Below are 72089 nucleotides of genomic sequence, written 5' to 3' on the forward strand. Positions count from 1 at the left end.
CAGTTTCTGAAGCACGGTCCCCTTTAAAACCACTCTGGAGAATAAGGTCCCTTCACAGAGCCCTGCTGCACGACACTGAGCTGAGGACAAGCAGGCTAACATTTGAATTAGCATCCCTGCACGCATCTGCCTTCTGGAGTGAAACCCAAATCACCCCACTGTGCAGGTTCCAGGCTGTATTTGGTTCTTGTGTTCAGAAGCCTCTAATGTTACTGTGCTGTCGCTGTCACCGACAGTGATTCATTCTCTTGAATATCCATGTTTATTTAATGTGTGATCTGAAGCCTGTGATGTCATTGTGATGTTAGTGTCTCAGACAGTGATTCATTCTCTTAGTTGAATATCCTACTTTTTATAAAGTTTGTCTGTTCAGAATTCTGTGTCATTGAGTTGTTACTGTGCTGTCACAGTCCAAGACACCGCCTTGGTTCATAATCCTCCTGTTGAATGGAGGGTCCCCACAAAGATGTGAATACAAACATGTCACATATGCTGTCTTGGTTCACTCTACTACTGTTTATTTAGTTTATGTGTTCAGAAGCCTGTATCACTGGGCTGTCCTCTGTTAATTTCCTGTCACTGATCCGGACAGCATAACTTTAATGAATAAATCCATCATGCTCCAATGGGGCAGGAAAGCTGTATGTTTGCCGCTGTGAGATTTCTGTGTGTCTGCCCATGCTACCTGCATCCCACTCCACCCCCCCAGGCAGGTTGCTTTCTGTCCCCTGGCTTCCCATACCCCTGATCACCCTGGCAGAGATGTACTTCCACTTTGAATGAGACGATTGTCAACTAACCTCACAGGTCAACAGTTACAGGTCAGCAGGTGCCTTTGCTGAAATGTTAGTGTTGGCTCCGTGTCACACCATCCATATGGAACAGTTTGTTTGGTCACGTTTCCCCCATTATGACACCCTTTGGCCATCTGCTCCTGGTCACATGTTCTAATGAGCCATACATCAAACAGGTTTGTGGGGGAGGGGTGTTCAAGTGATTAAAGACAGGGAGGAGACAGACTGTCATGCATCTTCACGAGCCCCGCTTTGCTTCTGAAAATCAGGACTTGTTTCTGTACACTTGTTGCGTGTCCTAATTTTACCCACTACTGGCAGTGATTCCCATATATCAGCACTATATCTGCCTTTTCATAATCTGTAAACCTAGGTACTGTGATGTATATTCTGCCTGTTCATGGGGTAATCTCTAATCTAATCTAATCTAATCTAATGTGTATTCTACCTCTACATGGGATAATCTCTAATCCCAGTAAGCATTATATGTATTCTACCTCTACATGGGATAATCTCTAATCCCAGGATCTGTGATGTGTATTCTGATTGTTCCTGGGGTAATCCCACAACCAGCAGTGTATATTTCATCTGTTCATAGGATAATCAGAATCAGAACTTTACTGCCATTATGTACCAACATACCAGAATTGTTTGTGGTCCAATGCCAAACATGAAGTACATAATATTAAAGGAGAAACACTTCACAGAATACTATGTATAAAAATAAGAATTCAACAAAGCACACAAACATGTACAGAGGACCTCCACGATCATACAGATGATAGAATGAAAGAGATCTTATGACAACAATGAACATAGAAGAGGAGAATTATCCCTGGCTGAATGGACTGCATGTGAGTGACAGGGATACTGAAGTACTAGGTGAGTTTATTTATCCCTTCTGTTCCTCTTCTGATCAACATCCTTGTTTATTAAATCAGCATTCACGTAGTGCTATATTTACATCAAAGTGAAGTGCTGCTTTCTAAATTCCATTTTTAAAATGAATCCTGGGTCCAGATTATGGAGAAGTGCCTACTGGGAATTGCATTACAGAAATGATGGCAAAATCGTAATTTTATGACTTCTACTAATAGTGAATGGCTCGCAGTGTTAATCACTAGCAAATGCACCACACAAGCATTCTATGTTCTTTTAGCGCCCCTTGTGGTGAAAACTCCTGCTGATTAAAAGATGGTAACATTAGCTTTGGCTTGGTTCAGCAAGCAGGTAGGAGAACCCGTGTCTGTAAATAGCCTACAGTATGTGAGATGGACTTCCATTCCGTCTCAAGTGTCCCCATGCTTCTTGGAGTTCAGACACAGAGTAGGACACCTGAGTGAAGTGTTGTGGTTGTGATGGGCTCTGCTCTGGCAGGAGGTCATCTGAGCACGGGAAGGAAGAGCACAAAAGGACAGGGCTCTACAGTAGGCAGGTGGCCCAGTGCATACTGGGTGTATATAGCTGGGTCACCTTCCTTCAGTGTGGCCTGTGAATAAAATCCCTGAAAACTGAGCTTTACCTTCATTCAATGAGAAGCACCTCTTAAAATATATTTGTCTATAGTCCAAATGAAATGTTGAGAGGGGGGCTCCTTTAATGTAAAGTGTTATTACTGCTTGAGGAGCAGCACTGATGGCTTTAATCTTGGACGACCAATATACTCTTGCTTTTTATGCCATAAGCTTCTACTTGTTGCCATTCTCTACATGTCCTTCTGCTAGTGAGGTACTCACACGGTCTAAAGGGCAGGTGCTCAAACAGGGCTGTGTGGTTCTCAGTGGATTTTGCATGAACTTCAGTTATTGAAAAGGGACAGATTATTTAAACATACTGCCAAAGGAAGGCATCATTTTATGAAATTTGAAATAAAAAACACACACACACATTTGTATTCATATCTTTGTGTGGACTTTCATGTCATTTCTACAGGAAAAGTTTTTTGATTGCAGTCATGGATTTTTATAAAACTTAGTTTCCCCTTGTGGGGACTGATAAAGTGGTCCGCACATTGTCAAAATAACAGGTTTTACATTACTATACAAACACAAACCGATGAATGCTTTAACATTATTTTCTGCAAGAGTTTCAGACTCATCTGTTTATTTTTATATACCCACTTAGTGTACAGTGAGGGATTGGGTGCAAGGTAAGAATAACTTGGGAAGCCACACCTGTTACCAAATCCTTCAATGTGGGCTAGTGCAGATATTTGGCAGCTACAACAAAAGCTGCATGTGAACAGAACAAGGCAGTGGTGTGAACAGATCTTTGACTCATGATGCAGTGCTCTGCTCACTCTTGGAACACACTCTTGCACACTTTGTAGTAAGCAGTACCCTAAAACACTCTTTGGGGTCATTTCGTACCTTAGAGGGGTTTAAAACTCCATTTAACCGTACTAAATAGCAACATATCATGGTGAAATCAGCAAAACTAAAAGTTATTCAGATTAATAATAATTGCATAATTGTCTGTTTAATCTGATATTATAATTATTGCGATACAGTCACATGACCTTTCAGCACGTGCAGATTCATTTCATTCCATCACTCTGTCTGGGTACTTAACATTTTTGTTATGTTTTTTTAAACTTTGTTGATAAAATTTGATGAAATTTGGATGGCATCTGGCTTGTGTTAATATTTTGTTTATTTTTACTCTAAAATATAATAAACATTGTGGTATGAACTGTAGAGGGGAAAGTGTGGGCAAAGTATCTTGGTGTATTCTCGGGTAAGTAAAAGCATACAGTAAATCGCTGGCTTATTATTCATCATATATTATTGTATACATTTTTGCTATCTTAATATTGTCCTGTTACGTTAAGCCATTTATTCTGTGTTGTAATGTTAACATTACAGTGCTGTGCCTGTTTTCATTATTACGACTAATTTGGTTTGATTGCACATAAGTGAATGTTTTGTAGGTAAATTACACATCGATTTATTTGCTGTTGCATTATATTTATTCACTAGGTCAACCACTCCCAGCAAACTTGCGTTACTCCCACAAGAACCATGTTTCTTATCAAGAAAGTTGGAGAAGTTCACACTATACTATGTTTTACATATTTGTTTGCGCCTGGATGGTAGAGGCTGTTCATGCTGAATCCAATTAAACATTGAAATATAGTTTAGGATTATTTAGAGCGTGTTAAGGCTGTGAGCAAGGAAGCATAGAACACAGAGGTGCAAGTTTTATTATGTATATATTTAAATACAAGTAAAAAACAAAAATCATTTAAGGGCTCAGGAGAGAGGCCGTCGCTTTGAGGAGGTGGGTCAGAAACCACAGGCACCATGTTTATATGGCTTCCAGGGTGAAGAGCTCTGAAAAGCAGAAATAAAAATGTCCTTGTTAGTGTGACACATAAAGAAATACGACATCCTTCAATATGCTGATCCCCTTCCTCATCATTTTTTCCTCCTCTAGTCACTATCAATGGGAATTCCATTGATCCCTTCCTCTTTTTTGAGTGGACCTCCTCACTCTCCATCTCTGTCTGTTCTCCTATTTTACACCTCTTCTTCTCCTCTCTCCTTTGCCTAGGCTCCATGCTCCTCATCCTTCCATTCATGTTCTCGTTTTCTTTCACACTTCCTTCCTCTGCCTTGTCTTTCTTCTCTTTCTCTCTCATGGCAACAATCTCTTCTGTACACTTACTCAAAAACCCCTTGATTTCCATTTCCAGCTCAGAAGCTGAATTTTCTAAATCTTCTAATTCATGCAATATAAAATCCACCATCTCCCTCAGTTTCTCCTCTCGTCTTTCCTCCAAGAAATCAATGCACGTTTTCACATCCATTATGAATCTGAGGGTACAAGACAAGCAGCCGTTTATGACCTGTCTTAAACCGAAGACTCTCCCAATTAGGCTCCCTCACAAATGAGTGTGCAAACTGCAAACATGCAGAGTGGAGGTATGAAGCCATCCAGTGAGCCAATACACCTTTCATATGCCATTCATATTTTGCATATTAATTACGCACAATATATACAGTTAGTGAAGCGTAGTATATTTAAGTAATATTCAAAAAATTATTGACCATATTAATCTGCTTCTCTAAAAGAATTACTTCTCAAGCTGGACTGTACTCACCGTTTCGGATCAAACTGAAGTATTCTTCACACTTGATAGTGAAAAGAATATTATAAAATACTATTTCACTAATTTTGAAAAACTTCAAAAACGCAGAAATATTTGAAAGTCTACTGAAGCCAAGTCCTATTCACAATCAGCGGTGGCCATAGGCCTGGCTTTTGATTTCCCGCAGCTTTGACACTGGGTTCTTGTTTAAAATCTCACTGATCTGATTTTCCGTAATGCTTTTTAAGAAAAGGGGGACTATAACGGTCTCATTTTAAAATGTCACAGCTCCAGAGTCGTGCCGATGATTCCTGTGATATATGGACCCCTGCAGACAGTTTTAGCTGCCCACAGCTTCCCACATTGTTCACCATTTGGAAGTTTTTGCTTCCTCAATTTTTCTGAATATTTTAAACCAGTAACTCTGTGAAAAAGTTGGGCTTAGACTCTCCTGAGAGTAGGTTGGCTTTCCAAGGCTATGCAGTCCCACACACACACACACACACACACACAGTCATGTAATCATATGTTTTTGGGCACTGCTCATTCATTTTTATGGGAAAAATGCTAAATAAGTAACCAAGCAAAATACTACAGTTGTTGAATTTTTTTTTTCTCATTGGAGTCATAGATTTTTATTAAATTGAGTTTTTCCTGATGGGGACCAGGAAATTGGTCCCCATAAGGGAAAAAAACAGGTAATCATCATGTTGTGGGGACATTGTGTCCCGATAAGGTAAGGTATACCTGCTCACACACACAAACACGCAGACACACACACACACATATTGGTGTACCTATCTAAATGGGGACCTTCCATTCATTTCTATGGGTGAAAAAAGACTCTAATCCTATTGACGGGACACATAACCCCCACCCAGCTCTAACCTTAACCAAAAGTAAGTTTCGAGTTTTACCAAACTTTGGGGACATTTTGATCAACAAATGTGATCTGTGCAAAGCCAAACAGACACCGACACACACACACTGATCAACATTAAAAGCACTGGCAAGTGAATATGCAAAATATGTAAAAAATAAAGTAAATAAATAAATAAATAAATTGATTATCTCATTACAATGGCAGTACAATATGTATGTGTGTGTGTGTGTGTGTGTGTGTGTAAATCCCTCATCCTACTGCCTTGAATGAGAGGATTTTTGTCACTCTATCTGGTGTTTTTTTTTTTTTATCATTCCAATTTTTTATGAGTATGTCAATTTATTCCTCATAATGTCGCATCATTGTTTGCTATTTCTGGTTTGATTAGTGCTTTTAAAAACACAAATTTCCACTTATGCTACTGTAATAAATGGAACTATTTGTTCAATTAATGTTTTCTAGGGTCCTAATTTAAAGTATCACACAGAATCAAGGACTAAATTTGAAGACACAGATGCAGCAGCCACAGATTTCCACATGTGCTCCGTCAACAACTTGAGATACTGCTGTTCCTACGGTAAGATGATGTTCTGTCTGCGAGGGAGCTTGGAGCAGCAAAAACAAGGACCGGCATCATTACCGCAAAGATCATTACCGGGCGCACACACGCCCACACACACAAGCCAATTTAGAGACACTAATTTACCTAAGTACACCTCTTTCAATCTTGGGAGTAAAACAGAGGATCCAGAGAAAATTCATATAACACTAGGAGAACATGCAAACCTCACACACAGAGCAAAAGTGATCTTTGACTCCCAGCCCCCAAAGGTGTGATGTAACTTATGTGTCCTGAGCCTCTGTGCCGTCCAGACCCGAAAAATCACCCAACCATCAGTTTGTTTGTACTGGGCAGAGTCACCTGGGGCTCGTGCCAAGCAGCACAGGGCACAAGGCTGGGGTACATCCTGGGCAGGATGCTAGTCCATCACAGGTCATATACACACACACTCATACACTATGGGAAATTGTAGATGCACCAATTAGCCTAAACAATGTCTGCAGGAAAACATTCATGCATACACCGAGCAGCAGGGGCATTGCTAGAGATTGTGGGCCCCATGAAGGCATATCATATTGGGCCCCCCAGTCCAGACCAATCCAGCTATTCTCCCAATTTTTTAGGCCGCCTGTCATTCAGGGGCCCTTGGAATCATTGTAACTTTCCCCTGCCATTACGGCACCCCTGCCAAGGAGTGATGAGATTCAAAGCCCCAAACCCATCGGTGACAGACAACAGGGCCACCAGCTAAGCCTCCATGACACCCTACTTTCAAGTCAATACATACTTAAAAGTGTTGAAGTTTAAATGACCATGTGATAATTTCAATTATATTATATTGGGGTCAAAATGACCCCATATTAGTTTCATCATATTAACACAATTCATGTTTAATTGAAGTTACTGAAAACTACCAGCATTAAAGGATGTCAAACAAGCTTTTAAGTAATAATGTGGATAGTATTGGTAGGATAAGGGAAAACACACACACGCACACAGGTATTATTTTTCTAAACACACAGGTATTTTTTTTTTAAATAATAATTTTATATTATTTTTTTAATCAATCAGCATACCCTATACTGGTATAAACAATGAAATGACAAATGCCTTATATGGAGGGCCCTCTGTGATGTCAACAGAACAGAATTCCGGAACTGGTCAGTGATGTCATCGAAGGAAGATTTTTCTATATAAGAAGCAATTGCACCTTCACATTTCATTCTTAGAGACTCTGTCAAAGGAAGCACTGGTGAAAGAGAATCTAAGCTATATCGTTTGCATAATTTCATTATGGGTTTAAGTTGCACAAAGGTGCAGGGCCCTAAACAAAAAAATGTTCAGGGCCCAAAAAAGAAAGGCACTCTTCTCAGGTTCTGGAAGAAGCTGAGGAGGACTACGCCAAGAGATACAGACACTGCTACCATGGCTGAAGGCGGCATTGAGATGGCTAGTGATTGCCCTGCTGCCAAACAAGATGGTAACGTACAGCAGGAGAGCAGCCCACTTGACAAGGCTGGCTCAGACATGGCAATGGATGACAGAAAGCAGGAGAGCAGCCCTCTGGACGAGGCAGGCTCAGACATGGCAATGGATGACAGACAGCAGGAGAGCAGCCCTCTGGACGAGGCTGGCTCAGACCTGGAACTAGACGACGGACAGCAGGAGAGCAGCCCTCTGGACGAGGCTGGCTCAGACCTGGAACTAGACGACGGACAGCAGGAGAGCAGCCCTCTGGACGAGGCTGGCTCAGACCTGGAACTAGACGACGGACAGCAGGAGAGCAGCCCTCTGGACGAGGCTGGCTCAGACCTGGAACTAGACGACGGACAGCAGGAGAGCAGCCCTCTGGACGAGGCTGGCTCAGACCTGGAACTAGACGACGGACAGCAGGAGAGCAGCCCTCTGGACGAGGCTGGCTCAGACCTGGAACTAGATGATGGACAGCAGGAGAGCAGCCCTCTGGACGAGGCAGGCTCAGACATGGCAATGGATGACGGACAGCAGGAGAGCAGCCCTCTAGATGAGGCTGGCTCATGCTGGAAAAAGGTGACAGACAGCAGGAGAGCAGCCCTCTGGATGAGGCTGCCTCAGACATGGCAATGGATGATGGACAGCAGGAGAGCAGCCCTCAGGACGAGGCTGGCTCTGACATGGCAATGGATGACTGACAGCAGGAGAGTAGCCCTCTGGATGAGGCTGGCTCATGCTGGACAAACTGTTTTCCAGCAAGCTCACAGAATATATATTTTTTCATAATCATTTTTATATTTGTTTTGAAGAATAAAATATAGTTATTAAGGAACTGTGTGTGGTTTATCTGTTAAACTGACCACTGAACTTTAACATAAACAGAGGAAACATCACATAATGCTATAATCACAAATAACACAAATGCTTCGTCATGAAGCCCTGGGTTTCATCACAAGCGACGCTCTCTGTGAGCGAGTGGAGTCTTTGGCTATGTAGCCGTTCGTGATGGTGTCTGTATCTCATGGCCTGCTGTTCCCTTGCACGCTGCTCTTCCAGTGTAGGTATTGAGGCACTGAGGTTGTCTGTCAGGTGGATGAGGTGAGTAGAGTTGCACCACCTCTTCCAGTAGCTGCTCCAGGACCCTCCCAGGTAGAGCTCAGCCTGACAAATGGTCAGTGTTAGGGTGTACTCACATTTGGCCCGGTTGCCTTATATCATGCCTGAGCATGATTGTTCCCCCCTCCACACTCCCCAACTCGCCTGTGCCCACATTGCGCTTAACGTTCCAGGTCTGAGCATGCTTTCATCATCACTGTGCAATGTTTTGTTTTGAAAAAAATGAAGGAAGAAAAGTGCTATTGCACAGCACAATGGAGCTCATGATTACTGTCCTAATTTTATGGCTGATTTGGAGTCATTTTGGGCACGCAGACACATGGCCATCATATAGAGCCATGCTAGTATGCCACACAGGCATTTTTATTTATTCGTGCTACACATATAAGAAGATAGACCCATATTTTACCAAATATTTTTTTTTTTTTGAGTTTTTGTGAGTTGCATCAAGTTTTTCCTGGATACTCTTGTCAGCCCAAATTTCCAGCAAACACTGTCCCTCTGCTGTATAGCAAAGTCACTCATTGTCACCATGTCTGTTAAATATTTGTTGCTGCCCAATCTGTACTCATCCCTTTTTTCCACAATGCAGTTTTGAGGGGAATAAAAGAAAATTTGGAAGAGATTATGGCTGAGGTGGGAGGGGTCGGCATGATCTCGCCAGGTCGCCTTTTTGTTCTTGGGGCAGATAGTGAATCACTGAGGTTGAGGCTGCAGCCAATGAGCTTCTCTGCTGCTTGGACGATGCCCTGCAGCCTCCGGATGTCTTATATAAAATATTTAATATAAATTGTTGTGTCTAACATTAGGAGAACAGCGATACTGAATGGGCAGTCTTAAGTTCACCACTATATTTTAACACCACGTTCCAGATCTACAATAACATAACCTGAATGTATTATTTTACAAACGACCATTTCAACAGGGTGGCGCGGTGGTTAGTGCTGCTGCCTCACAGCGAGAAGGTCCTGGGTCTGGTCCTGGGTCCTATCTGTGTAGAGTTTGCACGCTGTTCGTGTGAGTTTTCACTGGGGGCTCCAGTTTCCTCCCACGGTCCAAAAGTGTGCAGGATAGGTTGATTGATTAGTCTAAACTGGCCCTGTAGTTGTGTGTGCGTGTGCCCTGAGGTGTGTTGGCAACTGCCCAGGGTTGGTCCCTGTCTGTGCCCATTGTTCCTGGGATAGACTCCCTGTGACCTTGGTTGGGATAAAGTAGTTTCAGAAGATGGATGGATGGACAACCATTCTGTTGAATGTATTTCATTATTCTAATTTCAGTTCCAATAATGACTTTACCTTAAGAAGAACAGTGTTCTTTACTTTTTAATCATTTTCCCACTTTTTGCTGCTGTTCTCAAGACGATGACAATAATGATAAACTGAGGTAAGCCTTCAGCAGCATTTACAATAGTATGGTGTCCAGCTAGCAGCATTTACCTGGTCACACTGTAATGGTGTCACGTCGAGGGCAAGGACAGAGGCTAAGACAGGCATGGAGGAAAAGCAAAAGGGGCTTTATTAAAGAAAACTACACTACAGGAAGGGCAAAGGAAACAGACCACAAGGGGTCCAAACAGGGTAGGGAGGATCAGGCAAGAACACTAGACACAGGACACACTGGGGAGCACATGCAGGCAGCAACATCAATGACTGGACTGAGGATCGCAGGACTGAAGGACACTTTTTACAGGACATGTGAGGGAGCAGATGGGACAGCGGGGAAGACAGCAGGCTATACGTACACTAAGATGGGAGACACAGTGGAAGAGGGCAGGACAAGACACCAGATGGGCACTGCTGCGGGACAAGGGCGCAGAGACCGAACACCATTAGGGGACGAGACAGACCAGGATAGGCAGGGGCAACACCAGCACAGGGCACTCTGGGGGCAAGATGGGACACCACTAGGAGAACTGGGGACAGACTAGGGACAACCAGGATGATAGAACGTACATCACACAGCAGGACAGGTCCACAGACGAGTGATAACACGGGACAAGAAACATTTCGTGTGGATTACAGGAGCCGGGGAAGACGAGAACGGCCGTTAACGGGGCCAGATAGAGGACACAAGCGGGGCAAAGGGCCATATGGACTGCTGACCCGACAGGACAAGACCACGCAGGAGTAAAGAAATGGATCACGATCGGGTAAGAGAGAACTAGGACCAAGACGAAAACACAACAGAACACCATAGAGACACACTGGGTACACAGCAGGGCAAACATGATGCTCAGACAGGGGCACCGCACTAACAGGAACCAAACACGGGCAAGAAACCAGAAAAGACAGGGAACGCAGGGCACAACTGACACACAGACTAACACAGGGTGGACAGCTGAAGAACAGACAGACAAGGGAGAACCATGGGCCCAGGAGGAGTCAAGGTGGGACAGGGCACTGGGGCAGGAACTGAGGCAGGGTAAGCGAACAAACATGGGGGCGCTACAGGGTGAGCTGGAAATGGGCTTTGGGAGAACAAAGGTGGGACAGGACCTTGGGGCAAAAACTTATCTGAGGCAGGAGGGGACAGGACTGAGCTAGGGGGTCTGCTGGTCCCCAGAAAGCAGGGCGTTGACCCTGGGACACGAGCCCCTGCTGGGTCTCGGGAGGCCAGTAGGGCCAGATCGAGCCAAGGGGAAGGCAGGGTTGGGGCCGAGAGGCACTGTGGGCATCGCCAGGATGGTAAGGCAGTGGGGCGCTGTCGGGACCATAGGGCGGGGAGGGACACCGTCGGTACCACAAGCCTGGGACCTGAGGGTGAAGGGGAACCTGCAGGGCAAGGACATGGACGGGGGCAGGAACAGGAACCAGAGAAACCGGAGCGGTGGCCACGGATGGTGGCTTTTCCCAAGGACAGTGGGCTGGAAACGTCTTGGACCTGGAGTGAAGATAGAAACAGAGGAAGGGAAAAAGCAGAGGGTGTGGGGGGAACAAGACTGCAAGACAAGTTAAAGTTTATGGGAACACAGGTGACCTGTACAACATGCCATCCATGAGGGATAGGGTGCTTAATAAATAAACAATAAATAAAACACAAATACATAACAGGGCTAATCATTTTTATGTGTGTGCAGTTTAAACAAAATGAAATCAAATTAAATTACCTGGAGATTTTGGAAATTCTGGAATTCTGAAAATTAATACTTTAAAGAGCAGTTTACAAATCTACTTAGAAATATACATTTTTTTCTTAATAAACGTTAAACATTATTATGAAACATTCCACATATCTCAAAATTTATCATACTTGATTTATTATCTTAGATACTGTTTCAATTATTTAATGTTTCCTAAACAGCAGCAGCAGAACCACAACTTCATCTTTTTCGTATTTTGGCTCTTCTCTATGTAATGAGCTCTACACGCTCAACTTTTATATTAATTCCCCACCACTTCTACCTCTTCTATCTCTACCTGACCCACATCTATCTCTACACCGCCAGTTTCCTCCTGACCTCCTTCTCTATTTATAATCTCAACTAGTACATCATTTACTATAATTTCCAATATGGTTACATCACTCACCATGTCCGCACCCTCAATAATTACCTCCCCTACTTCTACCCCCACAATCTCAACATTTACATCCCCAGAATTTACTTCTGCAAGCCCAAACTCACACACTTGGACTTGCACAGCCTCCACCTTCACATTTCCTTTCGTATCCTCTGCCTTCAGGGAAATTATCCCCCCCTCCACCTTAACCACCTTCACATTCACCCCCACCTCACCTTGCTTCCCCTTGCTTCCATTTTGCATTTTATTAATGCCTACATTCAGGTCTGTGGCCTCCACCTGTACACTGGAGGTCACCCCCACATGTTTTTCCCTCTCTGCCAGCTCCACCTTTTCCCCACTAATCGCACCCTTTACCTCATCTATCCCCTGAGTGCTCCTATTCTTCCTGACCTTCTTCTTTTTCTGAAGGTAGTACGTCTTATAAATTTCCCACTCTTCAGATGTCAGGCCGTAATTGCTCTGAAGAGTCTCAGAGCCTTTCATGCTCATACCCTCCCCTCCCTTACACCAGTCAGTCACACCTCCCAGTCCCCCCATAACCTCCCCAGTCTGGACAGTGGGGGGTGTCGCTGGTGAGTACTCCTCCAAACCTTCCTTATCTCCCCAGTCGATCACCTCGTCCCACAGGTCCCAGGCTCCCCAGTACTGGTCGTTGGTCCAGGAAACAGCTCTCGCAATTCTCATTCTGGTGAATAAATAAGAACTAATAATTAACTAGCCATATGTGATACTCGCAAAGCCAAACTAGGCACGGTATTTTTTCAACTTCTTTCCTAAATGCTATTCATCAAGAATGCCTATGGAAAGAGATGGAGCCTTCATTAGCTGCTCGTGGCGTCGAGGCTACTCCGGCAGTAACGACCGAATTGCTAAAACTGCTTCACAATACAGTAAAGCTTGCGAAATTATGACGCTGCTTCGATACGCTATAACATCACCATGATACCGAACCTAGCAAAAAGTTAATCTTACTTCAAGAACATGGGACATTTAAAAAGTAAACGTATAGGCGATCTTTTCAGAATAACATCTTCAGATGAAATGCATTATCACAGGCCGGATGAGTATAACCAATCATATCAACCATAAGACTTATTGTTTTTAAGTTTAACACAAATATATTCTCTTACCATTTAAATGTAAACAACCATATTTAGAATAATGGCCACAGCATCTACAGTTTAAACAACTAATTATATATATATTTCAACGATATTGTGCCGCAAAATTTGCATGTACTATATCAGGACATAAAAATAAATATAGAATTAAATATGCTAACAAAACATAATCTGAAGAAATAGCAAGAAACATAAGAAGAGATGCTGCTCACCTCTGCGCCATCTCTCTGTCAGAAAGTTTGTCTTTAAACTGCAATTATTTTGTTTCTATGGAAACCACCGAGAGTTTTAATTGGTCGAATAGTATGAAGATATGTATTGACATTATGTTCAACGAATGAAAACAAAGAATTTTTTGTCAGGGCGGGACGAATTTGAAGCTAGTCCAATCAGGAGTAGTATCTTCAGTTTGTGCTTACTGTAGCTGGGCGTGATTGGATATCTAGCCGCCTTTCAGTCCCCAAATCATATATCTACTTGTCAATAGGAAACCACGCAGCTCTGTCTATAATGTCTGTCTGTAATTTTTTTTATGACATTATGTTTTTGCTAGGCAGCATTACGGTAATGCGTAATACCACTGTATTGGGGGTGTACCGCCGCTGTATTTCCATAGCTGGTTGACGCAATTAGCATTTTTGCGACTTTGGTAGGGCGACGTCAACTCTCAGCGAATTTCATAGGCAACATCAACAATTCAGGAACTAGTAGGTCTTCAGATAGTTGTTCACGCTTTTGAGAAGGAAGACTATAGTTCTTGTTATTCAAATTCTGTATCCTGGTATTTTAAATTTCGAAGATATGTCATATACAAGTTTTTCGAGAGACTAAATTTTGGTTTGATTTCTTTTTTATTCTATGTTAAATAAAGTTCACATAAAACCATTTTAGAATTAGTGCAGTGTTTCGTTTATAGTTAGTGCAGTGTCCTTAAAAACTGCATGTTCAAACCTAAGGCCATGCCATAATAGCTGCTTTGCAGATATTTCATTCAAGAATCTATAGATTATATAGGTAAGCCAGTCTCTGTGTGTGTGTGTGTGTGTGTGTGTGTCTATGTGTGTTTGGGTGGGTGGTCATGTACTGTATATATTATGTTGTGGGGACCAAATGTCCCCACAGTGTTATAAAAACACGTTAATTTGACTTTGTAGGGACATGTTTTTGGTCCCCAAAAGTAAAAACTGACTCAGTTTTATAAAATTCTGTGAATGCAATCAAAGGAATAATAATTCCAAAAGTCTTGTATTTTGTTTGGTTACTTACTGTTACTTCTTGCTTACTACTGTAGGGATTAAGGATTAAGATTGCCATAGTTAGGATTGGGGTTATGCCCATAAAAATGAATGGAGAATCCCCACAAAGACTCAGATACCTAATCTGTGTGTGTGTGTGTGTGCACGCACATGTGTGTGTGTGTGTCTGTTTGTGTGTGTGGATTAGGTTTATATTACATGGTGGGGACCAAATGTCCCCCGCAATGTGATAAAAACCTGTTATTTTGATGCTTTGGGGGTATTTTTCAGGTCCCCACAAAGATCTGTCAATACAATAAAAAACTAAAGATGCCAGAAGTCTTGTATTTGGTTTGGTTACTTATGGTTAAGGTTAGGGCTGGGTAGAGGTTAAGGTTGTCATGTTGGGATTACAGTTTTCCCCATAGAAATGAATGGTGAGTCCCCACGAAGATATAATTACAGACCTGTTTGTGTGTGTGTGTGTGTGGTATCAGATCAGTCCCTGAGAGTTCAGTAGTCTGACTCCATGTTTCTGAGTCTGGGTGTGAAGGCCTGAATGCTTTTCCAGACGCTAGGAGGGTGAAAAGATAATGTGAGGGGTGGGTGGGGTCATCCACAATGTTGGTGGCTTTGCGGATGGAGCGTGTGATGTGAATGTCCATGACGGAGGGAAGAGAGACTCTAATGATCTTCTCAGCTATCCTCACTATCCTCTGGTCTTGTGATCTGAGGCTTAGAAAAACATGTTGTGCTGCTCAACCTTGGCACAATGATATGGGTGAATCATGGACGCAATAGAATTTGGGGATGATTCGTCCATACAGGGTCAGAATCATTCCATACCTCAATCACCTCGTACGTATGTTTGCTAGGTGGAGTTGGAGTTGCTCCTAACTGTGCGCAGTGGAGTTGAACAATCACAACTTCCCAGAATATTACAGTAACTGGAGGACAGTGAACAAGTCTTATTAATTCTATGCTGTGTGAGAGATGTAATCGTCCGCGAGTTCGCCTTAATACACAGGGCATTCAAGCCATTGCTGAATACAAACCCTCAAATGCAGCTCCCTCCACCAGCAACGCCAATATAGAAACTGCCACAAAATCCATGCCCTCTGATAACCAGCCCCTTATATTTCCACCACCGTCGTGGGGACCGTACTACAAAGAGTCAACGCAAGGTAAGCTGCAAAGTGCAAACAAATGTACAACTTACCCTACATAGTGCACTACGTTTACTTTGTTTGTACTATGAGTACAGTCTTTGCACCTTGTCTGTTTGGCACTATATGTCGGTCATTCCTGTTATTCCGTGACTTTTCTGTCCTCATGGTTTACTTATATTTTCTGTAACATGAGTCACATATTTAAAGCAAATATATATTTAGGTCTTCGTTATCACGTAAACAGAGACAATACGTATTAAAACTTTTGTTGATATATGTATTAAGGCTGCCATGATTAGTGGGCGTAGTCGATGACTATCTTCAATATCACTACGCAATTATTGGAGTAGTTAGTCTCTAAAGCCCTGCAGTGACATGTAGTTTGTTGTTGTCAAAATGGGAGGGGCCGATACAAAGCACGGGTCTTAGGGAATTCTGATTAAGTATACACGCTTATTAATCCTGTTAATATAATTAGCATACACCCACTATTAGTGTAAATAAATGCACAAACCGCAAGGCTTTATCAGCAAGGTTATGCTGTGTTTGTATGAAATGTCTTTTTATATATCATTATTGTTTCAGTTTAAGCTGTAGCCATTTGTGCACGAATCTCCTTGCGTCAGAGGAAGCTGGAAGTGGGGTGTGACCTTTATGAAGCAGAATGAGACAGATGAGTTGTAAAATAAATGGTTACACTAACTGCAGTGAGACCTCTCTCATGCGGCCCTGCTCAATCTGTCTAGTCATACCATAGGAGTCAGTTAAACAGGGAGGTTTGTCTGCAGTGTTGGAACCTGTACAGCCAGTGCTTTGTACCGCTGATGGCCTCTTCTTCACACGTGCTTTGCTGCCACCTGCTGGTCAAAGTTTAATATTGGTTTATTAATTAGTGAAAGTAAAAGTCTTATTGCGTTGCTTATTAATTCTTAAATATATATTTAATGTATTTTCGTAATTATTTTTATTTAATAAATATTCTGATTGAATTAATATTTTTTAAATATTTCAAAATGAAATGTAAATGGTTTGTGGTTTTCAGATCACAGCTTCCTCTCAGAGCCCACCAATCAGTGACCATCTTGCAGTGTGATGTAAGACACGAAATCAGGACCGCCCACTTTTTACTCATTTTAATCTTAAAATATGGACAGTGTGAACTGGGACTTTGCCATTTTGCTCATATCACTTCCTCTGCCAGCACTTGCAGGATGGACTTCCCCTTTGAATCTGGTTCCTCCCAAGGTTTCTTCCTTCTAGGGAGATTTTCCTTGCCACTGGCTTGCTCTCTGTGGGCTTTGGGCAGGGATAAGGTAAAGTGCTTTGAGACAATGTAATGTTGTGAAAATGCGCGACACGAATAATATTGAATTGAAACGAATCACACCAGCTTGTCTCAGCTGACAGCAGCTCTTACTTATCTGATAAGTTGGGGGGGGGAGGTATCACATAACTTCTGGTCAACATCAAAAGAAATTTATATATAAAATAATATATTGCATATTGCTGTAACACTCAGTAAATGGGACCTATTATGCTTTTCCCTTTCTATTAGTGTGTTATACAGTATGGCTTCAGCTGCATGTAAACGGTCTGCAAAGTCTTTAGATGCAAAGTACATAGCAAAGGGAGTAACTCTCAGCACAGAAACCACTCATCTCTCATCTGCCTAAAACACCTCATTGTAATTCCAGCCCTTACTTCCATGACATGATGAGGTCACCTCATAACACAATCCTTATTGTCTGCCTACCTGCAAGGATCTGTCTGCAGACTGAAAGACAGGGGAATGAAGGGTAAACCGACCAATCAAACCACACTGGACTCATTGGGGGAGGGATTAGACAGAGGGTGAATAGAGATGTGCATTATGAGAAAACAATATGTGCTTTTTGAACACTGAAGCATGCATACTCTATTCTAGTAGATCATAAATATAAAATTATAAACTGAAAGTGAGCATAATAATGCCTTTTAAGCAACAGTAGGCTGCTGTCCATGGTGCTGAAAACCTGAATTGTCAAATTTTACATTCAATTTTTTCACCTGCAACCCTCTTATTTTGTTGGTAAATGGAATGCATTTATATAGCGCTTTTCTACTCTTACGAGTACTCAAAGCACTTTACAATTTATGCCTCACATTCACCCATCCATACACACATTCATACACCGGTGGCAGAGGCTGCCATGCAAGGTGCCAACCTGCACAGCGGGAGCAATTTGGGGTTCAGTGTCTTGCTCAAGGACACTTTGATGGGGTCAGGAGGAACCAGGGCTCGAACCTGCAACCTTTCAGTTGCCGAACGATAGCACTACCTCCTGCGCCACCATCTTCCCCACAAGACTAGGGTGATGTGATCAAATTTTTTAGTGTTTGTGAGAACTCTGGCTGCCGCATTTTGTACCAGCTGAAGTTTATTTAAGAATACTCTTTGGCAGTGATGCTCTGTGAAGTCATACAGAGGTGGGTATAGAAAGGATTACAGTGAGTAATAGATGATTTAAAATTTGACAACAAAAAGGCTTTGGACAATCAGTTCAACTTTGAAAAGTTTCTCTCTGTCTCTCTTGCTAGTTATTTCTCTTTACCCCCCAGTCAAGGAGGAATCAAATGCAGAATCACATTGTAAAAGCTCTTTTTGTGTGAACATTAGAAAACAGATTAATACCTATTAATCAGTTTGAAACTTTACATTCAGACCTACATCAGTCAGAAGGAGCAGGCGATGACCAGCCCAACCATCAGCTCTATCTCTGATTTTACAGAATCCCTTGTCAGGGTAACTTCTGAAGTCACGACTAAACTAATTTCCATCTCTGCCTTCAGCTTCACCAGCTAGATTAAACTGATCATTGAGGAGGGAAATACAGTCAAGCCTCACAGTAATGCCATAAAACATACTAAGGTTAAATGTATTAATATTGACTTGAGTAGCTGAATTTTGTTTATCCATTAGAGGGCAGCCATATGCAAGTCATTTATTTGTAGAGCGTATTTAAAATCAACAGGAATTGACCCAAAGTGCTTTCCAGGCTAGAGAGAACTGATTAGCAAGTTCTCCATTCACAGTAAAGTATATAAATAAAATTACATGGAAACATGCATACAAGAAATAAGATAATAAAAAATAATTGAAATGTACAATAAGCAACACATTTAAAAAGTTATGTTAAAATTAAATTAATTTGGGAATAGCAGATCTGAACTGTATTGTGGGGCTAATATATTGAGTGCTACAAAAACAAATAGCAAAGTTGTAAGGAAAGCACAGCAGAGAGAGACCCTGGTATTCCAGTGAGGAATGGATACAGATAAAATAAAACCAAAATATGACACAGAAGGTGAGACTGACCTCAGGCCTCAAGCTGATGAAGGAGGGATGTCTGCCTCTGAGCTGCACACTCAGTGCCACTGAGCCACACGCTGCCCCCCTAGACACCATTAGGGTCTGGATTAGAGACAGCAATAGGCATACTCATATACATACTGTACCTAAACACATCACAGCGATACAGGCACCAATAGGCATACTCATATACATACTGTACCTATACACATCACAGCATTACAGGCACCAATAGGCATACTCATATACATACTGTACCTATACACATCACAGCGTTACAGGCACCAATAGGCATACTCATATACATACTGTACCTATACACATCACAGTGTTACAGACACCAATAGACATACTCATACACATACTGTACCTATACACATCACAGCGTTACAGGCACCAATAGGCATACTCATATACACACTGTACCTATACACATCACAGCGTTACAGGCACCAATAGGCATACTCATATACATACTGTACCTATACACATCACAGTGTTACAGACACCAATAGACATACTCATACACATACTGTACCCATACACATCACAGCGTTACAGGCACCAATAGGCATACTCATACACATACTGTACCTATACACATCACAGCGTTACAGGCACCAATAGGCATACTCATACACATACTGTACCCATTCACATCACAGCGTTACAGGCACCAATAGGCATAATCATACACATACTGTACCTATACACATCACAGCGTTACAGGCACCAATAGGCATACTCATATACATACTGTACCTAAACACATCACAGCGTTACAGGCACCAATAGGCATACTCATATACATACTGTACCTATACACATCATGGCGTTACAGGCACCAATAGGCATAATCATACACATACTGTACCTATACACATCACAGCATTACAGGCACCAATAGGCATACTCATACACATACTGTACCTATACACATCACAGCGTTACAGGCACCAATAGGCATACTCATATACATACTGTACCTATACACATCACAGCGTTACAGGCACCAATAGGCATACTCATACACATACTGTACCTATACACTTCACAGCGTTACAGGCACCAATAGGCATACTCATACACATACTGTACCTATACACATCACAGCGTTACAGGCACCAATAGGCATACTCATATACATACTGTACCCATACACATCACAGTGTTACAGGCACCAATAGGCATACTCATATACATACTGTACCTATACACATCACAGCGATACAGGCACCAATAGGCATACTCATATACATACTGTACCTATACACATCACAGCATTACAGGCACCAATAGGCATACTCATACACATACTGTACCTATACAGATCACAGCGTTACAGACACCAATAGGCATACTCATACACATACTGTACCTTTACACATCACAGCATTACAGGCACCAATGCTCATACTCATACACATACTCATACACATCACAGTGTTAGAGACACATCAAGGATGCAACTGGCAATTTAGTCTGCAGCAGAGGTGCAGTGTTTGCTGGAAATTTCTGCTGATGAGAGTGTCTAGGAACAGCTGGATGCAAAACACAAAAATCTTAGATATTTAGTAAAACGTGGGACTGTTTTCTTATACATGCAGCACGTATAAGTAAAAATAGCTGCATTACATACTCGATAAATCTATATGAGGGCTGTTTGTCATCATGCCCAAAACAACCCCAAATAAGCCACAATATAAGGACATTAGTCATAAACTCCACTGTGCTGTACGATTGCGCGTTTCCTATTTTCACTTCAACACAAAAAGTTATACAAAGATGACGCAAGTGCGGTGGGGCCCGAAATGTTAAGTGCAATGTGACCGCAGACCAGCGGGGAGTGGGAGGAGGGATAATCCTGCTCAGGCATGGTGCGAGGCTACTGGGCCAAGTGTGAGTACACACACAGAAACACGATCCTAATGGGCCTCTTGTTTCCTACTGATCCACTGAGATTAAAAGGACCTACTGCAGTGGAACTTAACAAACTGTATAAAACATAACAAAGACTGAAACAAAGGCCTGAGGTCAGACCCTCTGTATGCAGCACACAGTGTTTCTGCAGAGTCTCACCCTCACATCCTGTATGACGACATTTCTGCTTTTCAGAATAAGTGTCTGTCTGAAAATATCTTAGCTGCTTATGTTCATGTGTGAGAAAGAAGGAAGTTACACAGCTCATTAATAACATCAACTTACATGCTTCATTTACATGTATTTCTATACCCAGTGAGCTACAATGATTCTTTGTAAAGTTCAACTATCCATTACAGTGGTACCTCAGTATACGTCCACTTTGGAATAAGTCCAACTTGATATACGTCCTGCTTGGACACGGAAAATTTTGTTTGGTATATGGCCTTTGTTTGGAATACGACTCATGTGCTAGAACTTGTATGGGTCATAATGAGTCAGGACACCACGCGCTTCCCTTGTTTACCTCTCAAGACAAAGCCACGACTGCCCACCAGCGTCAGTACGCCAGTTGCTACCATTCAGTGAACAACCCGCGCTATAACTCTCTTTTCATTTGTTTCATCTAATTGCTTTTATATTTATGTATTTTAGTATTAAGCAATGTTTAAGTTATTTTATACAACCCCATCAATATATAATATGCCAATAACAATAGGATTTTTTTTTCATGGGAACGGATTAATCATTTTCCTTATATTTCTTATGGGAAAAATTTGTTTGGTATACATCCTGTTTGGTATAAGTCCAAGGATCTGGAACAGATTAAGGACGTATACCGAGGTATCACTGTATTTGATATTGCCAAATTTGTAAAATTCCTAATATTATTACAATATTTATTCCTGCAAACTGCAGGACAAAGGCAACATGAAAAATGTTTTCCTGCAATTGATAAGAAATACGCAGAAACACACACCGTAAAGATTGTAACCTCTGACAGTATGTACTGGCTTTCACTGCTTTCTGCAGTGTCTCTCCCTCTCAGCTCTTCATTTCACACTTTATATGTGTATCTGTAGAAAACAGCTGTGAGTCACATGAATGACACAAGAAACCAAGCAAGCTGAAGACTTTAATTTTGTTTTATTGTCCCCCCTGCACTTGCATGTTCTCCCCGTGTCAGTGTGGGGTTTCCTCTGGGTTCTCCTGTTTCCCCCCACAGCCCAAAAACATGCTGAGGTTTATTGGAGTTACCATAGGTGTGCATGTGTGTGTGAATGGTGTGTTTTCCCTGCGAGTGGTTGCTGCCCAGACTGTGGGCCATCAGGATCCTGCACAGAATAAGCAGCTATAGAAGATGGATGGATGGATGGTTGGATGTTATGTCTTGCTGAAGTGCTAAACATTCAGCCTTGTGGTTTTGTCACTTCCTGTTTAAAGTGTCCACTCCCCCATCACTCTGCCTGCTGTGTGTGAGAATAGAAACGACCATGACAGTGAAGGTACAGAGGATGAGGAAGTGATTGTCAGTCTCCTCAGATCTGGGCTCAGTGACACACACATGTATGGATCCTCTGATGCTCCTGTTTCTTCTCATTGCTGGGCTCACAGGTGAGTGTCTCTCATTACAGTGGTACTGAGTAGAGATCTCTCTCCTGCTCCTCACAGACTGTCAGCTGCAGTTTGGAGATCATGATGGAGATCTGCTGCAACATCAGAAGAAATTGCTATGGCTACATTCCGGAAACATTTGCAGAGGCTGCATTGAGTATAATACTCTATGAAGTTGTAGATAGTATTTGGATTCTCACTGGTTTTTATATCACTTATATTATTATGTAATTTTTAAAAAGCTTTAACAAAAATATTTTACCAATAAACTGGCAATTACGTCATACATGTACAGTATTTTGTGTTTTGTATTTGTTAGTACAGTGGTACCTCAGTTCTCGAACTCATTAGAACTCGAATTTCTTAGAAGTCCAACCAACCAGTTCGAAAATAATTACCTAAAGCTCGATCTGAATCTCAAACCATGAACGCTGATCAAAGATAACTTGTACGCGCAGAGAAATGAGTCACGCCGCATGTCTCTCAGCAGAAACAAAGGGTAAAGCTTCAGTCTCATCCTCGCAAAACCCCTGATAGGAATATTATTCTTATTTACTCATGTTGGCACAAGGAGCTGATTACTGTATGCATTTTAATCTGGGCTCTTCTCTCATAAAACATAAACTTTGTGCTCTAAGTACAATTTTTAAAGTGTGACCCCAAATATTGCAAATGCCCCCATTTTTAGACAGTGGGGGCAAAAGTTGCCCCACCGCATATATATTGTGTGTATTGTGTGTTCCAACACTGCAGACATGTAAAATCTAGAAAAAGTGTTAAATAATTGTGATTTGGCTGCAGACCATGATACCCATGAATATCATTGTGCACCTTCATGGTGCTAATTGGAACCACAGAACTTGGTGTCTAAAAGGACTCCTGAAGAGGCACTGTGGGAATGTTAGTCAATCGAGATGCTCAGCTCTCTTTTAATCTGTTCTCATTTCATTTTAAAAACAAACGCTATACATTAGTTGGGTATCACTGTCGCCTGAAAGAGTCGTATGTTTCACCATAGCTGTTTAATCATTAGTATAATTATTTAGGTCCTAATGCAGGAAGCACACAGTGTAAAGTGAGGTAAACCTTCAACAGCATGTCAATCCATTGCAGGGCACTGGAAGCTGGAGAAATGCAATGTGAACAGAGGAAGCCTGCAAACTGCACACAGACGCAGTCATGGTCACATTCAAAGCCAACAGTCAGCAGTGCTGAGATGGCAGGGGTATGAGTCAGATATCTAATATCTGTATAAACTAAAGAGACAGAGAGATTTTGGGGAACCACGGCAAGGGCAACAGAAGACATGGGCTTCTGACTATAAGGCATGAAAATCCAACTCAATGTCCCCACTCTACTCACACACCCCTACCCTTAACAACCTGTATCCCCCACACACTCCTCCCACCTATGCAACAATCATTGTTATTAAAAGCCCAACACTGGGCGACTTGTCTCAATGTAACCAGGTTCACTGAATCTACACCTATGGCTGTCCTTTCATGTGCCATCACTACGTGACACCGCTTCAATTCTGGAGCGCTTCGTCACAAAATTAAATCAGTCACGGATCCTCTATTATCCAAAGATCTGTCAAATACTTTTTGAGTTATCACAATAATTAAATCAATTGTCTGGGGCTGTCCTTTTCTTTGATATTGCATGATTAGACATGATTAGAGAGATAGACCAACCTACCTACCTGCACACAGTTCACCATCAAGAAAGGTGTCATGTAGCACGACTGAATGCACTGAAGTGCCGTCTAGAGAGGCAAAAATGTCGCTATTGGCTGCCCTTTACATGGAAAGACATTGACCTGTGGGAGGAAACCGGAGAACTGAGAGGAAACCAGCATAGATACAGGAAGACCATGCAAACTGCCCACAGAAAGCTGGGCCAGATACCGAAACCACAAGCCTGGAGGTGTGAGGCCCCCACGCTGCCCCCAGTCTCTACCAGCTAGAGGGTAACTAGCTCTCCAAATCTGCTGCAGAGTGAAAGACAACCAGGTTTAGCCTTGACCCCTAACACTGATCTTGCCCCCTGATAAGCACTGAGACCTTCTGCAGTAATACATGAAGCTGGGTGTTTAGACCCCTCTGTCTGTACACACAGAAATGACTGATGGCATCCCGGCTGTCTGCTCACATAACCACCTGTGCTGCTGAAATGACACCAGTAAGATCAATCACAGGCCTCATAGAAAACCAAAGGGTACAAGAGGCAGGAGCAGTTTATCTGCACTGACAGTCTTTATATATATCATGCAGTATATTTAGATATTATGTATATAGTTTCAATTACCTGATTCAGGGTACATTTCTAAGAATATAATATGTATTTCCAATTTCCAAGACAAAGATGTTTTTATTAAGACTGCCATAATTCACAACTGACATCATGATCTCCAAACTGCAGCTGACAGTGTGTGAGCAGCAGGAGAGAGATCTCTACTCAGTACCACTGTAATGAGAGACACTCACCTGTGAGCCCAGCAATGAGAAGAAACAGGAGCATCAGAGGATCCATATGTGTGTGTGTGTCACTGAGCCCAGATCTGTGGAGACTGACCCTCACTTCCTCATCCTCTGTACTTTCACTATCTCTGTCGTTTCTATTCTCACACACAGCAGGCAGAGTGAAAGGGGAGTGGACACTTTAAACAGGAAGTGACAAAACCACACGGTTGAATGTTTAGCACCAAATACTTCAGCAAGTCATTCTATTATTATTACTATATGCAGCATAAAACTCATAATAAAATGCATCATAATTTTTCTTTATGCTGCTTTGACACTAAAAGATTTACTATGCACAAGGCATGTATATTTGCTTATGATGACAATAGAATTTGTAGTATTAAACAAGGGAGCCATGGTTTGAACAAAAGAGGCTTTGTGATGCACTTTGTGTGAGAGAATGGAAGGAAATAGCTGTGCAGACACACTCTGACATGGGATTAATGCCTACAGAAGGTCAGGATGACGATAATTATGGGATGTAGTATCTAAGGGGGTAACCCAGGTGATTACACAATCACCTACAAGAAATATTGAGTCATTTGAAGGGAACTTCGATTACATTTTCAGTAATGAACAAAGACCAGTTTATTAGTAATAGTAATAGACAAATTTTAACTAATTATTCTTCCACAGGGCGAAGCTGCAGTGATTTCACTGGGACTGGACACTACCTGAACTGGGTTTAGTGATATCAGGTCAGCTGCCTTCCGCCATCTCCTATTTCAATGTCCAGAGAAAGCGAGCAAAGCAGCTGTGCACTTTGGGGAGTCAATGGAAGAATTTGTGGAGAGTTTTGAGGCACCATGTCGCAGAGAAGTGATGTGTTGAGTGGCCTTCCATGGCTGAGTTCCAGGGAGCCGGACCTTCTGGGCAACAAGAGGGAGCAGTAAGGGCAGGTTGTCTGCGTCACTACAAGAAGCCCAGTAAGGTCTTCCTCTTCCTTGGGCTCCTCCAGTCACTATCGCTCCATGGATCAATTAGTGGACTGTTGACGATCCACTGAGGTACGTAGGCCAGTGGCTTGGGCCAAGGCAGGAGGCTGGGTGCTGGGACCAAAACAGATACCAAGGACTGGGGCTCTGACCCCATCACCACTGGGTCACCTGCAGGAGCAAAGGACACGAATCCCAACAGACGGGGTGTCACAGAGTCTGGGGATCATCCTGCTTAGGGAGTCATTCTGTCATGGCGTGGCAATGACAAGCTAACAAGCTTGGTGGTTACTACCGACAAGGCCTTGATTGTTGGTGATTTTAATATTCATATGGAAAATGAAAGTGATCCAGTAACAAAAGCATTTACTGCCATTCTTGACTCTGTCGGTGTACATCAGAATGTAACTGGGCCAACTCATGCCTGTAACCACACCCTAGACCTGATTCTTAGTCATGGTGTCCTGGTAGAACACATATCAATTATCCCTCAGAATCCTCTACTTTCAGATCATTACCTTTTAACATTTCAAATACAACATAACTCCCCTAAGGCCCCAGACCAGAGGTACGATACTAGACGTTCCATAGCCTCATTATCCGCTGCAACTTTTCTGGAACAGCTCCCACAGTCCTTTAACCTAACCTCTGAAGTGTCATGTGTAAATGAACTTGAACAGGTAACCGTGAACATGGTAGAATCATTTCGTACCACTCTTGATCATGTAGCACCACTCAAGAAAATAAAACATAGGGATAAGAAACCTGCCCCCTGGTACTCTAACCGTACACGTGAACTTAAACAAGCTTCACGAAAGCTAGAACGCAAATGGCGGTCAACAAAATTAGAAGTTTTTAGATTTGCCTGGAAAGAGAGCCTGTCTAAGTATAGACATGCACTAATGACTGCTAGGTCTATGTATCTCTCTAAACTAATAGAAAATAACAAAACCAATCCTAAATTCCTATTTGAAACTGTATCTAGGTTAACAAAGAATCGTTCAATGTTAAACTCACATGTCCCAGAAGCTCTTGGTAGTGATGCCTTTATTGCGTTTTTTAATAATAAAATAACCACGATTAGACATACCATCACGAGCACGCCCACGGTTGCACACAACCACCAATCCTCTGCTAGTGCTAGTGTTATTAGTACTAATGATAACATCTTTGAATGTTTCACTCCTGTAGTGCAGACAGAACTCCTTCAGTTAATTTCCTCTTGCAAACCCACTACTAGCCTTGATGACCCAATACCCACCAATCGACTTAAGGAAATTGCACCACTGATTAGCACTACATTGTTAAACTTGTTAAACTCATCTCTTAGTCTTGGATATGTTCCTAAATCTTTTAAAATGGCTGTTATTAGACCTATCCTAAAGAAACCAAATCTTGAACCTAGTGACTTAGGAAACTATAGACCCATCTCAAATCTTCCCTTCATTTCTAAAATTCTTGAGAAAGTTGTTGCTCACCAGCTGTCCTCCTTTCTTCAAGATAATAATGCTAACGAGCTATATCAGTCTGGTTTCAGACCCAATCATAGCACAGAAACGGCCTTAGTCAAAGTGATAAACGACTTGCTTATGGCTTCCGACCGTGGCTGTATATCGCTATTATTCTTACTGGATCTAACTGCAGCATTCGATACTGTAGACCATAATATTCTTTTGGACCGGTTGGAAACATTGATTGACATTAAAGGGATAGCACTACTGTGGTTTCGTTCGTATTTCACTGATCGTTACCAGTTTGTCCATGTAAAAAATGAGTCATTCATAGCCACTAAAGTAAGATATGGTGTCCCGCAGGGATCAGTGCTGGGCCCCCTACTGTTCAATCTATATATGCTACCGCTTGGTAACATAATTAGAAATTACAGTGTTAATTTTCATTGTTATGCTGATGATACACAATTGTATATATCTGTTAAACCTAGTGACGCATCCCAGCTCTCTTCTTTAGCCGACTGTCTGCTAGACATCCGTTGTTGGATGGCAAGGAATTTCCTCATGTTAAATACTGAAAAAACTGAGGTTCTTTTAATCGGTCCTAAGGAGGCCCGCAATAAGTTTGTAAACCCCAACCCTAGCGGCCTCCCTACTCAATTTAAAACAGTGGTCAGAAATCTTGGTGTCCTGGTAGACTCCGACCTCTGCTTCAGTGCTCACATAAATAGCATTACCAGTACGGCATTTTATCATCTACGGAACATAGCCAAGCTTCGGAAGTTGCTGTCCTTTCAAGATGCAGAAAAACTAATACATGCCTTTATAACTTCTAGATTGGACTACTGCAATGCCCTCCTTTCGGGTTGTCCATCTGGATCCCTACATAAACTTCAGTTAGTACAAAATGCAGCTGCCAGAGTTCTAACAAAAACTAAAAAATTTGATCACATTAGCCCTATCCTGTCTTAAGAACATAAGAACATAAGAACATAAGAAATATACAAACGAGAGGAGGCCATTCGGCCCATCGAGCTCGCTTGGGGAGAACTTAACTAATAGCTCAGAGTTGTTAAAATCTTATCTAGCTCTGATTTAAAGGAACCCAAGGATTCAGCTTGCACTACGTTATCAGGAAGACTATTCCATACTCTGACTACACGCTGTGTAAAGAAGTGTTTCCTTAAATCCAGTTTGAAATGTTCTCCCGCTAATTTCCACCTATGGCCACGAGTTCTTGTATTTGAACTAATGCTGAAGTAACTATTCGGTTGAACAGCATCCAAACCTGTTAGAATCTTATAGACCTGAATCATGTCCCCCCTCAGTCTCCTTTGCTTGAGGCTGAACAGATTTAGCTCAAATAACCTTTCCTCGTATGACATTCCTCTAAGACCAGGAATCATTCTTGTGGCCCTACGCTGCACCTTTTCTAAGGCCGCTATGTCCTTTTTAAGATATGGTGACCAAACCTGTACACAATATTCTAGGTGAGGTCTCACCAAGGAATTGTATAATCTTAGCATTACCTCCCTTGACTTAAACTCCACACACCTGGAGATATACCCCAACATCCTATTGGCCTTTTTTATTGCTTCCCCGCACTGGCGAGAATGAGACATGGAAGCATCTACATACACACCAAGGTCTTTCTCATAATCAGCTACCTTTATTTCAGTAGGTCCCATAAAATACCTGTACTTTATATTTCTGCTCCCTACATGGAGTACCTTACATTTGTCTATGTTAAATTTCATCTGCCAGGTGTCAGCCCAGTCACTAATTAAATTAAGATCCCGCTGTAGCTGCTGAGCCGCTAGTTCAGTATCTGCTACACCACCCACCTTGGTGTCATCTGCAAATTTCACCAGTTTACTGTATATATTGGTGTCTATATCATTTATGTAAATAAGGAACAAAAGTGGTCCTAAAATTGAACCCTGCGGTACCCCACTATGAACGCAGGCCCACTGTGACATCGAGCCTCTTATAACTACTCGCTGCTTCCTATCCGTTAACCAGTTATCAATCCAAGTCGCTACAGTTCCTAAAATACCTGTCGCTTTGAGTTTAAGTGAGAGCCTCTTGTGGGGAACAACATCAAAAGCCTTTTGGAAATCTAAATAGATGACATCATAGGCCTTCTTATCATCAACTTCCTGAGTAGCTTCCTCAAAAAACTCCAACAGATTTGTTAAACAGGATCTACCTCTCCTAAATCCATGCTGGCTATCCCTCAAAATGTTATTTGAGTCCAGGTAATCTACCATTTTCTCTTTGATTATAGCCTCCATAACTTTACCAGTTATACAAGTTAGACTGATTGGCCTATAGTTTGACAAATTACTTCTATCCCCTTTTTTGAAAATGGGCGTTATGTTGGCATGCTTCCAATCAGAAGGTACCACACCTTCAGATAAGGATTTTTGAAACAGTAATGTTAAGGGTTGGCAAATAATATCCCTCATCTCTTTTAACACTATAGGTAAGATGCCATCAGGGCCCTGTGATTTATTTATTTTGAGCTTAGCTAGGCTTTGCAAAACATCAGCTTCAGTTATATATATATTAGTTATAGACGATGTTGGATTAGTAATAAGAACTGGTAAGTTACTAGTGTCCTCAACAGTGAATACCCGTGCAAAACTATCATTGAACTCATTTACTATGTCAATGTCGTTTTCAATTATAAGACCCTTACTATCCTGCAGATTAGTGATTTCAGCTTTTAGAGCTCTTTTAGAGTTAAAATACTGGAAGAAACTTTTAACGTCATCCTTAGCCTCCAATGCGATCTTCCTTTCGACATTCCTTTTAGCTCGTCTAATGTCATTTTTTAACTCAGCCTGTAGATTTAGATACTCTTGCTTTATTATGTCATCATCAGTTATTTTCCATCTCTGGAACAAAGCCCTTTTCCTCCTTACTTTATACTTTATGTCCCTATTAAACCACCTAGGTTGCAATTTCCTTGATTTATTCTTGTTAGAAACAGGTATGAAGTCCTCTTGTACTTGCAATAATGTGCTTTTAAAAAATCCCCATGCCTCTTCAACAGTTTTGTTAATTAACTCCGTCCAGTTCACAGTTTCTAGTTTTAATCTCATACAATTGAAGTTAGCCTTCCTAACATTATATATTTTTGATTTGGACTTTGCTCTTCGGGCACTAAACTTAACCTCAAATTTAACCATGTTATGATCGCTACTGTCAAGTGGTTCTAAAACATCTAATTTACCAATCCTGTCCTGGTTATTAGACAAAACAAGATCAAGAATGGCATCTCCCCTGGTAGGGGTGTTAACAAACTGAGTAAAAAAACAATCCTGTACTAATCCCACCATGTCAAGTTCATTTTCAGAAGAGCCAGCAACAATGTCCCACTGCATCCCCGGTAGATTAAAATCACCCATAACTACCACATCATTTTTATTGCTCATAATCCTAATATCACTGTATAACAATCTGCTTTCCTCAACAGCTACATTGGGTGCTCTGTAACAAACACCGACAATTAGGCTATTTGAGTTTGTAGCATCTAATTTTACCCATATAGCTTCCGTACTTTTACTTATATCAGTAAGCTCCCTTGCCTGCAAGTTTTCCTTTACATATACTGCAACACCACCTCCCTTCTTACCTATACGGTCTTTACGGAACAATGTGTAACCATCCATATTATATTCTTGTCCATCCTTATCACTCAACCACGTTTCAGTTATTGCTATAATATCATAAGAGTCTGATGAGATAAGAGCCTCTAAATCATGAATTTTATTCCTAATACTCCTGGCGTTTAAATACAGACAACAAAGGGTAGGCCTATTACAGTGCCTACTTATAATATGATTTTTTGGGGCTTTCCGTTTCCCCCCAGTTACATACTTCCCTGCACTGGCTACCGGTCAAGTTTAGGATTGACTACAAATTATTACTATTGACTTACAAAACTCTGAATGGCCTTGCACCACAATATCTCAATGATCTTCTGGTCCCTTACAACCCTCCTCGCCTGCTTCGTTCACAAGGAGCAGGATATCTATTAGTTCCTGAAGTAGACAGGGCTACGGCAGGCTGCAGAGCATTCTCTTACAGAGCTCCGCAGCTGTGGAATGGTCTCCCGGCGGATGTGCGGGATTCAGGCACACTCTCGCTTTTCAAGTCTAGATTAAAAACGCACTTGTATAGCTTAGCGTATAGGAAACCTAGTTCTGGTTCCAGCTAGTCTCTCACTCCCAGTCAGACTAACAGTATGAGGTGAAGAGCTGGGTGGGGATCGGTGTCATTGGCTTTGGATAAACTGAGGCGTCAGTGCTGTCACTCTGGCTCTACACTAGAGTGCTGATGTTCAGGGAGTCCCCATGCCTGTGTTCCCGCCTGTCTCTCCCTATTTCTCATGCTGCTATACCCAGATCTGCCGGAGCCTAGACGAATATTGCACTCGATCGTTTTGCTTGCACTGCCTCTGGTTTCCTCAACTCTGGCTAATACACAATTATTCTTACTTCCTCCCTCACCCCTTCTGGGGTGTGCTCCATGGAGCACAATGTCGTTGAAGAGTTTATGCCTCTGCGGCCTGCAAGACAACTACCTCCACCTCCGGCACCTACCCTCCAACCTGCCTGCCCTTGGCTCAACACGATGCCTCGCCATCCACCCTGCGGCTGTGTGTCTATTAATCCTGCCATCGTGCATCAAGCACCACGTGCCTGCACCGGTCGGCCGCTGCATTGAGACATATATTTCAACCCCTGTATTAGCTTAGTCATTTCATCTTGTCTGTATTAGCTTAGTCATTTCATCTTGTTTGTTTGACTCATCTGCTGGCCCCTGGAGGATGGGCTCCCCCTTTGGGTCTGGTTCCTCCCAAGGTTTCTTCCTCTTAGGGAGTTTTTCCTTGCCACCATTGCCTTTGGCTTACTCAATGGGGGGTCCTTACGAGGCAGAAATGTAAAGATCATTGAGACATTGTGATAATGCGCTATATAAATAAAATTGAATTGAATTGAATGACAGAGACTGCAGAACTATTCAACTGCTCCAGTTACTTCTTTAATCTAATTTATGATATTTGTAAACATTCTTTAATAGACATTACCACCAAAATTCCTGTAGTAATTAACAGCTATTTTAGAGCAGAATTCACAAAGAAGCGAAACGGTGAGCTCAGCGTGTGTACAGACCCTAAACCACTGAATAAAGCACTGAAGAGGAACCATTTTCCTCTCCCTACCATTGATGACATCTTGCTAGATCTAAAGAAGCTTTTCAGTGTGTGACATCAGAAATGGCTGTTGGCATGTCAAGCTGGAGGAAAACTTCAGCTACCCGACCACTTTCTCGCCCCCTTGTGGCAGGTACAGGTGGCTGTGCATACCTATGGGCATCAGCACTGCTCCAGAGATTTTCCAAAGATGACTGAGCCCTGGAACGGCTTGGAGGGAGTTCATGTGATTACAGATGGCATTTCAATCACAGGTGAGGGAGACACAATGGAACTGGCAGAGAAAGATCGTGACAGAACACTGACGTAATTTATAGACAGATGTACTGAGGAAAACATCAAGCTAAATGTAAACTAAGACTGAGACAGACGCTGTTCCATTCATAGGATATTTACTGACAGTGGATGGACTTCAAATTGATCCAGAAAAAGGCAAAGCAATCCAGCAGATGCCCAAAGCAGGGGGGCAAAGACTCCTAAAAATGGTAAATTTCTTAGCCAAGTTTTGCAGCCACCGTTCAGACCAGTGTGAGCCTCTGCGACAATTGACCCATGAAGGCAGTTTGTGGGAGTGGACAGACATTCAGGATGCTGCATTCTCCAAAATCAGAGAGTCCATTGTGAATGCACCGGTACTGAAATATTATGATCCCAAGGAAGACTTGATTCTCCAGTGTGATGCTTCAGACACCAGTTTGGGTGCAGCTGTGATACAATGCAGGAAACCAGTGGCTTTTGGGAGCAGAGCACTCATGCAAACTGAGCAAGGATATGCTCAGATAGAAAAGGAGCCTCTAACAATAGATACTTCATTGATGCCTGTGGAAAGATTCTCTTTATCCTTCCCCCAAACTGCTCTCCTTAGGCAAAGGGGAACCTGGCTGTGAAGGGCAGCCACCCATGGCAGTGCCCAGGAAGCTGGGGGTTAAGGGCCTCATTTAAAGCAGCCACAGACATGCTGAGGTTGGGCTTGAACCAGTGACTTTCCAATCACAGCCACAGAGGCTTAACCCACTGAGCCACACACTGCCTCCAGTGCTTCCCTATTCTGTATGGCATGGAGAAGCTTCACCAGTGTACCTTCATTGCGTGCACATAAGAGGCTGCAATGCATACTGCTGCATCTACAGTGGTCTGACATGTAACCTGCTACCAACAGGAGCGACCCGATCATGCAGGTAGATTACAGTGGACCAGTGTCTAGGTTTGTAGGGAGAGGTAAGGATTGGAGAGTCGGACACAATGAATAGCAAGGGCCTCAGTTAACTTCAGATATCAATGTATTTCAAGATAATTTACTGAAAGAGACACAAAAATCACATTTAAATTTGACAGCAAGAAGTCTTTGGACAATCAGTTCAACTTTGTACAATAGCACCTCCGAAAAGTTTCTCTCTGTCTTTCTTGCTAGTTATTTCTCTTTACCCCCCAGTCAAGGAGGAATCAAATGCAGAAGCACATTGTACAGTAGGAGATGTAAGGTGCAACACACATTAAAAGCTGTTTTTGTGTGAACATTATAAAACAGATTAATACATATTAAGCAGTTTGAAACTTTACATTCAGACCTACATCAGTCAGAAAAAGCAGGCGATGACCAGCCCAACCAGCAGCTCCATCTCTGATTGTACAGAATCCCTTGTCAGGGTAACTTCTGAAGTCATGACTAAACTAATTTACAGCTTCACCAGTTATATTAACCCTCAATGGGTCCTTGTCAGAAAGTTACGTTCCAGGTCCTTGGGGTTCAAGTTGCACCCCTATCCATTGGCATATATAATTCAATGGTACCAAGCTCAAATTCAATTAACTAAAGTTAAGATACATTTATTAGTTAACTGCATGATGCTTGCACAGCTTACGCAGTGAGATAGTGCAGTTAAAGGGGTTGCGGGCGTTGGGGGGGGGGGGGGGCAGCAGAGGGGACTGGTCATATAATGCACATTCCGACTGTATCCTCTTGCAGAATGTGTCGAAGAGCTTCAGCTGTGGAATACCTAGCCATGGTGTTATATCTTTTCTAACAGTTGAAATGTAAACAAAACAAAATGGCTGACTTTTTTTAATATCCGAAAATGTTCTAGAATATAATAACATAAAAAATTATAGTAGCAATTATCACTAATTAACTGAATTTGTCGATCATATCAATGTCATAAATTAACCCTAAAAAGGGTTATGTAATAGCAACTGGACTTTGTTTTTCATAGAAGACGTTTTGCACTCCATCCAGAGTGCTTTCTCAATTCTGACTGACTGGCATAGCAGGTTGATGAACCCTGTGGAATCCTCAAGTTGTTAGCACTAGATGGTCACCTGTGGGTTTTTGTCGTTCCTCCTGGCTTTCATGTGTTTCACTGATACCACCTGAGGCCGAGCGTGAACGACTTTGGAAGCGTCTTGGCAAAGTTGAAAGAACTGCATTGTAGGTGGACCGGGAGGACAACTGCTTCAAATGAACGACCGTCGTTGAACAGAGGAGGTGGCCTAAGACGTCTATCACCTACCTACAATGCAGTTCTTTCAACTTTGCCCAACGCTTCCACAGTCGTTCACGCTCAGCCTCAGGTGGTATCAGTGAAACACATGAAAGCCAGGGGGAACAACAACAACCCACAGGTGACCATCTAGTGCTAAAGACTTGAGGATTCTACAGGGTTCATCAACCTGCTATGCCAACCAGTCAGTCAGAATTGAGAAAGCACTCTGGATGGAGTGCAACACGTCTTCTATGAAAAACTAAGTCCAGTTGCTATTGCATAACCCTTTTTTAGGATAACCATGACCTGGATAACTGAGAATCTCCACAGACATCTGTCATAAATTAAGTTTTTTTTGGGGTGCATTTTGCACCCCCGAAGAAAGTATGCCAGCGATAATTGACGTCAACACTTTTTCTATCATTTTCTGCATGACCGTATGTAAAACTGGTGCACTTACAATGTCCTAGAGGATAACTGCTGTAATTTTAATAACAACATGGTAGTAGCCATAGAAATGGGCAGGGGGTGCAGAACGCACCCCAAGGAACCATTGAGGGTTAAACTGATCATTGAGGAGGGAAATAAGTCAAGCCTCACAGTGAAGCCATAAAACATACGGGGGTTAAATGTATTACACTTTTTTCCAATCATTTTGACGCGTGTCTCAATACCATGTCCACTTTTTACCTTGTCCACTTAACACATGCACCATAAAATTGGACTATGTGAGCTAAACTATGTATGCTTTTGCATTGCTTTGACACAATATGCATTCAATCACCACTTCCCCCAAATTTCATGAATACTTCTCTCAGTCAGTGTTTGCCACCAGCAAAACTTTGTACAACTACAGCACTTTACAATGCTTGAAGCTGGAAAGCTGAATGAAAACACATACCTGCCTATAATTTCAGCTAAGCACCTATCTAGTAATTTGTGAGGTTAGTGCCAATTTGCCATATGTGCAAATCTTTGGATTGGCATTTTCCATTGCCATTTTTCTTTAGCTAGTGAAAAATGGATGCAGTAAGAGGCAGAGGAAGAGCAAGAAGACACAAACGGAGAGGAAGAGGAAGAATCTTGGCTACTGATGAAATCAGAGCCACAGTATTTGACCATGTTGGAAATCATGGTCTGTCCCTGAGGAAAGTGGGTCTAAGAGTTCCACTCCACCTGCCTAGATCCACAGAGGCATCAATTGTCAGGATTTTCAGGCAAAGCAACAGGTACTATACACTATGTAGAGCATTCTGACTGAAGGCATTTGATTGGTGTATATATTACTGTAGTGGTGTGATTTGAGGGAAGTCTCCAGGAAAAAACTGATGCATCGATGCACGTTTGTCTTTACTGTAACCCACTACTGTAGGATTTAGCATTTACCTCCCACAGGAGGGAGAGGAAGAATTTACTGGTATCTGTGATTGTGTGGGACAATGTGGCCTTTCATCATTCCCGCCAAGTCACAGAGTGGTTTATAGCCCATCCCTGGATGATGTCATTATTCTTGCCACCATACTCTCCATTCCTCAACCCGACTGAAGGATTTTTTTCTGCATGGGGATGGAAGGTATATGACCATCGCCCACATGATCAGATGTCGCTTTTAGATGCAATGGCTGCTGGGTGTGTGGACATCCATGTGGAGGACATCCAGAGCTGGATAAGACACTCAAAGAGATTTTTTCCTTGGTGTATTGCAAGAGAAAATATTCAGTGTGATGTCGATGAAAATTTATGGCCAAATGCAAGGGACCAAATGGATTAGTCCAGGACAACAGTATACTTAACTGTATACAGTCAAACTTTGCTATTTGGCTATGTTTGTTTTGTTTTTTTCTGTATTGAATGTAATGTACTTTCAGTAGGTGGCTGTAATGTATTTTTCTTTTCCAGTGTATTGCGCAGCTGAATTTATTTACTGTATTATTTGTTTGTATTACAATGTTTACTGTAAGAAATGGCATACGTTTTTCTTTTACTTTGCAATAAACGTGTGAAAATATAGGATACAACAACACATCATATATATGCATTTTGCAGCGCTTCAAGTTGTTTGTGTTTTTTCATGCATTGTTCTTTGTGTGACAAAGTCATCTTGTGAGAGAGTGCGTGTGCTATAGGTTTGGCAGCGTGTGTCACTTTTGGGTGAAGTGTGAAGTGTTCTGGTGGTTTTAGTGCATATTGCACCGAAAGTTAACTGATATGCTCAGGTGCATGTTTGTAAAGTTCACAGTGTGAAGTGTTTTGAAAAAGTGGACATGGTATTGAGACAAGTGTGAAAATGATTGGAAAACACTATAATATTGACTTATGTAGTTGAATTTTGTTTATCCACTAGAGGGCAGTCACACACTGGAGATTCCCTAATTAAGATGATAAGATAAGATAAGATAAGATAAGATACTCCTTTATTAGTCCCACAAGTGGGAAATTTGCATTGTCACGGGAGAAAGTGGACAGTACAAGAATATCCATCCGCTTATCCGAGGTCGGGTCGCGGGGGCAGCAGTCTCAGCAGGGAAACCCAGACTTCCCTCTCCCCGGCCACTTCATCCAGATCCTCTGGGGGAATCCCGAGGCGTTCCCAGGCCAGCCGAGAGACATAGTCCCTCCAGCATGTCCTGGGTCTTCCCCGGGGCCTCCTCCCAGTGGGACATGCCCGGAACACCTCCAGGGAGGCGTCCAGGAGGCATCCTGACCAGATGGCTCCTCTCGATGCGGAGGAGTAGCGACTCTACTCTGAGTCTCTCCCGAATGACCGAGCTCCTCACCCTATCTCTAAGGGAGAGCTCAGCCACCCTGCGGAGGAAACTCATTTTGGCCGCTTGCACTCGCGATCTCGTTCTTTCGGTCACTACCCACAGCTCGTGACCATAGGTGAGGGTAGGAACGTAGATCGACTGGTAAATCGAGAGCTTCGCCTTTTGGCTCAGCTCCTTCTTTACCTTGACAGACCGATGCAGCGCCCGCATCACTGTGGACACCGCACCGATCCGCCTGTAGATCTCCCGCTCCATCGTCCCCCCACTCGTGAACAAGACCCCGAGATACTTAAACTCCTCCACTTGGGGAAGGACCCCATCCCCGACCCAGAGAGAGCATTCTACCCTTTTCCGGCTGAGGACCATGGTCTCGGATTTGGAGGTGCTGATTCTCATCCCAACCGCTTCACACTTGGCTGCGAACTGTCGCAGCGAGAGCTGAAGGTCACGGTCCGATGAGGCCAACAGGACCTCATCATCTGCAAAAGGCAGAGACCTAATCCTGAGGTCACCAAGCCGGACACCCTCAACGCCCTGGCTGGGTGTGATACAGTAACTCAGGCCCCTACTTTCCCTCAGCTCTCTGCCTTTCAGTCAGCCATTCGCTGTGCTCATAGGCTGTACGGCCGTCAGAAAACTCTTCACGTCCCCCTCCTATTATCATGCACTTTGACTTTTCTGACTTTTTGTAGGAGAATCTCTTTTTTTACCAATATTTTAGTGCTAAAACAGCTGCAGATAGGAAAGCGATGAATGCCCCGATCAGGGCATTGAAGGAGTTGAGGCTTACACAAGTTTTATATGATACTCCTGAGGATGTGAATATTACCATGGATGACTTCCAGTATCTTGGAACTCTCCCTATTTAACGCCATTGAACTGCACCGAGTTCGCCGGCCAATTCCTGCAGGTCACCATGATCGCTATGGCTGCTGTGCAATGTGCTTCCCTGTAGCAGCTCTGATTGCTTTGTTTGCCCATCCAGGAGTTGCTGTCTCCACCCCAGTTATTAATCACAAAATTGCATGACTGTTACATTGTTGCTGTTGTTTAATTAAATGTCCAACCTGCCCCTCAAATTTTCACTCTCGATTCTGGGGCTGATGCTCACCACAGGTTCTGCTGTATCCTGTCTGAGTTGGGGGAAGTAAGATCTGTTTGGCTGCTGCTTATGCCCCCACCCCCACAAAGCTCATTCTTCCTGGACCTATCTAGCCATATCCTTAAACTCCATGATTATGAGCTCATTACAGGAACAGATGCCAAAGTTGTCCATGACCCAGTCCTGGATAAATCCGCTTCTCTCTTAGGTAGTCAGGTATCCCCTCTAGTCACTCAAATACTTTATTATTTGCAACAACAAACTGCAGGTGTTGCTAAGTTGGAGTCTTGATTGGGTTTTTTTGAAGATCCAGAAGAACCACATGATTTGAATTCTCTCCTTGTCGAAGGAGATGGTGAGCCAACCACTGAGAACCACTTCTTAAGAAGAAGTGCTCTTACCACGACCCCGGTCTGGTAGGACAGAAGATGCACCCAGACTGTTCTGAAAAAAAAAAAGATCTCTTGTTTAAAAGGAAAATTTGACCATTTCAGACAAGGACTAATTGATTGAATGTATTGGTGTTTCATCTGTTCACATTTTATTTTACAATGCAGGTTTAAAATAGTTAATCTAAATCACATATTACCCACTTTAATCCTTTCTATACCCACCTCTGTAGACTTCACAGAGCATCACTGCCAACAAAATAAGAGGGTTACAGTTAAAGTAGGTGAAAAAATTGAATGTAAAATTTGACAATCCAGGTTTTCAGCACCATGGACAGCAGCCTACTGTTGCTTAAAGGGCATTATTTTGCTCACTTTCAGTTTATAATATTATATTTATGATCTACTAGAATAGAGTATGCATGCTTCAGTGTTCGAAAAGAACATATTGTTTTCTCATGATGCACATCTCTATTCACCCTCTGTCTAATCCCTCCCCCAACGAGTCCATTGTGGTTTGATTGGTCGGTTTACACTTCATTCCCCAGTTTTTCAGTCTGCAGACAGATCCTTGCAGGTAGACAGACAATTGGTGTTAGTTTTGCGGTTTGTGAATTTATTTACAGTAATAGTGGTCATATGCTAATTATATTAACAGGATTAATAAGCCTGTATATTTAATCAGAATTCCCTAAGACCCGTGCTTTGTATTGGCCCCTCCCATTTTGACAACAACAAACTACATGTCACTGCAGGGCTTTAGAGAATAACTACTCCAATAATTGCGTAGTGATATTCATGAAGAACATGTCATCGACTACGCCCACTAATCACGGCAGCCTTAATACATATATCAATAAAAGTTTTAATACGTATTGTCTCTGTTTACGTGATAACGAAGACCTAAATATATATTTGTTTTAAATATGTGACTCATGTTAGAGAAAATATAAGTAAACCATGAGGACAGAAAAGTCACTGAATAACAGGAATGACCGACATATAGTGCCAAACAGACAAGGTGCAAAGACTGTACACATAGTACAAACAAAGTAAACGTAGTGCACTATGTATGGTGAGTTGTAAATTTGTTTGCACTTTGCAGCTTACCTTGCGTTGACTCTTTGTAGTACGGTCCCCACGACGGTAGTGAAAATATAAGGGGCTGGTTATCAGGGGGCATGGATTTTGTGGCAGTTTCTACATTGGCGTTGCTGGTGGAGGGAGCTGCATTTGTGGTTTGTATTCTGCAATGGCTTGAATGTCCTGTGTATTAAGGCAAACTCGTGGGCGATTACATCGTCCACACAGCATAGAATTAATAAGAGTTGTTCACTGTCCTCCTGTTACTGTAAAATTCTGGGAAGTTGTGATTGTTCAACTCCACTGTGCACAGTTAGGAGCAACTCCAACTCAACCTAGCAGACATACGTACGAGGTGATTGAGGTATGGAATGATTCTGTCCCTGTATGGACTAATCATCCCCAAATTCTATTGCGTCCATGATTCACCCATATCATTGTGCTAAGGTTGAGCAGCACAACATGTTTTTCCAAGCCTCAGATCACAAGACCAGCAGATAGTGAGGATAGCTGAGAAGATCATTAGAGTCTCTCTCCCATCCATCATGCACATTCACATCACACATTCCATCCGCAAAGCCACCAACATTGTGGATGACCCCACCCACCCCTCACATTATCTTTTCACCCTCCTAGCATCTGGAAAAGCATTCAGGCCTTCACACCCAGACTCAGAAACATGGCGTCAGACTACTGAACTCTCAGGAACTGATCTGATACCACACACACAACACACACACACACACACACACACACACACACACACATAGGGTTATAATTATATCTTCGTGGGGACTCTCCATTCATTTCTATGAGGAAAACTGTAATCCAACATGACAACCTTAACCCCTACCCAGCCCTAACGTTAACCATAAGTAACCAAACCAAATACAAGACTTCTGGCATCTTTAGTTTTTTATTAGTATTGACAGATCTTTGTGGGGACCTGAAAAACACCCCCAAAGCATCAAAATAACAGGTTTTTATCACATTGCGGGGGACATTTGGTCCCCACCATGTAATATAAACCTAATCCACACACACAAACAGACACACACACACGTGTGCGCGCACACACACACACAGATTAGGTATCTGAGTCTTTGTGGGGATTCTCCATTCATTTGTATGGGCATAACCCCAATCCTAATTATGGCAACCTTAATCCAAAATCCCTGCAGTAGTAAGCAAGAAGTAACAGTAAGTAACCAAACAAAATACAAGACTTTTGGAATTATTATTCCTTTGATTGCATTAACAGAATTTTATAAAACTGAGTCAGTTTTTTCTTTTGGGGACCAAAAACATGTCCCTACAAAGTCAAAATAACATGTTTTTATAACACTGTGGGGACATTTGGTCCCCACAACATAATATATACATGACCACCCACCCAAACACACATAGACACAAACATACACAGACTGGCTTACGTATATCCTCTATAGATTCCTGAATGAAATATCTGCAAAGCAGTTATGGCATGGCGTTAGGTTTGAACATGCAGTTTTTAAGGACACTGCACTAATTTTAAACGAAACACTGCACTAATTCTAAAATGATTTTATATGAACGTTATTTAACATAAAATAAAATAGAAATCAAACCAAAATTTAGTCTATCAAAAAACTTGTATATTACATATCTTCGAAATTAAAAATACCAGGATACAGAATTTGAATAACAAGAACTATAGTCTTCTTTCTCAAAAGCGTGAACAGCTATCTGAAGACCTACTAGTTCCTGAATTGTAGATGTTGCCTATGAAATTCGCTGAGAGTTGACGTCGCCCTACCAACGTCGCTAAAATGCTAATTGCGTCAACAAGCTATGGAAATACAGCGGTGGTACACCCCCAATACAGCGGTATTACGCATTACCGTAATGCTGCCTAGCAAAAACATAATGTCATAAAAAAAATTACAGACAGACATTATAGACAGAGCTGCGTGGTTTCCTATTGACAAGTAGATACATGATTCGGGGGCTTGAAAGGCGGCTAGATATCCAATCACGCCCAGCTACAGTATGCACAAACTAAAGATACTACTCCTGATTGGACCAGCTACAAATTCGTCCCTCCCTGACAATAAATTCTTTGTTTTCATTCGTTGAAAATAATGACAATACATATCTTCATACTTTTCGACCAATTAAAAATCTCGGTGGTTTCAATAGTTCTAACAAAATAATTGCAGGTTGAACAAAAACTTTCTGACAGAGAGATGGCGCAGAGGTGAGCAGCATCTCTTCGTATGTTTCTTGCTATTTCTTCAGATTATGTTTTGTTAGCATACTTAATTCTATATTTATTTTTATGTTCTGATTGTCACGTTCGGCAACGGAGGCGAGCCGGGAAGCAGGCGACAGCAGCCAGGAAGTCAGGTAACGGGGTTTAATTGGCAAATGACAAGCACGCAGAGACATCCACGGACAATACAATGCCGAATCTGGCATACATGGGGAGACGCGGTCTAATATACACAGGACTAATCAAATGAAACAGGACACAGATGATCACAAACAGGAATGAACACAAGGTAATGAGGGGGCGTGGCACACATCGGGATCGGACGGAGCGGATCGTGACACTGATATAGTACATGCAAATTTTGCGGCACAATTGAAATATATTTATAATTAGTTGTTTAAACTGTAGATGCTGTGGCCATTATTCTAAATATGGTTGTTTATATTTAAATGGTAAGAGAAAATATTTGTGTTAAACTTAAAAACAATAAGACAATAACAATAAGACAATATATAAGTTCTCCTAGTGGTGTCCCGTCTTGCCCCCAGAGTGCCCTGTGCTGGTGTTGCCCCTGCCTACCCTGGTCTGTCTCGTCCCCTAATGGTGTTCGGTCTCTGCGCCCTTGTCCCGCAGCAGTGCCCATCTGGTGTCTTGCCCTGCCCTCTTCCACTGTGTCTCCCATCTTAGTGTACGTATAGCCTGCTGTCTTCCCCGCTGTCCCATCTGCTCCCTCACATGCCCTGTAAAAAGTGTCCTTCAGTCCTGCGATCCTCAGTCCAGTCATTGATGTTGCTGCCTGCATGTGCTCCCCAGTGTGTCCTGTGTCTAGTGTTCTTGCCTGATCCTCCCTACCCTGTTTGGACCCCTTGTGGTCTGTTTCCTTCGCCCTTCCTGTAGTGTAGTTTTCTTTAATAAAGCCCCTTTTGGTTTTCCTCCATCCCTGTCTTCGCCTCTGTCCTTGCCCTCGACGTGACACCATTACAGTGTGACCAGGTAAATGCTGCTAGCTGGACACCACACTACTGTAAATGCTACTGAAGGCTTACCTCAGTTTATCATTATTCCCTTCGTCTTGAAAGAGAACAGCAGCAAAAAGTGGGAAAATGATTTAAAAAATAAAGAACACTGTTCTGTTAGTAAGCTTCTTAAGGTAAAGTCATTTTAAATAATTAGAATAACTGATACTTTATTAATACCTGTGGAGAAATTGTCTTTACGCCTCCCTCAACTTGCTCTTTATAGAGTAATGTCTCCTAAGTAGACATTAGTTTTAAATGGCTTCAGTACAAAGGAGACCATCCCTCTGGATTGTACCAAAGTCTACTCTGCATTACGCCACTTTTTAAAACCCTCCGTTTAACCCATATATCGTAGAAAAACTGACATTAATACCAGTGGCTATAGGTATATTTGGTGCTTTCAGATGTCTGTGAATTCTTTTAATGTTTTCCCGGTGTCTGTAGAAATCGCTGAAGTGCTTCATGTCATACCTTTCAATGTGAATGAACCGAGTCATTATGCCTTGGTGAGAGCTGGCTAGGTATATGTTATACTCCACTAGGCCCACTTTTCTTCATAACTGTCATTCAGCAATATTCATTTCTTTCCTTATATTTAATGCCTCTGCTGTGCTGGGAGTCAGCTTCCATTGGGATCCATGCTCTGGATCAATATTCCGTTAACCTGAACTGTTCAACAGACTGCAGACCACATTCTGCAATTTCATCTGTCTGACCACTAACAGGAAGTATAAAAGACAAGCACACCCTCAGAATGGATTCATATGTGGCCTTCCCAGTATGCACCTCTGTCAGCAGGTCAATGACAGATCTAAACCAATTTTGCCTGAGCTACGGAGCCCCTGCATCTCTGGACAGACCTAATCCATCTCTGGTCCAGTTGACACCCATAGGCACTGCTCAGGCTGAAGTTGACAGCCGCAGGCAGAATCCGTTGTGCGTGTTTCTCCTGACCGTTTGACCCCAGATGCCCCCCAGGGAGTACTATGTGGTCCTACCTTTTCACCACCAGAGTTGCCCTCAGTTGAGAACTGATCTCCATGATGTCTCACTAAACTTGAGGCCTGATTGGTGGAATCCCAGCTGGTAGGACGAACGCTGAGGAGGGACGTACATAAGTTATTGTGTTGCTATAGAAGAGGAAAGATCTTAGTTTTGCTATCTGTTGTTGCATGGCTTGGATACAAACAATACTGATTAGCAGGGATTAAAATAGGAATAGGAGACATTTAAGATCTACCCTGAAGGTTTTTCAAACCAGTCATTTAGATCAGGAAATTCATATACATAATAGCCAGCTGAAACTTTATAAAACTTCTGTCAGAACAAATAAATACATTTTTAATCTGAAAAATAATAAATAAAAATGGGAGGATGGTGCTAAAGGGGTCTAGTTTCAATCTTCCAGCCTGTCAGCTTAACATTTATAGAAAGTGCCAGACAGTAAATCACCTTTGCCAAGTGAATGAAAGAAGCTTGACCTTGTTGGATGATGGACTAAGAGCAGTGCTAAACACCGCTCACGCCCTGACTCCCCCCACCTGTCCCAAAGCAGGATGCATGGGGAAGTGCGGGGAAGCATTGGTGAATGCTGGTGAAGGTGCCGCTATTGCAACTTCAGACAAAGGCACCAGGACTTCGAGCCTCAGTGCCGAGTCTCTGAGAGCTCATCAAAACACTGACGGGCCAAGCAGCCCAGCAAATGGAATGTTGTCTTTCCCAGGAATGGATGCCAGAGGGCTCCAAAAATCTGCTGTGAGCCATAGACTGTGAGTGTCTGTGCCTTTGTTTGTGTACAGAGTGAAGGTGCCACTCACAGCCGGTTTTCCCACCATGCTGCTGGGATGGAGAGCTGCTCATGCGGAGACTGCTGGTCCAGCAGAAACCTGTGGCACGCCAGCAACACTGAATATGGTGTTGGGTCCAGCACTGGCGATGCATTGTTTGACCCTGTCGACCCTGTGTTTCACTCTCCCAGAACACCCTAAGGCGTGATGGTAATGGAGCCCCTGTGCCAGAAATTGAGGGCTGATTCTATGCATGAGTCGTCTGCATGCAGTCCCAGCATGCTCTGGGCTGGAGACACGTGTGGAGCCGCTGAGCTGCAGTGTGCTTGGGTAACACTGCCTTCAGTGACTCACAGAGCCGTGCTGTGTTGCTTTGGAAGGCTTCTCTTCTTCCACACAGGAACTCACAATAGCAGAGCCCGAAATGACAGCCCTCCACAGGAACACACAGTGCTGTGTGCATATCCCTGGTGGGTGTGCACATCAATCTCACTGATTATACCCAGTGACTGACTGCTCCTGTTCTGTCCAAAACACGCCTCTTGGGTCTCATGTTCTCAGCATTCCCTGGAAGAGCGGTCCCCTGGCTGAGTGCTGTAGAGGGAGTCTGTGATCTGGCTAGGATCTACGTCCATGTGGACAGATGTATCGTAGACAACCAGAGTTCCTCCCTGGCTGTTCTCTCATTATCCAGGTAAATATTTCATTATCCAGGTAAAATTATCGAACCCTTTCAAAACTGTTTTGCTCCTTAAGCAAATTAATTGAGTTGATTTTGTTGAAAAAGGAGGAAATTAATTCATTTAGGCAGACTCTCAAACATGCCTGTCGGTATGTCGAGCCCACACTCACTGAACACCAGGGGGCAGTGCCCACACCCACAATGGCACCTGGGATTTTTTTGCCACATGTACTGATGATAGTGTCACATGAAGAGCATGGTTGATCGATCTCTGATGAGATGATGAGTGTTCACTGGTCCAGTACGTTTCCTCGCATACCGACTTCCCCAGAATATATGGTTCTGATGTGTTTTGGGTCACCGATGCCCTCAGTTTGGTGCTGATAGATGAAGGTTTGGGTCCGTTAGGTAGCTAGTGCCACGGCGCACACCTGTGGCTGAGCGTGCCGGCTCTTGTAGGCCTGGCAGTGGGCCCATCCAGATCGGGCTCCCGGCTGTTCCAGCTTGTGAGGAGGACAAGCAAACCCTGGGCCCACTGGCCCTCAGGAGCCTGTCAGAGCGCATGTTAAATTAGCCATTTGTTTTTGCTCACAGGGAGGTCTGCACACAACACTGATGTGGAACGAGGCCTGGCCTGCCTGTGGTTCAGCAAGGACCCACTCCATGCATACTAGCTGTAACAGGTCTTTTACCGTCACACACGCTGCCGGCGGGCAGGACAGCAGGACACAGAGAACGGCTGTCAGAGGCCCCACATCACTCAGATCTCCCTCATACAGAAGGCCGAGTGCGAGTGGCCCCCGCCACCCTCGCCGGGCCCAGCCCAGCCTGGCTGAGCTGCAGTAAGAGCGGAGTGCTTGGAGGCCATAGATCCCAACTGGAGCACAGAGATCCTGTTTGAAGAGTGGATCCCCTCAATATCTCTGTGTCACTGTTAATTTAAGTGCATCTCTCAACCTGTGTCTGTCACTCTAAGTGTATCTCCCAGCCAGAATCCATCAATCAAGTGCATCTCTCAACCTGTGTCTGTCACTCTAAGTGTATCTCCCAGCCAGAATCCTTCAATCAAGTGCATCTCTCAACCTGTTTTCTGTCAGTCTAAGTGTATCTCCCAGCCAGAGTCCATCAATCAAGTGCATCTCTCAACCTGTGTCTGTCAGTCTAAGTGTATCTCCCAGCCAGAATCCATCAATCAAGTGCATCTCTCAACCTGTGTCTGTCAGTCTAAGTGTATCTCCCAGCCAGAATCCATCAATCAAGTGCATCTCTCAACCTGTGTCTGTCAGTCTAAGTGTATCTCCCAGCCAGAATCCATCAATCAAGTGCATCTCTCAACCTGTGTCTGTCGGTCTAAGTGTATCTCCCAGCCAGAATCCATCAATCAAGTGCATCTCTCAACCTGTGTCTGTCGGTCTAAGTGTATCTCCCAGCCTGTATCTATAAGTCTATCTCTAGAGTGTTTAACAGCAGCAACAGCTTGTTAGCTACTTTTCTTTATTTGTTTGACATTCTGATTATTTGGTTTTAAATTTCTTACAAATTACTTCCCAGGTACAAACTGATATTAAAATAATATAAAAATTCCAACAAACTGCCAGGCATCTGGCTTGAGACTGTAAGGATTGCAGTCCCTTAATGACAGGTGGGAACAGTTTCTGAAGCACGGTCCCCTTTAAAACCACTCTGGAGAATAAGGTCCCTTCACAGAGCCCTGCTGCACGACACTGAGCTGAGGACAAGCAGGCTAACATTTGAATTAGCATCCCTGCACGCATCTGCCTTCTGGAGTGAAACCCAAATCACCCCACTGTGCAGGTTCCAGGCTGTATTTGGTTCTTGTGTTCAGAAGCCTCTAATGTTACTGTGCTGTCGCTGTCACCGACAGTGATTCATTCTCTTGAATATCCATGTTTATTTAATGTGTGATCTGAAGCCTGTGATGTCATTGTGATGTTAGTGTCTCAGACAGTGATTCATTCTCTTAGTTGAATATCCTACTTTTTATAAAGTTTGTCTGTTCAGAATTCTGTGTCATTGAGTTGTTACTGTGCTGTCACAGTCCAAGACACCGCCTTGGTTCATAATCCTCCTGTTGAATGGAGGGTCCCCACAAAGATGTGAATACAAACATGTCACATATGCTGTCTTGGTTCACTCTACTACTGTTTATTTAGTTTATGTGTTCAGAAGCCTGTATCACTGGGCTGTCCTCTGTTAATTTCCTGTCACTGATCCGGACAGCATAACTTTAATGAATAAATCCATCATGCTCCAATGGGGCAGGAAAGCTGTATGTTTGCCGCTGTGAGATTTCTGTGTGTCTGCCCATGCTACCTGCATCCCACTCCACCCCCCCAGGCAGGTTGCTTTCTGTCCCCTGGCTTCCCATACCCCTGATCACCCTGGCAGAGATGTACTTCCACTTTGAATGAGACGATTGTCAACTAACCTCACAGGTCAACAGTTACAGGTCAGCAGGTGCCTTTGCTGAAATGTTAGTGTTGGCTCCGTGTCACACCATCCATATGGAACAGTTTGTTTGGTCACGTTTCCCCCATTATGACACCCTTTGGCCATCTGCTCCTGGTCACATGTTCTAATGAGCCATACATCAAACAGGTTTGTGGGGGAGGGGTGTTCAAGTGATTAAAGACAGGGAGGAGACAGACTGTCATGCATCTTCACGAGCCCCGCTTTGCTTCTGAAAATCAGGACTTGTTTCTGTACACTTGTTGCGTGTCCTAATTTTACCCACTACTGGCGGTGATTCCCATATATCAGCACTATATCTGCCTTTTCATAATCTGTAAACCTAGGTACTGTGATGTATATTCTGCCTGTTCATGGGGTAATCTCTAATCTAATCTAATCTAATCTAATGTGTATTCTACCTCTACATGGGATAATCTCTAATCCCAGTAAGCATTATATGTATTCTACCTCTACATGGGATAATCTCTAATCCCAGGATCTGTGATGTGTATTCTGATTGTTCCTGGGGTAATCCCACAACCAGCAGTGTATATTTCATCTGTTCATAGGATAATCAGAATCAGAACTTTACTGCCATTATGTACCAACATACCAGAATTGTTTGTGGTCCAATGCCAAACATGAAGTACATAATATTAAAGGAGAAACACTTCACAGAATACTATGTATAAAAATAAGAATTCAACAAAGCACACAAACATGTACAGAGGACCTCCACGATCATACAGATGATAGAATGAAAGAGATCTTATGACAACAATGAACATAGAAGAGGAGAATTATCCCTGGCTGAATGGACTGCATGTGAGTGACAGGGATACTGAAGTACTAGGTGAGTTTATTTATCCCTTCTGTTCCTCTTCTGATCAACATCCTTGTTTATTAAATCAGCATTCACGTAGTGCTATATTTACATCAAAGTGAAGTGCTGCTTTCTAAATTCCATTTTTAAAATGAATCCTGGGTCCAGATTATGGAGAAGTGCCTACTGGGAATTGCATTACAGAAATGATGGCAAAATCGTAATTTTATGACTTCTACTAATAGTGAATGGCTCGCAGTGTTAATCACTAGCAAATGCACCACACAAGCATTCTATGTTCTTTTAGCGCCCCTTGTGGTGAAAACTCCTGCTGATTAAAAGATGGTAACATTAGCTTTGGCTTGGTTCAGCAAGCAGGTAGGAGAACCCGTGTCTGTAAATAGCCTACAGTATGTGAGATGGACTTCCATTCCGTCTCAAGTGTCCCCATGCTTCTTGGAGTTCAGACACAGAGTAGGACACCTGAGTGAAGTGTTGTGGTTGTGATGGGCTCTGCTCTGGCAGGAGGTCATCTGAGCACGGGAAGGAAGAGCACAAAAGGACAGGGCTCTACAGTAGGCAGGTGGCCCAGTGCATACTGGGTGTATATAGCTGGGTCACCTTCCTTCAGTGTGGCCTGTGAATAAAATCCCTGAAAACTGAGCTTTACCTTCATTCAATGAGAAGCACCTCTTAAAATATATTTGTCTATAGTCCAAATGAAATGTTGAGAGGGGGGCTCCTTTAATGTAAAGTGTTATTACTGCTTGAGGAGCAGCACTGATGGCTTTAATCTTGGACGACCAATATACTCTTGCTTTTTATGCCATAAGCTTCTACTTGTTGCCATTCTCTACATGTCCTTCTGCTAGTGAGGTACTCACACGGTCTAAAGGGCAGGTGCTCAAACAGGGCTGTGTGGTTCTCAGTGGATTTTGCATGAACTTCAGTTATTGAAAAGGGACAGATTATTTAAACATACTGCCAAAGGAAGGCATCATTTTATGAAATTTGAAATAAAAAACACACACACACATTTGTATTCATATCTTTGTGTGGACTTTCATGTCATTTCTACAGGAAAAGTTTTTTGATTGCAGTCATGGATTTTTATAAAACTTAGTTTCCCCTTGTGGGGACTGATAAAGTGGTCCGCACATTGTCAAAATAACAGGTTTTACATTACTATACAAACACAAACCGATGAATGCTTTAACATTATTTTCTGCAAGAGTTTCAGACTCATCTGTTTATTTTTATATACCCACTTAGTGTACAGTGAGGGATTGGGTGCAAGGTAAGAATAACTTGGGAAGCCACACCTGTTACCAAATCCTTCAATGTGGGCTAGTGCAGATATTTGGCAGCTACAACAAAAGCTGCATGTGAACAGAACAAGGCAGTGGTGTGAACAGATCTTTGACTCATGATGCAGTGCTCTGCTCACTCTTGGAACACACTCTTGCACACTTTGTAGTAAGCAGTACCCTAAAACACTCTTTGGGGTCATTTCGTACCTTAGAGGGGTTTAAAACTCCATTTAACCGTACTAAATAGCAACATATCATGGTGAAATCAGCAAAACTAAAAGTTATTCAGATTAATAATAATTGCATAATTGTCTGTTTAATCTGATATTATAATTATTGCGATACAGTCACATGACCTTTCAGCACGTGCAGATTCATTTCATTCCATCACTCTGTCTGGGTACTTAACATTTTTGTTATGTTTTTTTAAACTTTGTTGATAAAATTTGATGAAATTTGGATGGCATCTGGCTTGTGTTAATATTTTGTTTATTTTTACTCTAAAATATAATAAACATTGTGGTATGAACTGTAGAGGGGAAAGTGTGGGCAAAGTATCTTGGTGTATTCTCGGGTAAGTAAAAGCATACAGTAAATCGCTGGCTTATTATTCATCATATATTATTGTATACATTTTTGCTATCTTAATATTGTCCTGTTACGTTAAGCCATTTATTCTGTGTTGTAATGTTAACATTACAGTGCTGTGCCTGTTTTCATTATTACGACTAATTTGGTTTGATTGCACATAAGTGAATGTTTTGTAGGTAAATTACACATCGATTTATTTGCTGTTGCATTATATTTATTCACTAGGTCAACCACTCCCAGCAAACTTGCGTTACTCCCACAAGAACCATGTTTCTTATCAAGAAAGTTGGAGAAGTTCACACTATACTATGTTTTACATATTTGTTTGCGCCTGGATGGTAGAGGCTGTTCATGCTGAATCCAATTAAACATTGAAATATAGTTTAGGATTATTTAGAGCGTGTTAAGGCTGTGAGCAAGGAAGCATAGAACACAGAGGTGCAAGTTTTATTATGTATATATTTAAATACAAGTAAAAAACAAAAATCATTTAAGGGCTCAGGAGAGAGGCCGTCGCTTTGAGGAGGTGGGTCAGAAACCACAGGCACCATGTTTATATGGCTTCCAGGGTGAAGAGCTCTGAAAAGCAGAAATAAAAATGTCCTTGTTAGTGTGACACATAAAGAAATACGACATCCTTCAATATGCTGATCCCCTTCCTCATCATTTTTTCCTCCTCTAGTCACTATCAATGGGAATTCCATTGATCCCTTCCTCTTTTTTGAGTGGACCTCCTCACTCTCCATCTCTGTCTGTTCTCCTATTTTACACCTCTTCTTCTCCTCTCTCCTTTGCCTAGGCTCCATGCTCCTCATCCTTCCATTCATGTTCTCGTTTTCTTTCACACTTCCTTCCTCTGCCTTGTCTTTCTTCTCTTTCTCTCTCATGGCAACAATCTCTTCTGTACACTTACTCAAAAACCCCTTGATTTCCATTTCCAGCTCAGAAGCTGAATTTTCTAAATCTTCTAATTCATGCAATATAAAATCCACCATCTCCCTCAGTTTCTCCTCTCGTCTTTCCTCCAAGAAATCAATGCACGTTTTCACATCCATTATGAATCTGAGGGTACAAGACAAGCAGCCGTTTATGACCTGTCTTAAACCGAAGACTCTCCCAATTAGGCTCCCTCACAAATGAGTGTGCAAACTGCAAACATGCAGAGTGGAGGTATGAAGCCATCCAGTGAGCCAATACACCTTTCATATGCCATTCATATTTTGCATATTAATTACGCACAATATATACAGTTAGTGAAGCGTAGTATATTTAAGTAATATTCAAAAAATTATTGACCATATTAATCTGCTTCTCTAAAAGAATTACTTCTCAAGCTGGACTGTACTCACCGTTTCGGATCAAACTGAAGTATTCTTCACACTTGATAGTGAAAAGAATATTATAAAATACTATTTCACTAATTTTGAAAAACTTCAAAAACGCAGAAATATTTGAAAGTCTACTGAAGCCAAGTCCTATTCACAATCAGCGGTGGCCATAGGCCTGGCTTTTGATTTCCCGCAGCTTTGACACTGGGTTCTTGTTTAAAATCTCACTGATCTGATTTTCCGTAATGCTTTTTAAGAAAAGGGGGACTATAACGGTCTCATTTTAAAATGTCACAGCTCCAGAGTCGTGCCGATGATTCCTGTGATATATGGACCCCTGCAGACAGTTTTAGCTGCCCACAGCTTCCCACATTGTTCACCATTTGGAAGTTTTTGCTTCCTCAATTTTTCTGAATATTTTAAACCAGTAACTCTGTGAAAAAGTTGGGCTTAGACTCTCCTGAGAGTAGGTTGGCTTTCCAAGGCTATGCAGTCCCACACACACACACACACACACACACAGTCATGTAATCATATGTTTTTGGGCACTGCTCATTCATTTTTATGGGAAAAATGCTAAATAAGTAACCAAGCAAAATACTACAGTTGTTGAATTTTTTTTTTCTCATTGGAGTCATAGATTTTTATTAAATTGAGTTTTTCCTGATGGGGACCAGGAAATTGGTCCCCATAAGGGAAAAAAACAGGTAATCATCATGTTGTGGGGACATTGTGTCCCGATAAGGTAAGGTATACCTGCTCACACACACAAACACGCAGACACACACACACACATATTGGTGTACCTATCTAAATGGGGACCTTCCATTCATTTCTATGGGTGAAAAAAGACTCTAATCCTATTGACGGGACACATAACCCCCACCCAGCTCTAACCTTAACCAAAAGTAAGTTTCGAGTTTTACCAAACTTTGGGGACATTTTGATCAACAAATGTGATCTGTGCAAAGCCAAACAGACACCGACACACACACACTGATCAACATTAAAAGCACTGGCAAGTGAATATGCAAAATATGTAAAAAATAAAGTAAATAAATAAATAAATAAATTGATTATCTCATTACAATGGCAGTACAATATGTATGTGTGTGTGTGTGTGTGTGTGTGTGTAAATCCCTCATCCTACTGCCTTGAATGAGAGGATTTTTGTCACTCTATCTGGTGTTTTTTTTTTTTTATCATTCCAATTTTTTATGAGTATGTCAATTTATTCCTCATAATGTCGCATCATTGTTTGCTATTTCTGGTTTGATTAGTGCTTTTAAAAACACAAATTTCCACTTATGCTACTGTAATAAATGGAACTATTTGTTCAATTAATGTTTTCTAGGGTCCTAATTTAAAGTATCACACAGAATCAAGGACTAAATTTGAAGACACAGATGCAGCAGCCACAGATTTCCACATGTGCTCCGTCAACAACTTGAGATACTGCTGTTCCTACGGTAAGATGATGTTCTGTCTGCGAGGGAGCTTGGAGCAGCAAAAACAAGGACCGGCATCATTACCGCAAAGATCATTACCGGGCGCACACACGCCCACACACACAAGCCAATTTAGAGACACTAATTTACCTAAGTACACCTCTTTCAATCTTGGGAGTAAAACAGAGGATCCAGAGAAAATTCATATAACACTAGGAGAACATGCAAACCTCACACACAGAGCAAAAGTGATCTTTGACTCCCAGCCCCCAAAGGTGTGATGTAACTTATGTGTCCTGAGCCTCTGTGCCGTCCAGACCCGAAAAATCACCCAACCATCAGTTTGTTTGTACTGGGCAGAGTCACCTGGGGCTCGTGCCAAGCAGCACAGGGCACAAGGCTGGGGTACATCCTGGGCAGGATGCTAGTCCATCACAGGTCATATACACACACACTCATACACTATGGGAAATTGTAGATGCACCAATTAGCCTAAACAATGTCTGCAGGAAAACATTCATGCATACACCGAGCAGCAGGGGCATTGCTAGAGATTGTGGGCCCCATGAAGGCATATCATATTGGGCCCCCCAGTCCAGACCAATCCAGCTATTCTCCCAATTTTTTAGGCCGCCTGTCATTCAGGGGCCCTTGGAATCATTGTAACTTTCCCCTGCCATTACGGCACCCCTGCCAAGGAGTGATGAGATTCAAAGCCCCAAACCCATCGGTGACAGACAACAGGGCCACCAGCTAAGCCTCCATGACACCCTACTTTCAAGTCAATACATACTTAAAAGTGTTGAAGTTTAAATGACCATGTGATAATTTCAATTATATTATATTGGGGTCAAAATGACCCCATATTAGTTTCATCATATTAACACAATTCATGTTTAATTGAAGTTACTGAAAACTACCAGCATTAAAGGATGTCAAACAAGCTTTTAAGTAATAATGTGGATAGTATTGGTAGGATAAGGGAAAACACACACACGCACACAGGTATTATTTTTCTAAACACACAGGTATTTTTTTTTTAAATAATAATTTTATATTATTTTTTTAATCAATCAGCATACCCTATACTGGTATAAACAATGAAATGACAAATGCCTTATATGGAGGGCCCTCTGTGATGTCAACAGAACAGAATTCCGGAACTGGTCAGTGATGTCATCGAAGGAAGATTTTTCTATATAAGAAGCAATTGCACCTTCACATTTCATTCTTAGAGACTCTCTCAAAGGAAGCACTGGTGAAAGAGAATCTAAGCTATATCGTTTGCATAATTTCATTATGGGTTTAAGTTGCACAAAGGTGCAGGGCCCTAAACAAAAAAATGTTCAGGACCCAAAAAAGAAAGGCACTCTTCTCAGGTTCTGGAAGAAGCTGAGGAGGACTACGCCAAGAGATACAGACACTGCTACCATGGCTGAAGGCGGCATTGAGATGGCTAGTGATTGCCCTGCTGCCAAACAAGATGGTAACGTACAGCAGGAGAGCAGCCCACTTGACAAGGCTGGCTCAGACATGGCAATGGATGACAGAAAGCAGGAGAGCAGCCCTCTGGACGAGGCAGGCTCAGACATGGCAATGGATGACAGACAGCAGGAGAGCAGCCCTCTGGACGAGGCTGGCTCAGACCTGGAACTAGACGACGGACAGCAGGAGAGCAGCCCTCTGGACGAGGCTGGCTCAGACCTGGAACTAGACGACGGACAGCAGGAGAGCAGCCCTCTGGACGAGGCTGGCTCAGACCTGGAACTAGACGACGGACAGCAGGAGAGCAGCCCTCTGGACGAGGCTGGCTCAGACCTGGAACTAGACGACGGACAGCAGGAGAGCAGCCCTCTGGACGAGGCTGGCTCAGACCTGGAACTAGACGACGGACAGCAGGAGAGCAGCCCTCTGGACGAGGCTGGCTCAGACCTGGAACTAGACGACGGACAGCAGGAGAGCAGCCCTCTGGACGAGGCTGGCTCAGACCTGGAACTAGACGACGGACAGCAGGAGAGCAGCCCTCTGGACGAGGCTGGCTCAGACCTGGAACTAGACGACGGACAGCAGGAGAGCAGCCCTCTGGACGAGGCTGGCTCAGACCTGGAACTAGATGATGGACAGCAGGAGAGCAGCCCTCTGGACGAGGCAGGCTCAGACATGGCAATGGATGACGGACAGCAGGAGAGCAGCCCTCTAGATGAGGCTGGCTCATGCTGGAAAAAGGTGACAGACAGCAGGAGAGCAGCCCTCTGGATGAGGCTGCCTCAGACATGGCAATGGATGATGGACAGCAGGAGAGCAGCCCTCAGGACGAGGCTGGCTCTGACATGGCAATGGATGACTGACAGCAGGAGAGTAGCCCTCTGGATGAGGCTGGCTCATGCTGGACAAACTGTTTTCCAGCAAGCTCACAGAATATATATTTTTTCATAATCATTTTTATATTTGTTTTGAAGAATAAAATATAGTTATTAAGGAACTGTGTGTGGTTTATCTGTTAAACTGACCACTGAACTTTAACATAAACAGAGGAAACATCACATAATGCTATAATCACAAATAACACAAATGCTTCGTCATGAAGCCCTGGGTTTCATCACAAGCGACGCTCTCTGTGAGCGAGTGGAGTCTTTGGCTATGTAGCCGTTCGTGATGGTGTCTGTATCTCATGGCCTGCTGTTCCCTTGCACGCTGCTCTTCCAGTGTAGGTATTGAGGCACTGAGGTTGTCTGTCAGGTGGATGAGGTGAGTAGAGTTGCACCACCTCTTCCAGTAGCTGCTCCAGGACCCTCCCAGGTAGAGCTCAGCCTGACAAATGGTCAGTGTTAGGGTGTACTCACATTTGGCCCGGTTGCCTTATATCATGCCTGAGCATGATTGTTCCCCCCTCCACACTCCCCAACTCGCCTGTGCCCACATTGCGCTTAACGTTCCAGGTCTGAGCATGCTTTCATCATCACTGTGCAATGTTTTGTTTTGAAAAAAATGAAGGAAGAAAAGTGCTATTGCACAGCACAATGGAGCTCATGATTACTGTCCTAATTTTATGGCTGATTTGGAGTCATTTTGGGCACGCAGACACATGGCCATCATATAGAGCCATGCTAGTATGCCACACAGGCATTTTTATTTATTCGTGCTACACATATAAGAAGATAGACCCATATTTTACCAAATATTTTTTTTTTTTTGAGTTTTTGTGAGTTGCATCAAGTTTTTCCTGGATACTCTTGTCAGCCCAAATTTCCAGCAAACACTGTCCCTCTGCTGTATAGCAAAGTCACTCATTGTCACCATGTCTGTTAAATATTTGTTGCTGCCCAATCTGTACTCATCCCTTTTTTCCACAATGCAGTTTTGAGGGGAATAAAAGAAAATTTGGAAGAGATTATGGCTGAGGTGGGAGGGGTCGGCATGATCTCGCCAGGTCGCCTTTTTGTTCTTGGGGCAGATAGTGAATCACTGAGGTTGAGGCTGCAGCCAATGAGCTTCTCTGCTGCTTGGACGATGCCCTGCAGCCTCCGGATGTCTTATATAAAATATTTAATATAAATTGTTGTGTCTAACATTAGGAGAACAGCGATACTGAATGGGCAGTCTTAAGTTCACCACTATATTTTAACACCACGTTCCAGATCTACAATAACATAACCTGAATGTATTATTTTACAAACGACCATTTCAACAGGGTGGCGCGGTGGTTAGTGCTGCTGCCTCACAGCGAGAAGGTCCTGGGTCTGGTCCTGGGTCCTATCTGTGTAGAGTTTGCACGCTGTTCGTGTGAGTTTTCACTGGGGGCTCCAGTTTCCTCCCACGGTCCAAAAGTGTGCAGGATAGGTTGATTGATTAGTCTAAACTGGCCCTGTAGTTGTGTGTGCGTGTGCCCTGAGGTGTGTTGGCAACTGCCCAGGGTTGGTCCCTGTCTGTGCCCATTGTTCCTGGGATAGACTCCCTGTGACCTTGGTTGGGATAAAGTAGTTTCAGAAGATGGATGGATGGACAACCATTCTGTTGAATGTATTTCATTATTCTAATTTCAGTTCCAATAATGACTTTACCTTAAGAAGAACAGTGTTCTTTACTTTTTAATCATTTTCCCACTTTTTGCTGCTGTTCTCAAGACGATGACAATAATGATAAACTGAGGTAAGCCTTCAGCAGCATTTACAATAGTATGGTGTCCAGCTAGCAGCATTTACCTGGTCACACTGTAATGGTGTCACGTCGAGGGCAAGGACAGAGGCTAAGACAGGCATGGAGGAAAAGCAAAAGGGGCTTTATTAAAGAAAACTACACTACAGGAAGGGCAAAGGAAACAGACCACAAGGGGTCCAAACAGGGTAGGGAGGATCAGGCAAGAACACTAGACACAGGACACACTGGGGAGCACATGCAGGCAGCAACATCAATGACTGGACTGAGGATCGCAGGACTGAAGGACACTTTTTACAGGACATGTGAGGGAGCAGATGGGACAGCGGGGAAGACAGCAGGCTATACGTACACTAAGATGGGAGACACAGTGGAAGAGGGCAGGACAAGACACCAGATGGGCACTGCTGCGGGACAAGGGCGCAGAGACCGAACACCATTAGGGGACGAGACAGACCAGGATAGGCAGGGGCAACACCAGCACAGGGCACTCTGGGGGCAAGATGGGACACCACTAGGAGAACTGGGGACAGACTAGGGACAACCAGGATGATAGAACGTACATCACACAGCAGGACAGGTCCACAGACGAGTGATAACACGGGACAAGAAACATTTCGTGTGGATTACAGGAGCCGGGGAAGACGAGAACGGCCGTTAACGGGGCCAGATAGAGGACACAAGCGGGGCAAAGGGCCATATGGACTGCTGACCCGACAGGACAAGACCACGCAGGAGTAAAGAAATGGATCACGATCGGGTAAGAGAGAACTAGGACCAAGACGAAAACACAACAGAACACCATAGAGACACACTGGGTACACAGCAGGGCAAACATGATGCTCAGACAGGGGCACCGCACTAACAGGAACCAAACACGGGCAAGAAACCAGAAAAGACAGGGAACGCAGGGCACAACTGACACACAGACTAACACAGGGTGGACAGCTGAAGAACAGACAGACAAGGGAGAACCATGGGCCCAGGAGGAGTCAAGGTGGGACAGGGCACTGGGGCAGGAACTGAGGCAGGGTAAGCGAACAAACATGGGGGCGCTACAGGGTGAGCTGGAAATGGGCTTTGGGAGAACAAAGGTGGGACAGGACCTTGGGGCAAAAACTTATCTGAGGCAGGAGGGGACAGGACTGAGCTAGGGGGTCTGCTGGTCCCCAGAAAGCAGGGCGTTGACCCTGGGACACGAGCCCCTGCTGGGTCTCGGGAGGCCAGTAGGGCCAGATCGAGCCAAGGGGAAGGCAGGGTTGGGGCCGAGAGGCACTGTGGGCATCGCCAGGATGGTAAGGCAGTGGGGCGCTGTCGGGACCATAGGGCGGGGAGGGACACCGTCGGTACCACAAGCCTGGGACCTGAGGGTGAAGGGGAACCTGCAGGGCAAGGACATGGACGGGGGCAGGAACAGGAACCAGAGAAACCGGAGCGGTGGCCACGGATGGTGGCTTTTCCCAAGGACAGTGGGCTGGAAACGTCTTGGACCTGGAGTGAAGATAGAAACAGAGGAAGGGAAAAAGCAGAGGGTGTGGGGGGAACAAGACTGCAAGACAAGTTAAAGTTTATGGGAACACAGGTGACCTGTACAACATGCCATCCATGAGGGATAGGGTGCTTAATAAATAAACAATAAATAAAACACAAATACATAACAGGGCTAATCATTTTTATGTGTGTGCAGTTTAAACAAAATGAAATCAAATTAAATTACCTGGAGATTTTGGAAATTCTGGAATTCTGAAAATTAATACTTTAAAGAGCAGTTTACAAATCTACTTAGAAATATACATTTTTTTCTTAATAAACGTTAAACATTATTATGAAACATTCCACATATCTCAAAATTTATCATACTTGATTTATTATCTTAGATACTGTTTCAATTATTTAATGTTTCCTAAACAGCAGCAGCAGAACCACAACTTCATCTTTTTCGTATTTTGGCTCTTCTCTATGTAATGAGCTCTACACGCTCAACTTTTATATTAATTCCCCACCACTTCTACCTCTTCTATCTCTACCTGACCCACATCTATCTCTACACCGCCAGTTTCCTCCTGACCTCCTTCTCTATTTATAATCTCAACTAGTACATCATTTACTATAATTTCCAATATGGTTACATCACTCACCATGTCCGCACCCTCAATAATTACCTCCCCTACTTCTACCCCCACAATCTCAACATTTACATCCCCAGAATTTACTTCTGCAAGCCCAAACTCACACACTTGGACTTGCACAGCCTCCACCTTCACATTTCCTTTCGTATCCTCTGCCTTCAGGGAAATTATCCCCCCCTCCACCTTAACCACCTTCACATTCACCCCCACCTCACCTTGCTTCCCCTTGCTTCCATTTTGCATTTTATTAATGCCTACATTCAGGTCTGCGGCCTCCACCTGTACACTGGAGGTCACCCCCACATGTTTTTCCCTCTCTGCCAGCTCCACCTTTTCCCCACTAATCGCACCCTTTACCTCATCTATCCCCTGAGTGCTCCTATTCTTCCTGACCTTCTTCTTTTTCTGAAGGTAGTACGTCTTATAAATTTCCCACTCTTCAGATGTCAGGCCGTAATTGCTCTGAAGAGTCTCAGAGCCTTTCATGCTCATACCCTCCCCTCCCTTACACCAGTCAGTCACACCTCCCAGTCCCCCCATAACCTCCCCAGTCTGGACAGTGGGGGGTGTCGCTGGTGAGTACTCCTCCAAACCTTCCTTATCTCCCCAGTCGATCACCTCGTCCCACAGGTCCCAGGCTCCCCAGTACTGGTCGTTGGTCCAGGAAACAGCTCTCGCAATTCTCATTCTGGTGAATAAATAAGAACTAATAATTAACTAGCCATATGTGATACTCGCAAAGCCAAACTAGGCACGGTATTTTTTCAACTTCTTTCCTAAATGCTATTCATCAAGAATGCCTATGGAAAGAGATGGAGCCTTCATTAGCTGCTCGTGGCGTCGAGGCTACTCCGGCAGTAACGACCGAATTGCTAAAACTGCTTCACAATACAGTAAAGCTTGCGAAATTATGACGCTGCTTCGATACGCTATAACATCACCATGATACCGAACCTAGCAAAAAGTTAATCTTACTTCAAGAACATGGGACATTTAAAAAGTAAACGTATAGGCGATCTTTTCAGAATAACATCTTCAGATGAAATGCATTATCACAGGCCGGATGAGTATAACCAATCATATCAACCATAAGACTTATTGTTTTTAAGTTTAACACAAATATATTCTCTTACCATTTAAATGTAAACAACCATATTTAGAATAATGGCCACAGCATCTACAGTTTAAACAACTAATTATATATATATTTCAACGATATTGTGCCGCAAAATTTGCATGTACTATATCAGGACATAAAAATAAATATAGAATTAAATATGCTAACAAAACATAATCTGAAGAAATAGCAAGAAACATAAGAAGAGATGCTGCTCACCTCTGCGCCATCTCTCTGTCAGAAAGTTTGTCTTTAAACTGCAATTATTTTGTTTCTATGGAAACCACCGAGAGTTTTAATTGGTCGAATAGTATGAAGATATGTATTGACATTATGTTCAACGAATGAAAACAAAGAATTTTTTGTCAGGGCGGGACGAATTTGAAGCTAGTCCAATCAGGAGTAGTATCTTCAGTTTGTGCTTACTGTAGCTGGGCGTGATTGGATATCTAGCCGCCTTTCAGTCCCCAAATCATATATCTACTTGTCAATAGGAAACCACGCAGCTCTGTCTATAATGTCTGTCTGTAATTTTTTTTATGACATTATGTTTTTGCTAGGCAGCATTACGGTAATGCGTAATACCACTGTATTGGGGGTGTACCGCCGCTGTATTTCCATAGCTGGTTGACGCAATTAGCATTTTTGCGACTTTGGTAGGGCGACGTCAACTCTCAGCGAATTTCATAGGCAACATCAACAATTCAGGAACTAGTAGGTCTTCAGATAGTTGTTCACGCTTTTGAGAAGGAAGACTATAGTTCTTGTTATTCAAATTCTGTATCCTGGTATTTTAAATTTCGAAGATATGTCATATACAAGTTTTTCGAGAGACTAAATTTTGGTTTGATTTCTTTTTTATTCTATGTTAAATAAAGTTCACATAAAACCATTTTAGAATTAGTGCAGTGTTTCGTTTATAGTTAGTGCAGTGTCCTTAAAAACTGCATGTTCAAACCTAAGGCCATGCCATAATAGCTGCTTTGCAGATATTTCATTCAAGAATCTATAGATTATATAGGTAAGCCAGTCTCTGTGTGTGTGTGTGTGTGTGTGTGTGTCTATGTGTGTTTGGGTGGGTGGTCATGTACTGTATATATTATGTTGTGGGGACCAAATGTCCCCACAGTGTTATAAAAACACGTTAATTTGACTTTGTAGGGACATGTTTTTGGTCCCCAAAAGAAAAAACTGACTCAGTTTTATAAAATTCTGTGAATGCAATCAAAGGAATAATAATTCCAAAAGTCTTGTATTTTGTTTGGTTACTTACTGTTACTTCTTGCTTACTACTGTAGGGATTAAGGATTAAGATTGCCATAGTTAGGATTGGGGTTATGCCCATAAAAATGAATGGAGAATCCCCACAAAGACTCAGATACCTAATCTGTGTGTGTGTGTGTGTGCACGCACATGTGTGTGTGTGTGTCTGTTTGTGTGTGTGGATTAGGTTTATATTACATGGTGGGGACCAAATGTCCCCCGCAATGTGATAAAAACCTGTTATTTTGATGCTTTGGGGGTATTTTTCAGGTCCCCACAAAGATCTGTCAATACAATAAAAAACTAAAGATGCCAGAAGTCTTGTATTTGGTTTGGTTACTTATGGTTAAGGTTAGGGCTGGGTAGAGGTTAAGGTTGTCATGTTGGGATTACAGTTTTCCCCATAGAAATGAATGGTGAGTCCCCACGAAGATATAATTACAGACCTGTTTGTGTGTGTGTGTGTGTGGTATCAGATCAGTCCCTGAGAGTTCAGTAGTCTGACTCCATGTTTCTGAGTCTGGGTGTGAAGGCCTGAATGCTTTTCCAGACGCTAGGAGGGTGAAAAGATAATGTGAGGGGTGGGTGGGGTCATCCACAATGTTGGTGGCTTTGCGGATGGAGCGTGTGATGTGAATGTCCATGACGGAGGGAAGAGAGACTCTAATGATCTTCTCAGCTATCCTCACTATCCTCTGGTCTTGTGATCTGAGGCTTAGAAAAACATGTTGTGCTGCTCAACCTTGGCACAATGATATGGGTGAATCATGGACGCAATAGAATTTGGGGATGATTCGTCCATACAGGGTCAGAATCATTCCATACCTCAATCACCTCGTACGTATGTTTGCTAGGTGGAGTTGGAGTTGCTCCTAACTGTGCGCAGTGGAGTTGAACAATCACAACTTCCCAGAATATTACAGTAACTGGAGGACAGTGAACAAGTCTTATTAATTCTATGCTGTGTGAGAGATGTAATCGTCCGCGAGTTCGCCTTAATACACAGGGCATTCAAGCCATTGCTGAATACAAACCCTCAAATGCAGCTCCCTCCACCAGCAACGCCAATATAGAAACTGCCACAAAATCCATGCCCTCTGATAACCAGCCCCTTATATTTCCACCACCGTCGTGGGGACCGTACTACAAAGAGTCAACGCAAGGTAAGCTGCAAAGTGCAAACAAATGTACAACTTACCCTACATAGTGCACTACGTTTACTTTGTTTGTACTATGAGTACAGTCTTTGCACCTTGTCTGTTTGGCACTATATGTCGGTCATTCCTGTTATTCCGTGACTTTTCTGTCCTCATGGTTTACTTATATTTTCTGTAACATGAGTCACATATTTAAAGCAAATATATATTTAGGTCTTCGTTATCACGTAAACAGAGACAATACGTATTAAAACTTTTGTTGATATATGTATTAAGGCTGCCATGATTAGTGGGCGTAGTCGATGACTATCTTCAATATCACTACGCAATTATTGGAGTAGTTAGTCTCTAAAGCCCTGCAGTGACATGTAGTTTGTTGTTGTCAAAATGGGAGGGGCCGATACAAAGCACGGGTCTTAGGGAATTCTGATTAAGTATACACGCTTATTAATCCTGTTAATATAATTAGCATACACCCACTATTAGTGTAAATAAATGCACAAACCGCAAGGCTTTATCAGCAAGGTTATGCTGTGTTTGTATGAAATGTCTTTTTATATATCATTATTGTTTCAGTTTAAGCTGTAGCCATTTGTGCACGAATCTCCTTGCGTCAGAGGAAGCTGGAAGTGGGGTGTGACCTTTATGAAGCAGAATGAGACAGATGAGTTGTAAAATAAATGGTTACACTAACTGCAGTGAGACCTCTCTCATGCGGCCCTGCTCAATCTGTCTAGTCATACCATAGGAGTCAGTTAAACAGGGAGGTTTGTCTGCAGTGTTGGAACCTGTACAGCCAGTGCTTTGTACCGCTGATGGCCTCTTCTTCACACGTGCTTTGCTGCCACCTGCTGGTCAAAGTTTAATATTGGTTTATTAATTAGTGAAAGTAAAAGTCTTATTGCGTTGCTTATTAATTCTTAAATATATATTTAATGTATTTTCGTAATTATTTTTATTTAATAAATATTCTGATTGAATTAATATTTTTTAAATATTTCAAAATGAAATGTAAATGGTTTGTGGTTTTCAGATCACAGCTTCCTCTCAGAGCCCACCAATCAGTGACCATCTTGCAGTGTGATGTAAGACACGAAATCAGGACCGCCCACTTTTTACTCATTTTAATCTTAAAATATGGACAGTGTGAACTGGGACTTTGCCATTTTGCTCATATCACTTCCTCTGCCAGCACTTGCAGGATGGACTTCCCCTTTGAATCTGGTTCCTCCCAAGGTTTCTTCCTTCTAGGGAGATTTTCCTTGCCACTGGCTTGCTCTCTGTGGGCTTTGGGCAGGGATAAGGTAAAGTGCTTTGAGACAATGTAATGTTGTGAAAATGCGCGACACGAATAATATTGAATTGAAACGAATCACACCAGCTTGTCTCAGCTGACAGCAGCTCTTACTTATCTGATAAGTTGGGGGGGGAGGTATCACATAACTTCTGGTCAACATCAAAAGAAATTTATATATAAAATAATATATTGCATATTGCTGTAACACTCAGTAAATGGGACCTATTATGCTTTTCCCTTTCTATTAGTGTGTTATATGGCTTCAGCTGCATGTAAACGGTCTGCAAAGTCTTTAGATGCAAAGTACATAGCAAAGGGAGTAACTCTCAGCACAGAAACCACTCATCTCTCATCTGCCTAAAACACCTCATTGTAATTCCAGCCCTTACTTCCATGACATGATGAGGTCACCTCATAACACAATCCTTATTGTCTGCCTACCTGCAAGGATCTGTCTGCAGACTGAAAGACAGGGGAATGAAGGGTAAACCGACCAATCAAACCATACTGGACTCATTGGGGGAGGGATTAGACAGAGGGTGAATAGAGATGTGCATTATGAGAAAACAATATGTGCTTTCTGAACACTGAAGCATGCATACTCTATTCTAGTAGATCATAAATATAAAATTATAAACTGAAAGTGAGCATAATAATGCCTTTTAAGCAACAGTAGGCTGCTGTCCATGGTGCTGAAAACCTGAATTGTCAAATTTTACATTCAATTTTTTCACCTGCAACCCTCTTATTTTGTTGGTAAATGGAATGCATTTATATAGCGCTTTTCTACTCTTACGAGTACTCAAAGCACTTTACAATTTATGCCTCACATTCACCCATCCATACACACATTCATACACCGGTGGCAGAGGCTGCCATGCAAGGTGCCAACCTGCACACCGGGAGCAATTTGGGGTTCAGTGTCTTGCTCAAGGACACTTTGATGGGGTCAGGAGGAACCAGGGCTCGAACCTGCAACCTTTCAGTTGCCGAACGATAGCACTACCTCCTGCGCCACCATCTTCCCCACAAGACTAGGGTGATGTGATCAAATTTTTTAGTGTTTGTGAGAACTCTGGCTGCCGCATTTTGTACCAGCTGAAGTTTATTTAAGAATACTCTTTGGCAGTGATGCTCTGTGAAGTCATACAGAGGTGGGTATAGAAAGGATTACAGTGAGTAATAGATGATTTAAAATTTGACAACAAAAAGGCTTTGGACAATCAGTTCAACTTTGAAAAGTTTCTCTCTGTCTCTCTTGCTAGTTATTTCTCTTTACCCCCCAGTCAAGGAGGAATCAAATGCAGAATCACATTGTAAAAGCTCTTTTTGTGTGAACATTAGAAAACAGATTAATACCTATTAATCAGTTTGAAACTTTACATTCAGACCTACATCAGTCAGAAGGAGCAGGCGATGACCAGCCCAACCATCAGCTCTATCTCTGATTTTACAGAATCCCTTGTCAGGGTAACTTCTGAAGTCACGACTAAACTAATTTCCATCTCTGCCTTCAGCTTCACCAGCTAGATTAAACTGATCATTGAGGAGGGAAATACAGTCAAGCCTCACAGTAATGCCATAAAACATACTAAGGTTAAATGTATTAATATTGACTTGAGTAGCTGAATTTTGTTTATCCATTAGAGGGCAGCCATATGCAAGTCATTTATTTGTAGAGCGTATTTAAAATCAACAGGAATTGACCCAAAGTGCTTTCCAGGCTAGAGAGAACTGATTAGCAAGTTCTCCATTCACAGTAAAGTATATAAATAAAATTACATGGAAACATGCATACAAGAAATAAGATAATAAAAAATAATTGAAATGTACAATAAGCAACACATTTAAAAAGTTATGTTAAAATTAAATTAATTTGGGAATAGCAGATCTGAACTGTATTGTGGGGCTAATATATTGAGTGCTACAAAAACAAATAGCAAAGTTGTAAGGAAAGCACAGCAGAGAGAGACCCTGGTATTCCAGTGAGGAATGGATACAGATAAAATAAAACCAAAATATGACACAGAAGGTGAGACTGACCTCAGGCCTCAAGCTGATGAAGGAGGGATGTCTGCCTCTGAGCTGCACACTCAGTGCCACTGAGCCACACGCTGCCCCCCTAGACACCATTAGGGTCTGGATTAGAGACAGCAATAGGCATACTCATATACATACTGTACCTAAACACATCACAGCGATACAGGCACCAATAGGCATACTCATATACATACTGTACCTATACACATCACAGCATTACAGGCACCAATAGGCATACTCATATACATACTGTACCTATACACATCACAGCGTTACAGGCACCAATAGGCATACTCATATACATACTGTACCTATACACATCACAGCGTTACAGGCACCAATAGGCATACTCATATACATACTGTACCTATACACATCACAGCGTTACAGGCACCAATAGGCATACTCATATACATACTGTACCCATACACATCACAGCATTACAGGCACCAATAGGCATACTCATACACATACTGTACCTATACACATCACAGCGTTACAGGCACCAATAGGCATACTCATATACACACTGTACCTATACACATCACAGCGTTACAGGCACCAATAGGCATACTCATATACATACTGTACCTATACACATCACAGTGTTACAGACACCAATAGACATACTCATACACATACTGTACCCATACACATCACAGCATTACAGGCACCAATAGGCATACTCATACACATACTGTACCTATACACATCACAGCGTTACAGGCACCAATAGGCATACTCATACACATACTGTACCCATTCACATCACAGCGTTACAGGCACCAATAGGCATAATCATACACATACTGTACCTATACACATCACAGCGTTACAGGCACCAATAGGCATACTCATATACATACTGTACCTAAACACATCACAGCGTTACAGGCACCAATAGGCATACTCATATACATACTGTACCTATACACATCACAGCGTTACAGGCACCAATAGGCATAATCATACACATACTGTACCTATACACATCACAGCGTTACAGGCACCAATAGGCATAATCATACACATACTGTACCTATACACATCACAGCATTACAGGCACCAATAGGCATACTCATACACATACTGTACCTATACACATCACAGCGTTACAGGCACCAATAGGCATACTCATATACATACTGTACCTATACACATCACAGCGTTACAGGCACCAATAGGCATAATCATACACATACTGTACCTATACACTTCACAGCGTTACAGGCACCAATAGGCATACTCATACACATACTGTACCTATACACATCACAGCGTTACAGGCACCAATAGGCATACTCATATACATACTGTACCCATACACATCACAGTGTTACAGGCACCAATAGGCATACTCATATACATACTGTACCTATACACATCACAGCGATACAGGCACCAATAGGCATACTCATATACATACTGTACCTATACACATCACAGCATTACAGGCACCAATAGGCATACTCATACACATACTGTACCTATACAGATCACAGCGTTACAGACACCAATAGGCATACTCATACACATACTGTACCTTTACACATCACAGCATTACAGGCACCAATGCTCATACTCATACACATACTCATACACATCACAGTGTTAGAGACACATCAAGGATGCAACTGGCAATTTAGTCTGCAGCAGAGGTGCAGTGTTTGCTGGAAATTTCTGCTGATGAGAGTGTCTAGGAACAGCTGGATGCAAAACACAAAAATCTTAGATATTTAGTAAAACGTGGGACTGTTTTCTTATACATGCAGCACGTATAAGTAAAAATAGCTGCATTACATACTCGATAAATCTATATGAGGGCTGTTTGTCATCATGCCCAAAACAACCCCAAATAAGCCACAATATAAGGACATTAGTCATAAACTCCACTGTGCTGTACGATTGCGCGTTTCCTATTTTCACTTCAACACAAAAAGTTATACAAAGATGACGCAAGTGCGGTGGGGCCCGAAATGTTAAGTGCAATGTGACCGCAGACCAGCGGGGAGTGGGAGGAGGGATAATCCTGCTCAGGCATGGTGCGAGGCTACTGGGCCAAGTGTGAGTACACACACAGAAACACGATCCTAATGGGCCTCTTGTTTCCTACTGATCCACTGAGATTAAAAGGACCTACTGCAGTGGAACTTAACAAACTGTATAAAACATAACAAAGACTGAAACAAAGGCCTGAGGTCAGACCCTCTGTATGCAGCACACAGTGTTTCTGCAGAGTCTCACCCTCACATCCTGTATGACGACATTTCTGCTTTTCAGAATAAGTGTCTGTCTGAAAATATCTTAGCTGCTTATGTTCATGTGTGAGAAAGAAGGAAGTTACACAGCTCATTAATAACATCAACTTACATGCTTCATTTACATGTATTTCTATACCCAGTGAGCTACAATGATTCTTTGTAAAGTTCAACTATCCATTACAGTGGTACCTCAGTATACGTCCACTTTGGAATAAGTCCAACTTGATATACGTCCTGCTTGGACACGGAAAATTTTGTTTGGTATATGGCCTTTGTTTGGAATACGACTCATGTGCTAGAACTTGTATGGGTCATAATGAGTCAGGACACCACGCGCTTCCCTTGTTTACCTCTCAAGACAAAGCCACGACTGCCCACCAGCGTCAGTACGCCAGTTGCTACCATTCAGTGAACAACCCGCGCTATAACTCTCTTTTCATTTGTTTCATCTAATTGCTTTTATATTTATGTATTTTAGTATTAAGCAATGTTTAAGTTATTTTATACAACCCCATCAATATATAATATGCCAATAACAATAGGATTTTTTTTTCATGGGAACGGATTAATCATTTTCCTTATATTTCTTATGGGAAAAATTTGTTTGGTATACATCCTGTTTGGTATAAGTCCAAGGATCTGGAACAGATTAACCCTCAATGGGTCCTTGTCAGAAAGTTACGTTCCAGGTCCTTGGGGTTCAAGTTGCACCCCTATCCATTGGCATATATAATTCAATGGTACCAAGCTCAAATTCAATTAACTAAAGTTAAGATACATTTATTAGTTAACTGCATGATGCTTGCACAGCTTATGCAGTGAGATAGTGCAGTTAAAGGGGTTGCGGGCGTTGGGGGGGGCAGCAGAGGGGACTGGTCAAATAATGCACATTCCGACTGTATCCTCTTGCAGAATGTGTCAAAGAGCTTCAGCTGTGGAATACCTAGCCATGGTGTTATATCTTTTCTAACAGTTGAAATGTAAACAAAACAAAATGGCTGACTTTTTTTAATATCCGAAAATGTTCTAGAATATAATAACATAAAAAATTATAGTAGCAATTATCACTAATTAACTGAATTTGTCGATCATATCAATGTCATAAATTAACCCTAAAAAGGGTTATGTAATAGCAACTGGACTTTGTTTTTCATAGAAGACGTTTTGCACTCCATCCAGAGTGCTTTCTCTATTCTGACTGACTGGCATAGCAGGTTGATGAACCCTGTGGAATCCTCAAGTTGTTAGCACTAGATGGTCACCTGTGGGTTGTTGTTGTTCCTCCTGGCTTTCATGTGTTTCACTGATACCACCTGAGGCCGAGCGTGAACGACTTTGGAAGCGTCTTGGCAAAGTTGAAAGAACTGCATTGTAGGTGGACCGGGAGGACAACTGCTTCAAATGAACGACCGTCGTTGAACAGAGGAGGTGGCCTAAGACGTCTATCACCTACCTACAATGCAGTTCTTTCAACTTTGCCCAGACGCTTCCACAGTCGTTCACGCTCAGCCTCAGGTGGTATCAGTGAAACACATGAAAGCCAGGGGGAACAACAACAACCCACAGGTGACCATCTAGTGCTAACGACTTGAGGATTCTACAGGGTTCATCAACCTGCTATGCCAACCAGTCAGTCAGAATTGAGAAAGCACTCTGGATGGAGTGCAAAACTTCTTCTATGAAAAACAAAGTCCAGTTGCTATTGCATAACCCATTTTTTAGGATAACCATGACCTGGATAACTGAGAATCTCCACAGACATCTGTCATAAATTAAGTTTTTTTTGGGGTGCATTTTGCACCCCCGAAGAAAGTATGCCAGCGATAATTGACGTCAACACTTTTTCTATAATTTTCTGCATGACCGTATGTAAAACTGGTGCACTTACAATGTCCTAGAGGATAACTGCTGTAATTTTAATAACAACATGGTAGTAGCCATAGAAATGGGCAGGGGGTGCAGAACGCACCCCAAGGAACCATTGAGGGTTAAGGACGTATACCGAGGTATCACTGTATTTGATATTGCCAAATTTGTAAAATTCCTAATATTATTACAATATTTATTCCTGCAAACTGCAGGACAAAGGCAACATGAAAAATGTTTTCCTGCAATTGATAAGAAATACGCAGAAACACACACCGTAAAGATTGTAACC

This window comes from Paramormyrops kingsleyae, unplaced genomic scaffold (assembly GCF_048594095.1).
Source record: "Paramormyrops kingsleyae isolate MSU_618 unplaced genomic scaffold, PKINGS_0.4 ups28, whole genome shotgun sequence".
NCBI classification, from domain to species: Eukaryota; Metazoa; Chordata; class Actinopteri; order Osteoglossiformes; family Mormyridae; genus Paramormyrops; species Paramormyrops kingsleyae.